Source organism: Numenius arquata, unplaced genomic scaffold, assembly GCF_964106895.1.
Source record: "Numenius arquata unplaced genomic scaffold, bNumArq3.hap1.1 HAP1_SCAFFOLD_188, whole genome shotgun sequence".
Lineage (NCBI taxonomy): Eukaryota > Metazoa > Chordata > Aves > Charadriiformes > Scolopacidae > Numenius > Numenius arquata.
Genome location: NW_027414907.1, coordinates 153,805 through 224,085, shown reverse-complemented (window position 1 = coordinate 224,085; position 70,281 = coordinate 153,805). Strand labels below are relative to the sequence as shown.

At 52.3% G+C, this 70,281-nt stretch overlaps 3 protein-coding genes across 3 annotated transcripts; all 3 read right to left on the bottom strand.

The window, feature by feature from the left end:
• Positions 1 to 22,344: 22,344 nt before the first annotated feature.
• On the bottom strand, positions 22,345 to 23,304 carry LOC141478266 (olfactory receptor 14I1-like). Its single transcript, XM_074167364.1, has one exon. The coding sequence runs from the start codon at positions 23,302 to 23,304 to the stop codon at positions 22,345 to 22,347; it is 960 nt and encodes a 319-aa protein (XP_074023465.1).
• A 17,699-nt stretch (positions 23,305 to 41,003) lies between these two features.
• Positions 41,004 to 41,939, bottom strand: LOC141478268 (olfactory receptor 14A16-like). Its single transcript, XM_074167366.1, has one exon. The coding sequence runs from the start codon at positions 41,937 to 41,939 to the stop codon at positions 41,004 to 41,006; it is 936 nt and encodes a 311-aa protein (XP_074023467.1).
• A 22,976-nt stretch (positions 41,940 to 64,915) lies between these two features.
• LOC141478267 (olfactory receptor 14A16-like) lies at positions 64,916 to 65,851 on the bottom strand. The gene has a single exon (XM_074167365.1). It carries the CDS (start codon positions 65,849 to 65,851, stop codon positions 64,916 to 64,918), a length of 936 nt encoding a protein of 311 aa, XP_074023466.1.
• Positions 65,852 to 70,281: the final 4,430 nt, after the last annotated feature.

Genomic DNA, 70,281 nt, shown 5'->3' with positions numbered 1-70,281 from the left:
AGATCCTGGGTCAGAGTGATGTGAGGAACCAGGGGGGGAGTTGAAGTCTGCAAGGAAGCAGGCACAGTCGCAGGACAGCGGAGGACAGCCTGTGGTGGGGACAACCAAGGGCCTTGATGGGGTCAGAACCAAGAACAACATCATCAACAGAACTGACATCCTTGTCCTCTTGGCTATGGCTGCTGTCTCTGCCGCTGAGGCCCACAAGAGGACAGCAGTTCCTTAAGTCCCCAGTGCGTCCTTACCTCCTCACCTCCACAGAGGCTGGGGGGTGTCCCACTGCTGTCCTGCACCCCGCTTTGCACAGCCCCACCTCTCCCTGCCCCAGGAAAAGCCCTGAGACTCCCATGAGGGAAGAATCCCCTTTCCCAGGGGACAGGGGTCAGGGCTTTGCTCTCTTGATCAACTAAATGCATCCAAGGTTTTCAGAGCCATCCCCACGTGTGGTTTTCTACCTGTAACCAGTGCTTCTGCCTTTCTGCTTCACCAGTCCCCAGGGATGGAAATTTGCCTGCTCCTTCCCTCCAGGGTCTCTCTGGTGATGGCCCTCGGTGGGGCCTGCTGACACCCTCAGGAACTTGGAGGTTTGCTGCCCACTGTTACTTCTCCAGATGCTTGTTCAGTCTTTCAGGATCTGCAGTTCAGGAACTTGGCTCATTAACATGGAAAACGCCCTAACAAGCCAAGCCTCTGGGCAGTTTTCAGGAATCCCTCGGTTCTTATGCAGTTAGTGATCGGGATTTCAGAAGTGACAGTATCACAATACTAAAAAATAAGAAACTATTTCTTCTTTCTAATATTTTATCTATTTTTTTTCTTACACGTGGGGTGATATCAGCAATCTCCAGTCAATATTGATCCTGAATGTCTCCCGATGCAGTTTGAATATGCAAGTCAAGACCCTTTATGTCAGACTCTACAAGATGGTAGCTGGGGATATCGAACACCTGTTTATATGCTCGATAGAATAATTAGGTTGCAAGCCGTACTCAAAGTAATTACCAATCAGACCGCCTCAGCATTAGAATTAATAGCGGCCCAACAAACACAGATGCGAACTGCAATGTACCAGAATAGATTGGCATTAGGCTACCTACTAGCAGAAGAAGGGGGGGTATGTGGCAAGTTTAACACTTCAGAATGTTGTCTTCAAATTGATGATAACGGGCAAGCTGTGAGAGATCTAGCAACGAACATCAGAAGACTAGCACGTGTCCTGGTGCAAAAATGCAAAATGGAAGTCTATGATAGAGGCCAACTGGTGGGATAACTTTTTTGGAGTATCTTGGTGGAAAAAGGTGGGCTTCATTTCGTTATGTGCTACTACTGGGCTGCTGTTCATACCTTGCTTTATTCCTTGTGCAGTGAGATGGATTTCTAGTGTGGTAGAAGGAATGCAAGTGACCAGTCTACCAGATGCGAAGGGCTCGAATCAAGATGTTACACCACAGAGAATTCTGGTCCTAAGGAAAAGGGACCACCAGAAGGAAGAACAAAATGAGAGGTTACAGTTATTATTAAATAAATGGGAAGAAGGTTATGAGCTTCAGCAAAAAAGTAATGAATGAAAAGGGGGTGAACTGTGAGAAACGGGTTAAGTTTTGCTTCAGCAAATGGATATATGTTTGTTAGTGTGTCTGCACTAAGAAAGGAGGCTTAGTGATAGTAGAATCTAATCAATGGCACCCAACTAATCCTTAGAACTGCCCTGGGTCTGTCAAGGGATCCTTGTTTACAGAACGTTATCCAGGTAAAGAGAAACAGACTGGCATGTGGCCTTCAATACAGGAACCCAGAAGATAGGGGAGTATCGATAAGGCCAAAGAAACCAGGCCTGGACAGTAAAACTGATGAGGGGGCTGTGAAGACCGCTGAGTGGACTAAGGTCATCTAGAGGGCAGCTGATGAAGAGGAGGATACGACCACCTGAGGAAGTAAACGACCACCAGAGTGCTTGTAATTACTAACACTGGACAGTAGATGGTAGAAAGACCGTGAAATAACTTGTAGCGTAATCAACTAATCAAAGGCGTGTTTAGGATAATGATTTCGTAGGGGAGGTGTGTGTATGCCCTGTAAGGTGAAAAGGTGTGAACTGAACCTGTAACGGGTCAGGCGGTCGGGAAGAATGTGAGCTCCAACTTCTCAACCAACGAGAAGAGAGACAGAAACTCCGGCGGCCGGGATAGGGTATAAATACCTAAAAGCTGAAAGATGAGGTGTGCCTCTGCTTTGAGACGCACCACATTCAGCACTGTTTCGTATAATAAATTTGTAATTTTTTTATCTTTGCTTCGGCGACTTTGTTCTCTATCAAATTCTAATCGTGAGCTGGTGTTTCTCACAAATCTCATGTCTGTTTCGATGGTGAGAACCCCAGGAGGTGTAGCATTGAATGGGCCTTCGACCCAAATGCGGCAAACCATGCAGACAACCATGCAGACCCCCTCCATAGCAGACAGTCTCCTCTTTTGGTCATTCAAACCACTCCAGGATTTTCTTACAAGGAAACAACACTATTCATCATCTCGACAGTCAAACAGACAGGACGTTTCCATGAGAACTTCCTGCAGCAGTGCCGGGTACAGGGAGGGCCACGCGGGAGGCAGAATGTCTGGTACAGACTGGGACCTTTCTGCAGGCTCCTGTGTGACAATGTGCTGCTGAGGTTGTCCTGTGGCCAAGGCATCTGTGCAGCACAGCCCAGGGGTGAAGGCCACTCTGTACGTACAGCCCAGCCCAGCACGAACTGCTCGATGTACAATGGTTCTTCTGGGCAGGATCACAGCTCAGGTTTCCCCGTGAGAAGTCAGCTGAGGTGCTGTGGCCCAAATATGCACTGCCAGGAGGAGTCCCATGTCTACTCACAGAACTGGGATGGTTTGGGATTGAATGAGATGTGGTGGGACATCTTGCTGAGCTGTGGTGCTGCAATGGAAGGGTACAGGCTCTGCTGGAGGGAGTAGCAGGGAAGAGGACGACCAGCAGAATGCCCCCTGAGTGAAGGAGCAGCTCAGATCTATGGAGCTCCTGTGTGAGATGGGTCAAGGGTTGAGTGAGCTTGTGTGAGTGAGGATGAGAGGAGAAGCCAGTAAGGGTGAAAATGTCTTGGCCATTATACTCCACTTGATCGGGCACAGTAGGCAGAATAAGTCTTCTAACAGCAACCTGAAGAAGTCTCCAAGTCAATGAGCAGGTTCCTATGGGGAAGAGTAGTTGCCCTGGCATTCACTGGCCAGGCAAAGACACAGGGTGCCAGCAGCCTGGAGGACCTTGGGACAACTTCTTAACACAGCTGCCAGGTGGGCAAACAAGGGTGATGCTCACCTGGACCTGGTCCTGGCAAAAAACAAATTAAAAAAAAAAAGAGTGGTCAGGGAGGTGAAAATCAGTGTCAGCCTTGGCTGCTGTCACCAGGAAATAGTGGGGTCCCAGGTGCCGAAGAGGAGTGAGGAAGGCCAGCAGCAGAGCAAAAACGGGTGGACTCCAGAGAAGAAGACTTTGATGTACTTGGGAGACTGATGCGAGTGGTGCCATGGGAAGCAGCTCTGAAGGCTGAAGGGTCATGGAAAATCTGATAGGCCTTACAGGACAGCCTCCTCCAGGCACAAAAATGATCTCTCCAAATACCCCTGAAAAGAAGCAACCGTCTCAGGAGGCTGCTTGTTGGAACTGACTGAGCTCCAGGACAAAGAGGCAGCACAAAGGAGGTGGAAGCAGGGAAGCTGCAGAGGAGGAATTGAGAAACCTTGTCCCAGGACGTAGGGACGATGTTAAAGCCAAAGCTCCCATGGGCTTGACAGATGAAGGGAAGGACAGCAAAAGCACAACGAGCTGATCCAGGCTTCGAGGGTCATGGGAATGAGTCACCCTCTGCCTGGAGGCCTGTGACAAGTGGGCACTGCAGATATTTGCATCCTGACTGCCTCAGCGTGGGCGATGGGGATCCCCCTGCTGGGGGTGGCTCTGCCAGCCCATCCACATGGGTCTGGATGGTGCAGACTCTACTTGGAGACATTCCTGTAACCCAAATTCCTTGGCGTTAATGCAGAATTGGCAAGTTGAAATCAAGCATTTCATGCACTTGGCCTCTTCGCCTTGACATCTTTTCGCTTTGACTCCACTCCCGAAATCAACCACAGAAGAATTGAAGACGAAAGGAAAATTATGGCCTGGCTTGGCTCCTCAGGGCGTTTTGCATGTTAATGAACCCTCTGGTGCCGAGTTCCTGAACTGCAGATCTCTAAAGGCTGACCAAGTCTCTAGAGGACTAAGAGCCAGCAGCAAACCTCCAGGTTTCTGAGAGTGTTTGCAGGCCCTGCTGAAGTCCATCACTGAAGAAACCATGGAGGGAATGAGCAGACAAGGGTCCTGTCCCTGGGGGCTGGTGAAGCAGGAAGTTGGAGACACTTGGTACAACGGAAAATTTAAATGTAGAGATCACTGTGGAAGCCCTTGATGAGCTCTTCCAAGCAGGAAGGCCACGTCCTTACCCACATCCCCTACAGATGGGGCTCCTTTCCCTCTTGGCATGTTCGGGGCTCTTCCTGGGGGCAATGTGATTGGGAGTGTGTGTTGCCAGGTGCAGGTCAGCAGTAGGGCACCTCTCAGGATTTATGGGGGGTGGCTGAGGAGGCAACGAGGCACTGGAGCTGGAAGGACCTTGTGTTCTCTCCTGGGTCTCAGTGGAAGAGACAGAAGCCACAGGCAAGAGAACAAGGGTCTCAGATCTGTTGGGGTGTCAACGCCCCACCAAGGCCCTTGGCCATCCCCACCACAGCTACGCTGTCCTGTGCCTGTGCCTGCTTCCTTGTTTCCGACACCAAAATGTGGGTGTCTGAGGATTTGCCAATGCCAGTGAGTTCCGCACATCTCACCTGGTTTCCTCCAAAGCCTTGCTACTGCTCATTTATCCCCAAGATTTCCAAGCTCCAGAATCCTGGAGAATCCGTGCCAGAATCCTCTCTGTAGCTCCACATCCCAGCACTGAACAGCCAACCCCCAATATTTCATTTCTTCTTCCTGCCTTTAGCACACTCACTGCTGCCCCCACACTGCTCTCTCCCTGCACGCCCATGTGTCTCACAAACCCTTCCTCTGCCCCTGCAGTGCTGAGACCTCAGCCCAGGAGGTTTGTGCATCCTCCAGGCTCATGGATGTTTCCTGAAGTCCATCCAAGTGTGGGCAGTGAAGGAGGGGAAAGGAGCAAGTTGTCAGCCCATGGGGCATTCCTAAGAACAGCCACCCCCAGCAGTGGGCATTCCCCATCCGCCAGGCTGAGGCAGGCACACAAGAGATGAATGTCTGTATCACCCCTGGTTTGCAGAGGAAGGGTCTTCCTTCCTGCCATTGTCCCAGGACAAGCCTCTTCCTGGGTCTCTGCCCACAAACATCCACTGCTTCCCACGGCTGGCTTCAGACATGGCTGTAAGGATTGGCTAAAGCCATCAGCCGTCCCCTTGCTTCTCGCTGACGTTGCCTGACCCTCTCTAACAGACTTACACGTGGCCAATCACCACTGCTCAGGGCCACTCGCCCTTTGGAAGAGCATTTTGGACTTTCCTAGTGCTTTTTATAATCTTCCTCGCTCCCTCCAGAGCACATGGTGGGCTTTCTTGGCCAAACAGGGCCTTTTTCACCATCTCTTAAGAAACAGTCGTCTTTTTAGGATCCTCTGTGCGGGAATAGTCATCCCAGAAAAGCACCAAAAGTATCCAAATAGCAGTTGAGTGAAGTGCCAGTAAGAACCAGGTGAGGTCCCCCCATGGCTGTGGCTCCCTGGCAAGGAGCCTCTTCTGAGAAGGTGATCCGGCCTCTGCCACTCTCTGGAGAGGGAAACCAGCAGCGTCTGTGCCACACGGGGACACAAGGGGTGACTTTTGCAAGACCACCCTTCATCTGAACCACTTTCAATATGTACTTCAGGATGGGATATCATACCTTATATGGCAAATACTAATTTAATTGCCTTTGTCCAGATTTGCTATTGTGGAAGTAGACTGTTACTTTAACATTTCTTTTCATCATTATTATTATTTTTTGCCACTCTAAAGGAAATCACAGAATCACTGGAAGGATCACTGATGCTTTATCAACAGAAGACCCGCCAGCTTTGCATCTCAAGAAATAGGATGCCAGAGGTCAAGAGAAGGATGGGTTGGGAAAACTCATGGGATTTGGGAAACTGAAGCGTGTGCCCCTCTCCCCGACATCCTGCCCTCCTCCGTGACCTGTGTGAGAAACTCCATCCACTGGGTCTGAGCTCACAGTCGTGTCAAGAAAACGGTGTGTACCTGCAGCCAATGTTGTCCTTCCAGTTCAGGATTTGAGCTCCCACTTAAGACCAAGAAGCCCAAGGATCCCAGTTCCTAGAGGGCCAACTAATGAGGACATCCCACAGGCTGGGGGAGTTTTTCTTTACTGGCAAAGATTTTGTTGACTTTTTTTCCTCCCTCTTTGTAACTTGACTGTCAGAATTCATGCATTGAATCTACTTTGACCCTTTAAAACTGTCTCTGTGAAAAAATAATCCAGTATAGTTTTGGTTTTGGTTTTTTTTTTTTTCCCCCCGACCCGACTGTATTTGGAGCATTGAAGAGTCTTTCCAGATTTGGAGTGGTTTTTCAGAATGTCTGCTCCAAGAGGGGAAATATCTCAGCCTGCAGATGGAAGGACGGGAGGAGGACAGCATCATTCAGGCTCAAAGGGAATTGGAGGGTGTCTTGACCAACCTCCCATTGAAAACAGGGTCAGACCTGAAGGGTCAGGGCTTTGTTCAAAGATGTCTGGATCCCTTTCCAGGACAGAGCTGTTGCACGCTCTCTGGGAAACAGCTTCCAGTGCTTGACTATCCTCATGCTGGAAAAAGTTCCTCCTTATCTGGCTTGACCGTCCCTTTTCTCAGCCCATTGCCTCTTGTCCTTGATTCTTCTACCATGGATTTGACTCAGGCTCAGTCTTCCTGGTAACTGTGTGATGCTGCTCCATGTTCCCCCCAAGAGCTCCTCTCCTCCAAGCTGAACAAGCCCAGCTCTCTAAGCCTCTTCTCACAGTACAAGCTCTGTCAACGTTGGTGTCCCTCCAGTGACCTGGCTCCACTTTGCAAGGTCTCTTAATGCTCTGTCTAAAGCTCCAAGAGGCAGTTTGTGGCTGTTGCCTCTGTCATATCCATTCACCACTGCAGAAGAGACCTTGGGTCTGTCACCTCTCCAGGTAGGCTCTTTCGCAGGTTACCCCATGCCTCCCCTTCTGCAGGGTAGAGACGCCCAGTTCCCTCAGACTCTCCTCAAAGCTCAAGCTTTAGGGACTTCACCATCTCGTCAGACCTCCTCTGGACCCTCTCCAGTCTCTCCATTTTCCTTTTGAAATGCAAAGCCCACTGGCTCATCATGGCAGCCATCATGACTCAAAAGCCCTTCTCCTCAGGGCACTCCTTACCTGGTGTGGTCACTGCCCGTGCTGCTGCATGGAGTTGTTGTGCAACTCTTTCTTCTAAACCTTCAGGTTTCTGATGTCCAAATCCCCAGGTGGGTCAAGGTCCCTCTGGACATAAGCTCCAGCGGTCAAGCATTGGAAGTACACGTGCTGATGTTCATCCTGAGTCAGGGTGCCACTAGCAAGAGCATCATTGTAGAAGCTGCAGGACACTACAGATAAGAAGACAGTACTGGTGTAATGGAGTTGCTAATCAGGGTAGAAAGCACTGGGATACCATGTCAGAAACACCAAAGGTGGGAGCAAAGTGAGGAAAGGCAGCGCCAGTGGGGAAATGGTGAAGAGGAGTTGACTTTTTGCAAGGGAGAGGATGAAGTTGGTTAAAGAGTGGGACTTGAGACGTGGGAAAATAGTGCAATGGGAATGAACGGTTAAGCAAAGGAAATGATCTGGGCTGTTTGGAGATACCTGTCAAGTAGCCCTGCATCTGAGCAACCCTGCCTGGAGCAGGACAAGAAACATGCAGCTGGTCTGACTGTACCAACATCTGACCGACTTCCATGGACACAGGAAACCCGAGAGCTTTCCCCGCTGTCACCACTTCCTCACTGAGGCTTGATTTACCCTTGGAAAGTCCATGCTGACTGCTTTTGGACACATTGTTCTCTTTCCAGTGCCCAGAAATGTCACCCAAGGGGACTCTCATTGATGGCACACTAATCACCCCAGGGAGCTTGTACAGCCTGTGGGTCCCTGGGCTGGGCCTCTTTCAAAGGTGGGGGCAACATTGGCTTGTCCTCACTCACAAGAGAGCTCTGCCAAGCCTGTCGCCTTCAGAGGTGATATTCCAAAGAAATCTCAGTCTTCCCTTGTGACTTCACTACAACTATTTTGTCTGTTATATGGTGTATTTTGTTTCCCTAATCTTTCCTATACTCTACACTTGTCCTGATACAATGGTCATTTGCAAAGTCATCTTTTCAGATGCAGACTGTCTAGGAAAAGGCCCTCTCCATCATTCTCCAGTTTTCTCCTCCCTTTACTCTTTGTTCATCCAGGTACCTCTCACCTCTGCTGCTCTTTCACCCTCAGGGAGTAAAACCTTGCCTGTCTCTCAGTAGTCTCATTGTCTCCTCAGCCAGCTCTTTAATTATGTTTATATCTATCTTTGTGTATCTACCTACCTCAACTATTTCTCCTAAGATTATCCCTTGTAGAAAGGCAACCTCATTAGAGGCAGTTTGTACTTTGCGTATGATTACACAGTGTTTTCTTGTTTATGAAAACTGACTGTGCTTTACTTTTCTTTTCTGAAGAACAGGCAGAATTCCCCTGTGGCTGTGAGCAGCCAGGTCTCTGAGGAGAGCAGGTGGGAGATGGTGCAATGGAGCTGTCACATCCAGACTGGAGTGGAGAAGTCTGATGCAAGGAACAGTGATGTCAGTCCCAGGTGGGCGAGGTCAGACCTGGTGGGGTTGGGGAGGTGAGGAGCAAAGCTGTCCATACAGGGATGGACATCACGGGACTGCTTTTCCTGACCTGGCCAGACCTCCTGAGGAGACACTCGGCCTCAGTATCCCTTGGAGAATGCTTCCATCACCTCCTCTGTAAACTGAACACTCATAAAATACATCCTTTACAATCAAGAAAGCATTTTCATTAGATGCACTTTGAAAAAATTGTCATTAACTACACCACAAAACCTCCCCAAGTAGCTGTACAAGTCTTGAAGGAAATTGCAAAGAGATAAATTCCTTGTTAAGGCTTTCTGTTTCCAAGGAGCCCCATGGGGTATTTGCTGCTGAGTCCATGAGCCTCAGATACTGAGAGAAGATTGAAGAAAGTGCTCAAGAAATCAGAAGCACAACCCAAACTTCCTGGAAGCCTTAACGAGCCCCACTGAGGGCAGTTACTGACAAAGGCTCCCTGGGGACTCGTTAGAGCAGATAATTGGAGGCTGTGATTGCAGGTAGGCAAAGGCAGAGTGCAGGTGGCTGTAATGCTGAGGAAAGCCTGGCTTTGTCTGAGGAAGCAGAAAGGCCAAGCCCTCACCCCCAGGCCCTGGCAAGGCAGATCCTGCCCCTCACTTGTGGCTCAGGGCTCTTCCTGGGGGCAGTGGGATGTGGGGGTGAGCAGTGCCCAGGGCAGGAAAATTCTGTGACACCTCCTGGCCTCCCAAAGAAGGGGCGAGGATGAAACAAAGTCCCAAGATTCAAACAAATCGTAGACTCATAGAATCATTTAGGATGGGAAGGACCTTTACGGTCATTGAGTCCCTCACACTCCCATGTCCACACCTAAACTACATCCCTATGTGCCACATCTACACATCTTATAAACACCTCCAGGGATGGTGTCTCAGCCACTTCCCTGGGCAGCCTGTTCCAGCGCTTGAGAAAGTTTTCAGTGAAGAAGTTTTTCCTCATATCCAATCTACATCTGCCCTGGAGAAACTGCCAGCCATTTCCTCTCACCCTATAAACTTGTTACTTGGGACAAGAGACACACACCCACCTTGCTATAACCTCCTTTAGGTTGTTCTAGAGAGCAAGAATGTCTCCCTTCAGCCTCCTTTTCTCCAGGCTGAACAACCCCAGTTCCCTCAGCTGCTCCTCATGACACGTGTTCTCCAGACCCCTCACCAGCTTCCTTGCCCTGTGTTGATTCCAGTGCCTGACCACTGTCTCAGTAAAGTAATTCTTCCTAATATCTAATCTAAACCTCCCCTGCCGCAACTTCAGACCATTTCCTCTGGTCCTGTCATTATTCCCTTGGGAGAAGAGGCCAACACCCACCTCTCTACACCCTCCTTTCCGGGAGTTGTAGAGGGCAATGAGGTCTCCCCTCAGCCTCCTCTTCTCCAAACTAAACATGCCCAGTTCCCTCAGCCTCTCCTCCTATGACTTGTTCTCCAGACCCCTCACCAGCTTGGTGGCTCTCCTCTGGACACGCTCCAGCAGCTCCATGTCCTTCCTGTAGTGAGGGGCCCAGAACTGAACACAGCACTCGAGGTGAGGCCTCACCAGGGCCGAGTACAGAGGCACCATCACTGCCCTCCTCCTGCTGGCCACGCTGTTCCTGATACAGGCCAGGATGCCGTTGGCCTTCTTGGCCACCTGGGCACACTGCTGGCTCATGTTAAGCTGGCTGTCCACCAACATCCCCAGGTCCTTTTCTGCTGGGCAGCTTTCCAGCCACTCTTCCCTGAGCTTGCAGCATTGCCTGGGGTTGTTGTGACTGAAATGCAGGACCCGGCACTTGGCCTTATTAAACCTCATCTCATTGGCCTTGGCCCAATGATCCAACCTGTCCAGGTCCCTCTGTAGAGCCTTCTGACCCTCAAGCAGATCAACACTCCCACCTAGCTTGGTGTCATCACTCATGATCCTCTCTATGATCTTTCCCAGTACCGAGGTCAGACTGACAGGCCTATAGTTTCCCGCATCCTTCTTCCGTCCCTTCTTGTAGATGGGTGTCACATTGGCCACCCTCCAGTCATCTGGTACCTCTCCTGTTGACCAGGATTGTGGATAGATAATGGAGAGAGGCTTGGTGAGCTCTCCTGCCAGCTCCCTGAGTACCCTTGGGTGAATCTCATCCGGCCCTATGGACTTATGCATGTCCAGGTGCATAAGCAAATCCTTAACTACTTCCTCCTGGATTACGGGGGGGTTGTTCTGCTCTCCATCCTTATCTTCCTGCCCAGGAAGCTGTACACGCTGGGGGTAGCTGGTCTGACTATTGAAGACGGAGGCAAAGAAGGCATTAAGTATCTCAGCCTTCACCTCGTCCTTGGTCGCAATGTTTCCCCCCGCATCCAGTAAGGGATGGAGATTCTCCCTGACTCTCTTTTTGTTGACATATTTATAAAAACTTTTTTTGTTGTCCCTTATATTAATGGCCAGGTTGAGTTCCAGCTGGGCTTTTGCCTTCCTAATTTTTTCTCTGTATAACCTAACAAGATCTCTGTACTCCTCCTGAGTTGCCTTCCCTTAAAAATGTTAAACAGTACCGGTCACAGCACGGACCCTTGAGGGACACCACTTGTCACTGCTCTCCCTCTGGAATTCAAGCCATTGAGTACCACCCTCTGGGTGCGACCATCCAGCCAATTCCTTATCCACTGAACAGTCCACCCATCAAATCCGTATCCCTCCAATTTGGCAAGCAGGATGTTGTGAGGGACCGTGTCAAAGGCCTTACTGAAGTCCAGATAGATCACGTCCATAGGTCGTCCCTTATCTACTGACCTAGTCACTCTATCATAGAAGGCCACTAGGTTAGGCAGGCAGGACCTGCCCCTAGTAAAGCCGTGCTGGCTATCTTGAATCATCTCCGTGTCCTCCGTGGGCCCAAGCATGGCATCTAGAAGGATCTGTTCCATGATCTTCCCAGGCACGGAGGTGAGGCTGACAGGTCGGTAGTTCCCAGGGTCCTCCTTTCCACCCTTTTTAAAAATGGGTGTGATGTTTCCTCTCTTCCAGTCCACAGGGACTTCACCTGACCGCCACGACTTTTCAAATATCATGGAAAGCGGCTTGGCAACTAAGGTGGTCAAAGAAGTCAGTAACATTTTAGGAACAGATTGGCAGTTACATACTCCATACCGCCCACAGGCCAGCGGCCAGGGGGAGAAAACGAACCATCTGATAAAACAACAACTGGCTAATCTTTGCCAGGAGGTTAATTTGCACTGGGATCAGGCCCTTCCTTTGGCCTTGCTAAGGATCCAAACCAAGGCAAGGTCCAAGGAAGGAATCAGCCCTTTTGAAATTCTGTGTGGAAGACCCTAGCAATTGCAGTATGCCAGAGATCTTACACAATTAGGTGACAATTATTTACAACAATATGTAATTAGTCTGGGGAAACGGTTAAATTCAATTGAGAAAACTGGGTTAGCTGGAGAACTGAAATAAAGACAGATTTCTCGACTGAGCGGGTTGGTTGGATTTTACACAGCGGGTGAAGGGCCCTGATTCAGGGACATCTCCTCCCGCCCCGTTTTTTCCCATTCCCTGCTGCAGCTCCCTTTGGGTGAGCCCTGGCACCGGCTGCTGGAACCTGCTCCCCTGCACCATCCTGGGCCTCCACAATAGACCTGCCTCCCTGCTCTGGACCGAGGGGACCCAAAGGACATGTGGCAGAGCGGTCCCCAGGGGGAGTCGCCACTGTCCCTCCCCGCAGCGGCGAGAGCAAGGGTTGGTGCAGGGCTTCTTGGTCTGAGGAGAAAGAGCCCTGGAGAAAGGATCTCAGCACAGAGACCGCCAAAGCCCAGGCTGAACAGAGCTGGAGCAGCCCCTCCAGCTTTCTCCATGAGACAAAAGCTGGGTCTTTGTTCTGGCTGGTCACCTCCTGACCCGTAAGAGCTGCCGTGTGATGAGACGTAAGGAATGGAGGATGGTGAGGGGTGGGTGGCTCAAAGGCCCGGCAGGTGCCGCCTGGAGACTGGGCTGGCACTTGTCCGTGAGGAGGGGCTGGGTTTTCCCGTGGCATTTCCATACATCCAGACCTCTTTGGGAAGGACAGGCACCACTTGCCCCGGCATCCCACAGACACTCTGCAAGACTCTGGGCAAAACCCACTTGATCAGTGATGGGATGGTTGGGGAGAAGTGCTTAGGACAGGAAGGAAGTGAAATGTGTTGGGATTATTAACTTTGGGGGGGTGTACGTATTAAGCTGCCCCCCCGTTAAGGGGGCTCGTTCCCATCCCCGCTGTGCATCCCGTTGCCATGGCCCGTGTTCCATCTGCAACTGCCAGTGCCTGGTGACGGGCACGACGCAGCCTTCTGCCCTGCTCCTGGTGCCTTGGACCAACGACCCAGCCCTTCCCTTCCCGCTCCCAAAACCACCTTCCTCCCTCTCTTTTGCACTCTGGGAATCATGAAGGCCCTCAGGAAGAGGTCGCTCGTGCTGGCAGAGGTACGGCCCCGCTCCACGGAGGTGGGCACCCCCCAGTGCCCAGGCAGGATGGAGAAGGCTCCGCAGGGATGGGGTGGGATGGGGTGGGGACCCCGCTCTGGGGAGCTCGGGGGGCCAGGAGCTGGGCTCGCCCTCTGCCCCCAGCCCTGCAAGGCCAGGGGCTGGCAGAAGCCCTCCTGGGCTGCTCGTGCCCTGCTGGGATGGAGCATCCCTGCGCGGGGGGACACGTCCCCGGGGGAGCCCAGGGCGCCCCGGGCTGGTGCCGCAGGGATGCTTGCCGGGAGCAGCCGGGTGCTGCCCGGAGCCTGAGCCGGTGCCTCCTCTGCCCCTTTCCAGGCTGGAGCCGGGGGAGCCGAGCCCTGCCCCCAGAGCAGCGCCGAGCCCAAAGGGCGGCTGCACAGAGTAAGGAGCTTCTGGGAACCCAGGCAGGCGCGGGGCCGGGGTCTGCGCCTGCGGGGCCGGGGTCTGTGCCCGGGCCCCACGGGGCAGGGAGCAGGGCCGCTCACCCCTCTCCTCTCTGCTCCAGCAGATCCAGAAGACCTTGACACACCCCAAACTCAGGAAGGAGAAGAAGATGAGGAGCCTGCAGCTGCAAGCAGTGGCCCTCGACTGCTGGTGGGTGCTGGTGGCCAAGGAGTCGCCCGGGTCCAGCCAGCTCCTACTGGGGACATGCCCAGGGGTCCCATCACCCCACGGCTCTTGCCGGGTGGCGAGACCCCTGTTCCACGGGTCCTCTTGGCTGGCCAGGGCAGGACCAACGCACTTTTCTGCTTGCCTCTGAGCTTAGGATGTGCCAAGTTGCCCTTGAGTCTGCAGAGGCAGCTGCCCAAAGTGTAAAAGAGTGGATCGAGCTGGAGCTGGCAATGGAGATCGATGAGGATGAACAGGAGCAGATGGAGGTGGATGAGGAGGAGGAGGCAATGGATGTAGACCCCCCACCAGCAGCACAGGCACGTGCTCCCCACCCACTGCCCGCAGGGAGGGAGGGTCTCCTGCCACCGGGCTGGGGCTGGGGGGTCCCCGCTGCAGGGACAGGGCTCCCGGTGCCCTCGTCCTGGCGGCACAACCGCCCCCACCGCGCTGCCCTGAGCCCCCGTCCGCTTTGGGACGGGAGCGGGTTCTCGGGGCCGGGACACCCAAGTCTAAGCCGGAGCCCAGACGGGGCTCAGCGCTGGTGGCAGAGTCCTGCTCTCCCCAGCGTGTCCCAGGGCTGTGGCCATCGAATGCCCGTCAGGGGCAAGCCCCAGCCCAAGCAGCTGCTGCCGCTGAGCCGGCTCAGGAAGCCCCAGCTCTGCTGGGCCAGGCGCTGCTCGTTAGCCAAACGGCCCTGCCACTTGCTTTGCTTCCAGGGCCAGCAGAGCTGTGGGGACCGACGGCGAGGAAGAGGAGCGATGAAGAGGAAGCGCTGTAAATAGTTCTAGAGAGTTGGTGTTTTGTTAATAGTTTTACAGGGTTGGGGTTTTTTTTTTTGGAAATAGTTTTACAGAGTTGTTGTTGTTGTGTTGTAAACAGTTGTTGAAAGTTGTTTTGTTGTTCATAAAGAGTTGTATGTATGTTTTTCAGACCCAAGCTCTCTCTGTGTTTCCTTGGGCACCCGCGGCGTTTGCAGAGCTGTGGTTTCCACTCGCTGGGGGTTCCCGGGGCTGGAGGGGGCTGGGGGTGCTGGCACGGCCGCCCCGGGGGCAGGGGGTCCCTGTGCACAGAGGGGTCCCGCTGACGCAGGGGACGGCACTGGGCAGCAGCGGGGTTCATGGGCTGCTGGAGAGCGGTGTCCCCAGCAGCAACGGGGTCCCCAGCAGAAGCCTGAGCTCTGAGGTGACCCACCCCTGCCGTGATGCCGTCAAAGCAGCAGGAAACCTTCTGCTCCCCTTCCTGCTGGAGGGAAAGGGAAGGGACTCACGGGGCACGAGCCGGGATCAGGCCACTGCGACGCAAGAGGCAAAATCTTGAACCTTTCAAGTCCCCACACTCAGGGCTTTGCTTCTCCTCCTGCCTGGTTTTCCCCTGGGCCATGAGCAGAGACGAAGCCCCGAGCAAAGCCCTCCTTTCCCTGCTGCCATTCCTGCTGCTGGTAGTGGCCCTGTCCCCGACTCGGGGCGACCCGTGGAGTGTGCAGCGCAGGCTGCGGGGGAGGCTGCGGGGGGCTTTGGGGAGAGGGAGCTGTTGAAGGGATGCCCTGGGGCCTGTGGGTGCAGGCGAGGAGCTGTGAGTGCAAAATCTCAACTAACCCCCTAAAGGCCATGACATCCTTGGGAATGGCTGGTGCCAGGATCAGGGAGAACGTTTTGTAGCTGTAGCTGCTGATGTTTTATGCCACGGTCCATGGGTTGAAGATGTAGACCTTGACGAAGTTGCTGGGTGCCAGCTGCTGAGGTCAGTTCTGATGCCGTCACCGCTGCACTTTACTTGATTTTTCATCAGAGTCCATTAGTTTGGGTGATTCTTGCTGTAGTGCAACCAAGAGCAGTTATAGAAATGAGATGTACAGCGGCAGGGTCATTTAGCAATTAACATCATACAGTTTATTCATTGGCTATTCTCGCCCAAAATCAGGTCCCCATGAGGGACACGTTGCACTTCCCCGTCCTTCCGCATCACCCGCCAAGTGCACCCAGGTCCCTGAGCAAAGGCAATCCCATGGATGGGTTTGCCTTTGCCCGAGGCAGGACTAACCCCGACGGCCTTCCCTGACATATTCTTCATGTGCACTACGGGGACTTTATCTCCCTCCACAGCACGTGGAGGTTTTGGTTGGGCAGGGCCAGCTCGGTTGGTAGCTCCCCTGGTGTTAACTAGCCAGGTGGCCTTTGCTAAATGTGTATCCCGATGTTTTAAAGTCCCACCACCTCTTGCTCTCAATGTCATTTTTAACAGCCCATTGTACCCTTCGACCTTCCCAGAGGCTGGTGCGTGGTGGGGGATGTGACAGACCCATTCAATGCCGTGCTCTTTGGTCCAGGTGTCAATGAGGCTGTTTTGGAAATGAGTCCCGTTGTCCGACTCAGTTCTCTCTGGGGTGCCATGTCACCACAGGACTTGTTTTTCAAGGCCCAGGATGGCGTTCTGGGCGGTGGCGTGGGGCACAGGGTATGTTTCCAGCCATCCGGTGGTTGTTTCCACCATTGTGGGCACATGGCGCTTCCCTTGACGGGTTTGTGGGAGTGTGATAGAATCGATCTGCCAGGCCTCCCCAGATTTATATTTCAGCCATCGTCCTCCACACCAGAGAGGTTTTAACTGCTTGGCTTGTTTGATTGCAGCACGTCTCACGTTCATGGATGACCTGTGCAATAGTGTCCATGGTCAAATCCACCCCTCAGTCATGAGCCCATCTATATGTGGCATCTCTTCCTTGATGGCCTGAGGTGTCATGGGCCCATCGAGCTATGAATAACTCACCCTGATGTTGCCAGTCCGGATCCACCTGAGCCACTTCAATCTTAGCAGCTCGATCCACCTGCTGGTTGTTCTGATGTTCCTCAGTGGCCTGACTCTTGGGTACATGGGCATCTATGTGACATACTTTCACAACCAGATTCTCTACCCGGGCAGCAATATCTTGCCACAGTTCAGCAGCCCAGATGGGTTCGCCTCTGCGCTGCCGGTTGCTCTGCTTCCACTGCCGTAACCACCCCCACAGAGCATTTGCCACCATCCATGAATGGGTGTAGAGAGAAAGTACTGGCCATTTCTCTCTTCCGGCAATGGCTAGGGCCAGTTCAATGGCTTTCACCTCTGCAAACCGGCTCCATTCACCTTGTCCTTCAGTGGCTTCTGCAACTTGTTGTGTAGGACTCCACAAGGCCGCCTTCCCCTTTCCATGTTTCCCACAATCCGGCAGGACCCATCAGTGAAGAGGGCACATCTCTTCTCACTTTCTGGTAGTATTTCATAGAGTGGAGCCTCTGCCGCGTGTGTCACCTCCTCCTCTGGTGACATTAGAAATCCTTACCTTCTGGCCAGTCCATGATCACTTCCAGAATTCCAGGGTGACTGGGGTTTCCCATTCGAGTTCCCTGTGATCAGGGCAAACCACCTTCTCCACGTGGCATCAGTTGCACGATGTGTGGCAGGGACCCTTTCTTTGGGCATCCAGCACCAGCAGTTGAGGTGCTAAGAGGAGGTCTGCTTCTGTACCAACCACTCCTGGAGCAGCTCGAACCCTTTCATACGCTGCCAATATCTCTTTTTCAGTTTGAACAAAGGGGGCTTTGGATCCTCTGTATCCCCGACTCCAGCATCGTGAGGAGTACCTAGAACATATAGGAATTTACATAAGACAGCCATGAGAACAACCAAACAACACGGTGTCCAGCGTCTATTTAACTAATATAATAAATGCACATCACATATTCCTTTTAGAACGCTCTGGTCAGATCTGTCATTATCTCAACCCTTCATACCCACATTGGGCACCAAAAGGGACTGTCCTGGTTTAGCCTCAGACAGCAAAAACTCTGTGCCTGGAAGGATCATGGACACATCTTGATCTGCATGGAAACTATGATATGGCACATGGCAAATGAGAAGGTGATTGGTGACAGCCAACATGCCTTCAATAAGGGAAAATCATGCCTGATAAATACGATGGCCTCCTACGATGGTGTTAACAGCATTTGTGGATAAGGAAAGAGAAACTGATATCATCTACCTGGACTCGTGCAAAGCATTTGACACTTTCCTGCATGACATCGTGGTCTCTAAATTCGAGAGACGTGGATTTGACAGGTGGATCACTTGGTGGACAAATAACTGGCTGGATAGCCACACTCAAAGGGTTGCAGCCAATGGTTCTATGTCCAAGTGGCGAGCAGCGATGACTGGTGTTCCTCAGAGTTCGGTACTGGGACCCGTGCTGTTTAACATCTTTGTTGCAGACATGGACAGTAGGATTGAGTGCACCCTCAGCAAGTCTACTGATGACACCAAGCTGTGTGGCACGGTCAACACGCTGGAAGGAAGGGGTGCCATCCAGAGGGACCTAGACAGGCTTGAGAGGTGGGCCTGTGTGAACCTCATGAAGTTCAACCAGGCCAAGTGCAAGGTCCTGCACCTGGGTCACGGCAATCCCAAGCACAAATTCAGGCTGGGTGGAGAATTGATTGAAAACAGCTCTGAGGTGAAGGATTTGGGGGTGTTGGTGGATGAGAGGCTCAACATGAGCTGACAATGTGCGCTGGCAGCCCAGAAAGCCCCCACATCCTGGGCTGCATCAAAAGCAGTGTGGCCAGCAGGGCAAGGGCTGGGGGGACTCTGCCCCTCTGCTCCGCTATGGTGAGACCCAACCTGGGGTACTGTGTCCAGCTCTGGACCCTCCGAACATAAGAAGGACATTAACCTGTTGGAGTGAGTTCAGAAGAGCACCACAAAGATGATCAGAGGGCAGCTCTGCTATGAAAATGTGTTGAGAGAGTTGGGGTTGTTCAGCCTGGGAAAGAGAAGGCTCCGGGGAGACCTTATAACAGCCTTCCAGTACCTAAAGGGGTCCTAAAGGAAAGCTGGGGAGGGATACTTTATAAGGGAGGGGAGACATAGGATGAGGGGGAACGGTTTTAAACTTGAAGAGGGGAGACTGAGATGAGATCTCAGGAAGAACTTCTTTGGTGTGAGGGTGGTGAGACCCTGGCCCATGTTGTCCAGAGAAGCTGCCCCATCCCTGGAGGGGTTCAAGGCCAGGTTGGAGGGGGCTTTGAGCAATCTGGTCTAGAGATTTATGGGTTTAGAAAACACTAAACTACTTTAATGAAATAGTAACAAAAAGATAAAAAGGAAATAATGAAATAGATACAATGTATACAAATATAAAACTATATCAAGTTTCCAGGAAGATGTCACCAGCAGGCACTGGGGAAGTTCCAGACTGGACTTGGTGATGGATGGGAACCGGATTCCGGATCTTGGTTCATGAACCCACAGATTGGGATCAAAGGTAGACAAACTGATAAGGTCCTCCTCAGATGTCAGTCGCTGAAGAAAGCCATTGAAGAACCAAGCTGACCCTTTGGTCCCTCCGCTTTTACATCTGAGCGTGGAATATGGGATGGACTACCCTGTTGGTCAGCTGTGGGTCACCTGGCCTGTCCCCACAAGTGCAACCCCTCCCTGGGTTACACGACTGAGTCGGCTGACCCTGACTGGCACAGCAACAAGTAAGAGCAAGAGCCTTTCTCACTGGACAGAAATTTAGCTCTGCTCCACCCCAAACCAGGGCAGCCAGGCAAGGTGAAAAGCTGTGTAATGTCCTCAGTCTCTACAACATCTGTGCCAGAGGTCAACCCGTACCCTTTGGGGTCTTTAAAATACCCTCTCCCGAGGTAGTCTATGCCAAGGATGCACGGAACATCTGGGCCAGTCACAACAGGGTGCTTCTCCCATTTATTCCCAGTTAGGATCATTTCGGCCTCCAATACAGACAGCTCTTGAGCCCCCCTTGTCCCTCAAGAAATAGTGACAGATTCTGCCCCTTTATGATTTGATGGCAATAGCACCTGTGAATGTGAATAGCAACCTCTGAATGGCACCTTTGTCCACCAGGGCTTTATACTTTTGTTTCTCTAACATGCCAGACCATCGAATCCATGCAGTCCAATAAAATCAGTTGTCCCTCTCCTCCTCCTGGCTGGAGGCAGGGCCCCTCTAATATTGAGCACAGTACCCATGATTGGCAGATGAGTTCCTGTGTGGACTGGGGAACTCCTCACCGTAGACCGGAGCAGCCATCCTCCTGGCAAAAGTCTTCTATCTGTTTTACCTTGCAGCTCACGTACTCACACTTGTAGGACAAGGTAGGTTGTCCATCCTGCTTCCTCATGTCCTCTCCATATCCAGAGAAACAGGACCACCGGCCACTTTGTGGCCTGATCTGTCTCTCTTGAGCCAGTCTCGTAAGAGGGTGTCTACTCCTAACAGCTGGTATGTGGCTCCATGCAGGGGAAGAGCGGGACCTTTCCTCCATCCTGGACAGTTTATCGAACAGTTTATCAAATAATTCCTTGGTTTCCTCAGTCATTTTCTCAGTGTTCTCGACCATCATTCCCTGGGTTTTCTCAGCCAGTTTTCCCATGGCTGCAACAACGAAGGGATGAGAGAGATTGTCTTCATACTGTTGTACGCTGTCAGCCACTTCATTTACAGTTGGTGTCTCAGCATCAGAACCTCCCCAGACCATTGTTTGCAATGTGTGGGAATACCTTGGTGGTGCACTCTGCACAAACTTCCGCAACATAGGGCACTGCACGGCATTTCATCAGGGTCTGTAATCACTTGCCAGTCCCTATAAATCGCCTCTCGCACATCCAGTTCTCTCAGGCACCTTGTTGATAACTCCGTCTCTGGCCAGGTTTCCCAACTGCCTGGCCTCTCTACCATCTCAGTCTATGGTATTGGCCTCGTTATGCCAGTGTCAGAGCAAAGAGGAGATAGGTCTCACCTTCATGACAGCTGAAGTCCTTTCTCATATTTTGCAAGTCCTTCATAGATAAGGACTGAAATATTATCTCTGTGTCTGAGTCCTCCTCCTGCGCTGACGCTGCCCAAGGAGGACTCTCTCCCTGATCTGCTTGAGAAGGACCCTTTCCCAGATCTACTCTAGAAGGACCTTTTCTTTCTCTGTTTTATAAGGATCCTTTTTTATAAGGATCCTCTCCTGGATCTTCATCAGAAGAATTCCCCCCATGGTGTCTGGCTTCAGCTGGTCTTTGTCATAAGGGGCTGGGGAACAAACTGACCTCTTGTTTTGCTTCCTGGTCACCAGAGAAACTTGTACCAGTACTGATAGAGTTGGAGTAGCAGCAGTACTCGTTGCCAGAGCGGTTGGCACACATGGTGCTCATTGTTGAAGGTGGAATAGCTTGTGCTGGTACAGGTGGCAGAGTGGCTTGTACCAGTACAGGCATCGGAGTGGCTTTTGCTGGTATGGGTGATGGATTGGCTTTTGCTGGTAGGGGCGGTGGAGTGGCTTGCCAGGTTTGAGTAGCAGCACTGAGTGTCTTACACTTAGTCCTGCACCAAGGTTTAATAAGAAACCACTCCCTTAACCCACTCTCTTCCTCATGCCTGCCCTTCCCCACTGCTTATCCTGACATTGCAGAGCCCTCATTAGCCTGTCCATCCTTTGCTTTCACCTTATTGTGAAACTCCATCCATTGTGCACCCAACACAAGGCACATGGTGTCCCTGGAGACCTCTTGCGCTCTCCTAGTGGCTCCTGATAGCTCCCTGAAGGCCATGAGTCTGTCAGTAGCCACACAAAATAGAAAACAGTCCCCAGAAGATGCCTCTTGACCGTTCAGGATCTCCAGTGGCACTGGGCACTCACAGGTCATGCTCAGTCCAGTCCTTATTGCCTTACACGACACCCCATGCCCTCATCCATCCCTCTAGTCCATTCAGCCCCCAAGTGTGGGTTAACAGGATTGTGGAAGAAGCAAAGACCAGAAGAAGGCATAGAGTAAGCAGGAATACTGGCAGAGGATGGCCCATGAGCAGCGCCTAAAGACCCATGAGCAGCGCCTAACAACCCTACTGATCGAGGGGAAATCCGCCCGTCTGGCAGTTGGGGGTTGCAAGGGGGTGTCGGTTGGGAAAGAAGATAACGCTGATGGACTTAGTGATCTGAAAGACTATATAAGCTAGGTGTTTGTTGTAATAAACGACTCTGGTTGAAGCCCCGACCTGAGTCCATGCTCTTCATACGCTACACCTGCACATCATCAAGGCCTTTTTCGGCTGCAGTTCCCTGTGCGTATTCTGCAGTTCAGCGTGGGAAAAAAACGCACAAGTTTCACCCATGGCACTGAGGAAATCCCCTTTTATTACAAAGATGCCACAAAGGAGGTCAGCATTAACATGGTGTTACAGAATGTCTCTGGGTCAGACAGACTGGGTTAAACCTCTGAAGACATAGAACAAAAGGAAATATTTGTGTACAGAGAGGTTTATAACCAATACAATGACCACAAGACAAATGTTGCCCGAGATAAATATGAGGTCACCTGTGAAGAGAGATGGAAGACTTATTCCTGCTGAAGTACACTGGCAGAATCACTTTCCACAGGGCATCCTTGATCTCCTTGTTCTTCATGCTGTAGATGAGGGGGTTCAGTACTGGAGGCACCAGTGAGTACACAACAGCCACCATCAGATCCAGGGATGGGGAGGAGATGGAGGGGGGCTTCAGGCAGGCAAATGTGCCAGTGCTGATAAACAGGGAGACCACGGCCAGGTGAGGGAGGCACGTGGAAAAGGCTTTGTGCCGTCCCTGCTCAGAGGGGATCCTCAGCACGGCCCTGAAGATCTGCACATAGGACACCACAATGAACACAAAACAACCAAACACTAAACAGACAGTAAGCACAAGAAGCCCAAATTCCCTGAGGTAGGAGTGTGAGCAGGAGAGCTTGAGGATCTGGGGGATTTCACAGAAGAACTGGTCCAGGACATTGCCCTGGCAGAGGGGTAGGGAAAATGTATTGGCCGTGTGCAGGAGAGCATTGAGAAACCCACTGCCCCAGGCAGCTGCTGCCATGTGGACACAAGCTCTGCTGCCCAGGAGGGTCCCGTAGTGCAGGGGTTGGCAGATGGCAACGTAGCGGTCGTAGGACATGATGGTGAGAAGACAGAGTTCTGCTGACATTAAAAAAACCAACAGAAAGACCTGGGCAGCACATCCTGCATAGGAGATGGCCCTGGAGTCCCAGAGGAAATTTGCTATCAATTTGGGGATAGTGGTGGAGATGGAGCCCAGGTCAAGAACGGAGAGGTTGAGGAGGAAGAAGTACATGGGGGTGTGGAGGTGGTGGTCACAGGCGATGGCAGTGATGATGAGTGCGTTTCCCAGGAGGGCAGCCAGGTAGATGCCCAGGAAGAGCCCGAAGTGCAAGAGCTGCAGCTCCCATGTGTCTGCGAATGCCAGGAGGAGGAACTGGGGGATGAAGGTGCCATTGGACATTTTCTTGCTCTAGGAATAGGGGCTCTGTTGGAGGAGGAAAACATTTGAGAAAAGCCTATTCAGTTTCTCATAGAAACCTCCAAAACTTCCCCTCCCTTTTCAGGAAGACCTCTGGCAGGTCCCTATCATTAGTTGTGGTTGATGCTTGCTGAGGGTGCCACTGGGAGCAGGGGGCTCTGCTGTGGGCTTTAGAGGATTCAGTCTCTCCCGTACTGCAATTGGTAACTAGGAAGACGGGGTGATCTCAGATTAAATCCACTTTTGACATCAAAGAGCTTTGCAGCATTGTCACTCCCAGTTCACCCAAATGCAAAGCAGAGCCGAGGGGACTATGTTTTGTGTATTTTGTTCCGGTTGCCCCAACACGGTGGAGGAGTCTCCGAGTCCTTGGCACTCCTGTTCTCCAAGTGAAATCTTGAGGGTACTGAAAGGCAAAGGGACTGTCCCTAAATGCAGAGTGAGGACAACTGGACTGTCCTTTAGGCCTCGTCTCAGCTGCCCTGTGCTGGCCCCTCTTTGAGATGCAAGACAATAACACCCAGGTGTTCCCCTACAAGAAACAAGATACTGCAGAGGAATCCAGTTTCCAAGTGCAGATCCCCAAAACCCTCATCCCATCTTGTCATACCTGAGGAGGATCTCAGCTCTCCCCTCCCAGCCAGAGAGGACACAGAGGGCTCCTTGCAGCTGCCCACATTGAGCCCTCCAGCAACATCTCCTTGGCCTTAGCTCAGTGGTGTCTTCTCTGTTGGACACTTAGAAAACACAGAGATGTCATGGGACAGTTGTGACCTTCTGTATGGCAGCATGCAGCCCAGCAGGGCCACTCCAGGGAAAGAGTCAAGTGTCTTAAAGACGGGGTGGCCTGAAAGGTCTCTTCCAGCCTGGCACACTGCAGTGCTGAGCCCCAACACTCGGGAGAAGATTTGGTTGTTTTCCCTCCATGGAAAAATCTGCATGGGAGGACCCACAGTGCTGGTGTCCCAGCTGAACCTGAATCCCCATCTCCCGTTTTGTTGGTCGAGCTGCCTGGAAGGAAACTGATGGCCAGGTGTTTGTGACACTGAGGGTGGGGGCTACACTGTGCGGAAGAGGAGACCTGGGAATTGCTCCAGGGAAGGGGCCCGCACTGCAGGAGATGGCAGCGAGGACCCCGAATCTCCCCTCCCACCACATTTCTGCAATCTTCTCCCTCTTCCTCTCTGACAGTGTCTCTGCCGCCTGGAGCTGTGTCTGCCGGGAACCGCTTCTCCGTACCCAAGTCTCCTCCCTTTCAGTGCCCACAGAAAGAGAGCCCCATCCCACCCGCTGTGTGCTCAGCTCTGTCCTGCAAACACCTCCTGGCAGCAGGGACCTACTCCAGGGCATCTCTGTCTGTGCAGCGGCTAAGGAGCAGCTCAGAAAGCTCTTAAAGAGAGGGGGTGACCCCATGGCTTCTCAAGAGTGGAAAAATAAATTCCCATCTTTGAAGTGGGCTTCAAACCCAGCCAACCATGAGGACTAATCTCAAAGCACAGACTCCTTCCCTTTCAGGTAACCCTGACTTTGACCATCCTCTTGAAAAGTTTCCTTGGAAATGACCTGGGGGTGATCCCCAGAGGTGCAGGGACCCTCTGCGGAAGGACAGCCCTAGGCACCCCTGGCTGCACGCCCAGCTTTGTACCCCTGCAGTCACTCCCAAGACAAGGAAACCATCATTCCCTCTCCCACTGAAGTGCAGCAGGGAAGCCCTGCTCAAGAGCAGTTCCTCCTTCTCTACACTAGAGAAACTGCGAGACTCCTCCTGCCAGATCCTACAGGCTGTGGGATGAACCAGGTCTAGGATGTCCCCCCAAGAACACCAAATTCAGTACCCTGCAACCCTAAGCCCTGCAGACTTACCATGTAGAGGTCTGTAAAGATTTCTCCCCCAGTGAGAGCTCAGCCAGCCTCCCACTCCTAGAGTGCCTTTAACCTCTCTGCCTTGTTCCTCTCACCTCGAAACCTGCAGGCTGTGCCCTCAGCCCTGCTGCGTTTTGGGCAGAGCTGTCTCTCCGTGGTGCTGCCTGGTTACCATGAGCTCCCTCCATCCCAGGAGCCCGGCCCAGCTCAGCAGCAGAGGACCAGCCCAAGGCAGCTCTTTCTCTGCCTCCTCTGGGCTCCCTGGAGGTGTCCCTGGGGCTCCAGGGGAACCTGCTGTGGAACAGGTTGAAGTCATCAGTGATGATGATCTCATCAACATCAATGATTCCCATCTCTGCACAGACACTTCTTTCCACCAGAGGTATTTCTTGTATTAGGAAAAGATTTGGGCATGAGAATCACCTTTTCTTATCCCATCATTCGACAGGACACAAGGAAGACTACAGCAAAGGATCTAAATTCTCCAAGCTGGGGGGAGTGGGGGTGGGATGTGTCTTCAGTGGAGTGAATTTAGAGATTTCATTCTGAGTTTCTGGTCCCAGGGCTAGAAAGACATTCAGCAATCTTTTGTCTGTGTCATGACTCTGCTCTGAAGCAAAGCCTTTGCACACACAGGGTCTTGGACACCTCGTACCAAGTTTTCTTCTGGCAAATATGAGCTCCCCTGTTCCACAGCATATGTGCTTCAGCCCTGATGTGCCTCAAAGCCCTCAGCCAGGGGCACAGACAGGATGAGCTGGAGCCGTTACTGTTGGAGACAGAGCTGTGATACTGATGGAATAAACTGCCTAGGCGTGGCGGCAGAGCTCAGCACAGCCGGTCTGCAAGGACATCATCTTCCAAGCACAGCACTAGTCCAGATCAAAACTCGGTCTAAACCTGTAAGGATATTCAAGGGCACCATAAGGAGTGTTTACTACATCAGGAACGGTTCAAGAAGAAACAAAGATACTGTGTGGCCATTGCTGAACTGAATAAGGGATAGAGGTGAGATGTCCTCTTGCCCTCTGTCTTCCCCAGCAAGGTCTCCCAGCCCTCTGTGACTCAAGGCAGGACTCTGAAGGAGAAAAGCCAGCAGTGGACGGGAATCAAATCAGGGGTCACTTGATTTGCAATCTATCAGTCTATGGGACAGGAGGGGCAGCATCCCAGAGAGCTGAGAGAGCAGGCCACTGTCACAGTGAGGCCATTCTCCATCATCTTTGAAAGGCCATGGAGGCTGGGAGAACTCCCTGATGGATGGAAGCACACACACATCGCAAGCGCTTTTCAAAAAAGGCCAATGCATGAGCAGTGCAACTAAAGGCTGTGCCCCAGAGTGTGTCCAGTCACATCCCATTTCTGGGCATCTGAAAGAGAAGGTGATTGGATTTACCCAGGGCAGACTGTACCTGGCCATCCTCTTTGCTTTCTCTGATGAAAGGACAGGATTGCTGGACTGAGGGAGAACAGTGGTGGTCTGTTACCTGGAAGTCAGCAAGGCTTTCAGCATCATCACCACCCCCACCACCACCCTGGGCGGGGTCCAAGATCGGACATTATGGTCAGCATCGGTGTTTAAATAGATGGGTAAAAATCAAGCTGGATGGTTGGGGTTGGAAGAATGCTAGAGAAAGGGAGAAACTTTTCAATCATGAGGATAGTCATGCACTGGAAAAAGGGAGTGTGCAGCAGCTCTGTCCTGGAAAGTAACCAAGATGCGTTTGGATAAAGCCCTGAGTAATCTGCTCTGACCCTGCTTTGAGGAAGAGGTCGGTTGAGCCACCTCCCAAAGACCCTTCCAGCATGAACAAGGCTGTCCTTCCTCCTCCTTCATGTTTTCAATTGAAGGAAAGCTCTCAGGTTCTCCCTGATCACAGAAATCATTCACATCAGGTGCAGGAGTGCTTTACACATAGCCCCCGAGTGCCCTGAGCACATCTTTGGCATCCCTTTTCATTTGCCCCAAGCCAATTTCTTCTTTGTCACTGTCCTAATACCCTTCTAAAGGAACAGCCCACCTTGTTCATCCTTTCAGAGCAGGTTGCTCAATAGGTGTCGGCGTCCATGTACAGAGTCTGCACATCAGCCAGGCATCAAAGCCACCGTTACAGAAACATAGACAAGACACTTGGCCAGTTCCTTGAAACCAGGAATGGGTGTGCCATGGCACCAGAGATTCCTGACAACACCTAAGCTTTAAGTGCAGAGAAGCATGAGTCCTCACCAGGTGTCCTGGCCAGTCTCCTGACCCATGTGGTACTTCAGCCTGTGAAGAGAATCAAAACACACTTTTTGACTGCATTAGTTCCGTTTTACATGCTGACACGCAGGGCAGAGGAAGAGGGCACTGAACTGGAGGAGGTTTTGAGAAACATGGTCGAGTGGGAGGTTTCCCTTCCCACAGCAGGGAGGTTGGATCAAGATGATCTTTAAGGTCCCTTCAACCCTAAACCATTCTATAGTCCTATGATTCTATATGCAGTGGTTTTTCAGAATGTCTGCTCCAAGAGGGGAAATATCTCAGCCTGCAGATGGAAATAGGTGAAGCTGAGTTGCTTCAGACAGTATTTGATACACATACAATACCGAAATGTTGTGAAGGTGAGTGGGTGTGCAAGAAACAGGAAAACTGCCCCATCTGATGGAGCTCTGCAGGAGGAAGATGGAGCCGTACATGACATGAGGAGATACAAGTGGGATGAGCACAAGGAGAAGACTTTTGTAGGGAAAGCTGTGCAAGGGAGCATCCTGGCTTCACCCAGGTGAGAGCAGAGACCAGGCAGTGTGCTGAAAGGATGGGGAGAAGTGTCCTGGGTTAAAAGAGTGGGGATGGCAGAAGGCCAGAGAGATTGTGAGCCCAGTGAAAAAGCTTAGGTGTTCCCAGGAGTCTCAGGAGACATGGGATACCCATTCCTGGATTCAAAGATCCAGTCAAGTGCCTCCTCTCTGTTTCTGCGATGATGGCTTCAATGCCCGGCTCATTTGGAGACTCTGGACATGGATTCTGACATTTGCTGAGCAACCTGCCCTGAAAGGGTTAACAGGACAGGCTGTTATATTTGGAGGGCAGAAAGAGAGTAAAAGAGAAGAACTTGGCTTTGTGCAAATGAAAAGGGAAGCAAAGGATGTGGTCAGGGCTGTTTGGGGGCACCTCTGCAGGAGCCCAGCACCTGATGTGAATCACTTCTGGGGTCAAGGAGAGCCTGAGAGCTTTCCCTAATTTGGAACCATGGAAGGGAAAGGAGGACAGCATCATTCAGGCTCAAAGGGAATTGGAGGGTGTCTTGACCAACCTCCCATTGAAAACAGGGTCAGACCTGAAGAGTCAGGGCTTTGTTCAAAGATGTCTGGATCCCTTTCCAGGACAGAGCTGTTGCACGCTCTCTGGGAAACAGCTTCCAGTGCTTGACTATCCTCATGCTGGAAAAAGTTCCGCCTTATCTGGCTTGACCGTCCCTTTTCTCAGCCCATTGCCTCTTGTCCTTGATTCTTCTACCATGGATTTGACTCAGGCTCAGTCTTCCTGGTAACTGTGCAATGCTGCTCCATGTTCCCCCCAAGAGCTCCTCTCCTCCAAGCTGAACAAGCCCAGCTCTCTAAGCCTCTTCTCACAGTACAAGCTCTGTCAATGTTGGTGTCCCTCCACTGACCTGGCTCCACTTTGCAAGGTCTCTCTGGCACGGTGTGGTGTCAAAACCTAGGGAAGTATTCTGGATAAGGTGTAACAAGTGCTGAGCAGACTGGCTGTGCTCCTGCAGCTCAGGAAGCTCTTGGCCACCTTTGCTGATGGCTCGTGTTTTACCCAATAGAACCCAAGGGCCACCAGGGCCTTTCCCGCAGAGCTGCTGCCCACCTGGGCAGTCCCTGGTCTCTGTCATGGCATGGGTTTAGTCCACCTCCAGGTCAGGACCTATTGGCTCTCCTGGAGTTCCTATGGGTCCATCCCTCCAGCCTGTCTAGGTCCCTCCGGATGGCAACCTTGCCCTGCAGTGCAGTGTCTGCTCTCTTCCTTGTGAGGTCATCTGCAAATGTTATGAAAAAGGACTCTCTCATACACTAACCCAAAGACAGCCCCCCAGCTTGTAGAAATCAGATCCTGCCCTGTCACCCTCCTGGTGTGCTGCCTCACGATAGGATAAGGAAAGGCGACTCTTAGGATTCTCATGGTTCTCATGCCCAAGTCTTCTCCTGACAGGAGAAATGACACTGCTGGAAATGAATCTCTCCCACAATCTCTCCCATCTCCTGAGAGAACATCAGGGCTGACTTCATCCTGTTTCACAGCAGGTTCCCCCAGGGACATCTCCGGGGATCCCAGGGGGACAGAAAAGTGATGCCTTGGGCTGTTCCTTGGGCTGTTGCTCTGCTGCTGAGCTGGGCCGGGCTCCTGGGATGGAGGGAGCTCCTGGCCATGGGGCAGCGCGGCAGAGAGACAGCTCTGCCCAGGAGCAGCTCCTCTGCCAAGCGCAGCAGGGCTGAGGGCACTGCCTGCAGGCACTGAGAGGAGACTTGTGAGGCCAGGAGAGCTGAAAAGCATTCAGGAATGGATGAAAGCTGAGAGCTCATTGGGGGAGAAACCTTCACAGCCTTTTACAAAATAAGTCTCTGGCTGCAGGGCATTGACTCTGCAGTTGCTGGAGGGATCCAGAAGCTGCACAACCCACAGCCCGTGGGATCTGTAAGTACAACTCTCACAGTTTCTCTAGTGTAGAGGAGAAGGAGAACTTGTGGAGCAGGGCTTCCCTGCTGCAGGGGCAGAGGGACAGGGCGTGATGTTTCTCTCTGGTGCAGTATAATGCAGAGAGGCTTCCTGGAGCAGTCTCCTACAGCTGGCATAGCCCGTGTCTCATGTGATCTGTCAGGAAGGCTCTCAGGGATCTGTTGGTGCCGAGAAGGATTTTCTTGAGAGCAGCGGATGCCCACCACATCATCAAAATGCCAGGACGTGTCGGCTGCCTTCTCCCAGGGATGGCTGCAGGGCTGTGAAGGTGGGCGTGCAGCCAGGGGTGCCCAGGGCTGTCCTTCCGAGCAGGGTCCCTGTGTCCCAGGGAACTGTGTGCTGGGGCAGGGACTCTGTCTCCTGCCAGGGTCAGCTCTCAGCCTGCCCGGGGAGCTCCCCATGGCAGTGTGGGGAGAAGCTGTGGAGGGAAGGGGTGACCCCAGTCTGGGCATGGCAGGGTCCTTCTGCAGTCGAGAGGATGCTGCGTGGGTCAGGTTTGCTCACAGCTCCACATCACCCCCAGGACATTTGCAGAGGGTCCTTTTGAAGAAGGACACAGAGGCAGCATTTAGCCAAAAGAAATGGAATCTGTGCTTTGAATTTTCCCCTCTTGGTTGGTTAGATGGGCAGTGGGAGATCTGAATTTACATCTCCATTCCCATGAGGGCAATGAGACCCCAGTTTTTGTTAGCACTTGTCCGAGCTGCTCCTTTAGCCCGCGCACACCCAGAGATGCCCCTGGGCCATTCCCTGCTGCAGAAGGTGTCTGCAGGGCAGAGCTGAGCCCTCAGCAGCTGGGATGGAGTCTCTGAGCACTGAAAGGGAGGAGACCTGGGGGCAGAGAAACAGCCCCCAGCAGCGACAGTGCAGGCAGCAGAGGCATGGGCAGGGAGTGAGAGGGAGCTGCTACAGGAAGGGTGATGGGAGGGGGGATTCCAGCACCTCCCTGCCATCCCCTGCAGCGCAGATGCCTTCCCTGCAGCAACTCCCTGGTCTCCTCTCACACAGAGTAGACTCCCCAATCGCTTCATATCTTGGGGGCTTAGTCCTGAGTCTCCCTCCCAGCAGCCCAAGCACCAAAGAGGAGAAATGCTCGCGTGTCTGACTGTGTCTCCCTGTCCCGACTCTCTTGGCAGGAGAACTTTGGCCTGTTCCCCTCTTGCCCCTGCTGCCCTTGTTCCTCCCCTTCTTTTGGCTGTGGTGTGGGGTGAGGATTCAGGTGCAGCTGAATGCTGGTGCTGCATCCTGTCATCCAGGTTTATCCGTGGAGGAAAAGCATCCAAATTGCTGAATATCTGGGTCTCTGGGGACTGCACTGTGTGGGGCTGAGGGTAAGTCGACCCTCCCATCAAAACTCCTCATCTATAGGACAGTGGACTCTTTCCTTGGAGCGTCCTGTTGGGTGCCACGCTGCCCTCCAGAAGGGCACAGCTTTCCCACGGCATCTCTGTGTTTTCTAGGAACCCCACGGAATCGACGTGACAGTGGCAAGGCCATGTCAGTCCTGCTGGAGGGCTGAATGTAGGCAGCTGCAATGAGCCCTCTGTGTCCCCGACTGGGAGGGGAGAGCTGAGATCCTTCTCGGGTCCAGCGAGATGGGGTGGGGGGTTGGGAGACCTCCACTTGTAAATTTGGCTCTTCTTCTCTCAGCAGTGTCCATTTCTTCTCAGGGGAACATCTGGTGTGATCAATCTTTCTCCATCTCAAAGTGGTACCAGCCCAGTGTAGCTGAGAGCAATCCCGATGGACAGACGGGCTGTCCTCGCTCTGCACGGAGGGACAGTCCCCTTGGCTCTTAGGACACACAAGGTTTTGCTCGGGGCATATCAGAAATGCCAAAGATTTCTGCCTTAAAAACACTCCTCGGGTGTGGTGGGGAAAACTGAAACAGATCAAACAAAAAAAGTCCGACCAGCTCTGCTCTGCCGTCGGGCGAATTGGGAGTGACAAAGCTGAAAAGCCCTTTGATGCCAGGAGTGGATTTAATCAGAGATCGCCCCGAGTTCCTGTTTAACTATTGCTGTAGGGCAGGAGTGAATCCCGCAGCGCTCACAGCTCCCTGATGGATCGTCAGCCAGCACCCACCAGAGTGTGCAAAATGGAAGTACTAAAGGTCTTCTTGAAATGGAAAAGCCAGTTGGGTGGGTCTCTAAGAGAAATTGAAAACTTTTTTTTTCTGAGAATTCTGCCCTGTCTTCTCACTCTCTTTCCTTCCATGGACAGGTCTCCAAGCCTGCTGAAAGAAAATGTCCAACAGCAGCTCCATCACCCAGTTCCTCCTCCTGGCATTTGAAAACAAGAAGGAGCTGCAGCGCTTGCACTTCTGGCTCTTCCTGGGCATCTACCTGGCTGCCCTCCTGGGAAACGCACTCATCATCACCGCCATCGCCTGTGACCACCGCCTCCACACCCCCATGTACTTCTTCCTCCTCAACCTCTCCGTTCTTGACCTGGGCTCCATCTCCACCACTGTCCCCAAATCTCTTGCAGTTTCCCTCTGGGAATCCAGGGCCATCTCCTACTGGGGATGTGTGGCCCAGCTCTTGTTCTTTTTCTTCTTTATCACAACAGAGTATTCCCTTCTCACTGTCATGTCCTACGACTGCTACGTTGCCATCTGCCAACCCCTGCACTACGGGACCCTCCTGGGCAGCAGAGCTTGTGTCCACATGGCAGCAGCTGCCTGGGGCAGTGGGTTTCTCAATGCTCTCCTGCACACGGCCAATACATTTTCCCTACCCCTCTGCCAGGGCAATGTCCTGGACCAGTTCTTCTGTGAAGTTCCCCAGATCCTCAAGCTCTCCTGCTCACACTCCAGCCTCAGGGAACTTGGGCTTCTTGTGGTTAGTTCCTTGTTTGGTTTGGTTTGTTTTCTTTTCATTGTGGTGTCCTATGTGCAGTTCTTCAGGGCCGTGCTGAGGATCCCCTCTGAGCAGGGACGGCACAAAGCCTTTTCCACGTGCCTCCCTCACCTGGCCATGGTCTCCCTCTTTGTCAGCACTGGCACATTTGCCTACCTGAAGCCCCCCTCCATCTCCTCCCAAGTTCTAGACCTGGTGGTGGCTGTTCTGTACTCGGTGGTGCCTCCAGCAGTGAACCCCCTCATCTACAGCATGAGGAACCAGGAGCTCAAAGGTGCAGTGTGGAAACTGATGACCAGATGATTTTCTGAAACAATAAGCTGTTTTCTTCTACAAATCACTGTTAATGTAACTCATTATATGTCAAGCTCATGTACTGTAGTTTATGTCAGTTTTAATTCTGTGTTTAGGCCTTTGTTTGGTTTTTGTTGTTGTTTTTTTCTTTTTTGCTTTACTTTGTATAATGTTTTCTACCAAAAAAACCAACTTGTTTTGCTGTTTCGAATTATGCATTTTTCCAAATTTGTGAAATCTACATACTGTATAAATGAGGACCTGCTCTCTCTGTGTATTAAAATAAAATATAGAACCATCCAGCGACCTGTTGCCCAAAACCCTTCCTCTCAGGCTTTCTCTGGAGCTGCAGGGCAATGCCTGTGAGCAGAGGTGGAGGGGAAAGAGTCCGAGCACAGCAGCTCTGTCAGGGAGCACCAACCTTGGTCTTTTCCAATTTGTTCTCTTTCCACACCCACACTCTCCTTCTGAGCCCTTGCCTTGCTATGGAGCCCGAGTGCTCTGGCAGCTCATCCTCCTGCTGTGGGGGATGCAGTGCAGAGCTTAACTGTGTGAGTGTGCAAGGCGTGGGCACACAACAGAGTCCTTGCACAGCCAGGCATCCTAGGAAAGACAGGAAGGACCAGCAGGGCAGGTTCTCCTCTGGTCCTGTGAGTGCTGGACACCCCAAGGAAGCTTCCCCAGGATAATTGTCACACACCCTGCCAGTAACAACCACCATTTCTGGCTCTGGCCTCTTATCCCAGCTTGGGGAGGCTGGTTGTCCCTCTAAAGAATCATAGAGTTTTCTAGATTGGATGGGACCTTTCAGATCATCGAGTCCAAGCATAAACCTAACCCTGACAAAAACCATCACTAAACCATGTCATTAAGCACCACGTCTTTTAAATACTTCCAGGGATGACAATTCCACCACTTCCCTGGGCAGCCTGTTCCAGTGCTTGATAAGCCTTTCAGTGCAGAAAGTTTTCCTGATATCCAATCTGAACCTCCCCTGGTGTCACTTGAGGCCATTTCCTCTTGTCCTGAAGAAGTCCATGTTTGTATTGGACAGCTGAGATGTCCGCATGTACGTCGCGTGTGCGTGGTGAGATTAACTCCAGTGAGTACAAAGACCATCAGAAGTTCCTGGGAGTTCCTCAAAGGTCTGTGGGACAGTTAGTTTCTTGAGGTCCGTTCATTTTGAGGGTAACATCCTGGGAAAGCCGCTGGATGCAGCACAGGGATGGGCTTCCTTGGACCGAGGTCCCCGTGTCCATTCCTCAGCCATGGGGCATCTCAGAGAGGTGCAGAGCAGGAGACACCCCACAGGGCTGAGGGGCTGCAGGGCCTCTGCCTGTGCCAGGGAAGGACTCATGTCTCTGAACAGCCCTGTCAGAGCCCTGACATTGCTGTGTGTGACGCCAGGAACAGCCCCCACCATCCCAAGGAGATTTCTCTCACTTGCCCTCTCTCACCTCCCCTGTGCCCCCCGGGGGAGTGGAGACTCGCCTGGCTCTGAGGGGATGCGGATCAGGAGGGAGCCCGGTGGAGGCAGGACAGCCCTGCTTTTGGTCAGCAAAGACAAGAAGATAACAGGAACCGTTGCAGGTCTTTGCTTCTTCAAAGGGCCATCAATGTCCTATGAGTGACCTTTGCCTCATTGCCTGTGAAATGCATATTAAAGTTGACCCCCCTGCATACGCTAATGAGGATTATAGACATCATGTGAAACATATGACCGTAGCACTCGTCTCTGCACCCAAATCATACTACACGTCACCTGGTAGAGGGAAACCTCATAATTTTGGAAATAAAAAGACAGAGAAAATGACTGCTAAACTGGGAGAGAACCTCGACACCTGAGGGACCGGTCGAGGGGCTGTGTTCTCTCCCTCCACCCCAGGCAGGGACGCCTTCCTGGGTCAGCGCTGCGCCTTTCACCCTCTGGTGAATGTTACCCTGAGCTGTTGTATTACTACTATTTTTACCAGCAATATTAACCTCAATTAGTAGCGTTATTGTAGTTAGTGAATTTATCAACGCCAATCTCAAATCTGTTGTGAGGTTCTCAATAAAATAAATCATTTTGATTGATTGTGAATCTGACTCACTGCAAGTCCTTTGCTGGGACTCTGACAGACAAATCAGTGAAGGTCCTGGGACTCTGACAGACAAAACTAAAACTACATTCCTTTTGACACGACAGGCACGAACAGGACAACCAGGCGATCAGGCCCAGTCAGCATGGGCTTGTGAAAGGCAGGTCCTGCTTGACAAACCTGATCTCCTTCTATAACGAGGTGACCCACTTGGTGGATGAGGGAAAGGCTGTGGATATTGTGTCCCTGGACTTTAGTGAAGTCTTTGACAACATTTCCCACAGCATTCTCCTGGAGAAACTGGCTGCCCATGACATGGATGGGAGTACTCTTTGCTTGGTAAAAAACTGGCTGGGGGCTGGGCCCAGAGAGTGGTGGTGAATGGAGTTCAATCCAGTTGGCGGCCAATCACCAGTGGTGTTCCCCAGGGCTCAGTATCAGGGCCTGTTCTCTTTCATAACTTTATCAATGATCTGGACGAGGTGATTGAGTGAACCCTCAGTAAGTTCACAGAAGACACCAAGTTAGGTGGGAGTGTTGATCTGCTGGAGGGTAAGAAGGCTCTACAGAGTGATCTGGACAGTATGGACGGATGGATGTGCCTAGGCCAACGGTGTGAAGTTCAACAAAGCCAAGTGCCGGGTCCTGCCCTTGGGTCACACCAACCCCATGAGCTCTACAGGCTGTGGGAAGAGTGGCTGGAGCTGCCCGGCAGAAAAGGAACTGGGGGTGTTGGTCGACTGTCAGCTGAACATGAGCCAGCAGTGTGTCCAGGTGGCCAAGAAGGCCAACAGCATCCTGGCCTGTGTCAGCATCATCAGTCCCTCAGCATTTCCCCTTGGATTATGGGGGCTTCATTCTTCTCCCCACCCCTATCTACTATTCCCTACTGGTCCTACTACTATAGGCTGAGGCAATTAAGGCATTAAGTACCTCAGCCTTTTCCTCATCCTTGGTCACTATCTTACCGCCCCCATCTAATAAAGGATGGAGAGTCTCCTTAGTCCTCCTTTTCTTGCTAATGTATTTGTAAAAACTCTTTTTATTGTGCTTAACGTCCAAACAGTCCTGGTTGTTTATGCTCACGTGACTGATTTCTGACCAGAAAGATGCACGGTGTTATTTTATATTTATTTTTTACATTTGAAAAAAATATACAAGCACATGTTCATCATCTGAATCATCGGAGCACGTTCAAGAAATGGCCGAGTTTCCCACCATGACAGAATTTCCTGGGAGTGTACTAATGGCAGAAGAAATACTGATCTTCCCCTGTATTTGTATTACCACTACTCTGTTAATTACTTCATCGACCTCGTTACTCAGGTGTTTCCACCTCTCCTGGTTCAATGGCCATGTCTAGGGACATCTTTTCAGCAGACTACCTGGACGCCTGCCCTTCCCATTGCTCTCGGGTTCCTCCTCCGCTTGCTCTTTGGCCAGTCAGATGCCTCTCCACTCTCTGCTTTCTGCTTCGAGGTTCAGGGAGTTAGAAACCTGCCCCATCGTTCAGAAGTCTCTTTAACTCTTTAGTCAACACCTTCCTTGTGTTTATATCTATCCTTTCTTACCTCTCTGTCTAAAAATGTTCTTGTCTGGAAACCCCTTGTGAAAGCTGGCGACAGGAGATGCTGCTTAGACTCTGCCTACATGTGAGGAGAGAGTGTTTCTGGTTTATTAAATTACATCAATTTTAACTTTTCTTTGTCAGCAATGAAGAGAAACCTTTCTGTGCCGTTGTGCAGACCGGTCTCTAAGGAAAGCAGGTGGGAGCTGGTGGAAAGGAGCTGTACCATCCAGCTGCAGAGTGTGGTGGAGAAGTCTGATGCGAGGAAAAGGGATGCAAGTGCGAAGTGGCCGAGGAGGGAACTGGTGGGCTTGAGGAGGTGAGGAGTGAGGTTGTCCATACAGTGTTGGACCTAAAGGGACTGCTTCTCCTGCCTGTACAGGTGTCTCCAGGAGACCCGCTGGATCAATACCCATTGGAGAATGCTGTTCTCACTTCTTCTATAAAGTAGAACAAGATAGAAAATACCCTTGAAAGAAAGAATCCTCCTTTATGAGATCTTCACGTAAAGCTTCATATTAGGTACCCAACTGAAACCTCTCCAATTAGTTGTACAAGTCCTAAGGCCTTAAAGAAAATTACAGGCAGAGACATAGCTCATTAGGGCTTTCTGTATCTTAATGAGCCCCATGGCATATTTGGTGCTGGGTCCATGAACCTCAGATGCCAAGCGGAGATTGAAGAAACCTCTCAAGAAATCAAAGTCAGAAGCAAACCCCAAAGTACCCTGAAGTATAAACGGGCCCCTGTGAGGGCCATTCCTGACTAAGCCTCCCCAGGGACTCGTTAGAGCAGATCACAGGAGGCCATGATGGCAGGAAGGCAAAGGTGCTGTGCAGGCAGCTCAGGTGCTGAGAAACCCCTGGCTTTGTTTGATGAAGCAGAAAGGCCAAGCCCTGACCCCCAGGCCCTGGGAAGGCAGATCCTGACCCTTTTGTGTGGGTTAAGGTTCTTCCTGGGGATGTGGGGAGTGCAATGCCAAAGACAGGACAATGGTACGACACCTCCCGGCCTCCCTGGGAGGGTTGCAAGGAGGCAACGATGCCCCATTGCCATGAGGATGATGTGTGTCTTCTTAGGCCTTTGTGGCCGGGCCATCAGCCATAGCCAAGGGGGCAAAGACCTGGGTTCTGCCAGGGCCTTTCAGCCCTGACAGCGCCCCTGGCCATCTGCACCACAGGCTGTCCTACACTGTCCCATGCCTGTGCCTGTTTCCCTGCAGGCTGCAGACACCCAATGTACTTCCCCATCTTGTTCTCACGCCAGCATGTCCCTATCTGTACTGGTGTCTCTCCTTCCTCACCAGATGTTCTTTGAAACACAAAGCCATGGGCTGGTCCAGACTCCCTCTCAGGGACTTTTTGCACCACAGCACCACCCTCAGAATGACATTTCTTCATCCTCAGGTGCACTTTGGACGTCCAAAGCTGCAGTTTCTGATGATTTTCCTTTGCCATCCTGTTTCCCACTGTCAAAAATGGTGCCATCATCTTGAAATGTTCAAACTGTCTTGAGCTACTGCTATTCTTCCCTCAGCCTCCACTTCACTGGGCTAAGTAGCCCAGGTCTCTCAGCCCCTCCACACATGGCCCATAGCCCCATCCTGGCAGATGTGACCATTCCTTCCAATTCCTCCAGAACAGGGAGTCAACTCCCTGGGGAACACCACTCCCAATGTGGCCGCACTCCTGCTGAGTCAGGATGGACAATAAGTCTCCTTTTCTGGGTGGCCATATTCCTCCAACGTGCTCATGGCCATATTCTTGTTGGGCTGCTCTGGCCGACCTTGGGATGCCCAAACCTTTCTCCTTGAGGTTGCTCCTCAACCAGTCCTGTCTGAGCTTGCCTTGATGTACGGGTGTTGTGGTATAACCTTGGTAGACAGCTCAGTCCCACACAGCCACTCACTCACTTATGACGTCATATGGTATGGAATATGCTCATTTAGCTCAGCTGTCCCAGCGATGTCCCCTCTGAACTTCCCATGTACCCCCTGCCTACTTTTTGCTGGGGCAGCATCAGAAGCCCAAATGGCCTTGATGCTGTGCAAGCTTCGCTCAGCAGTAACTACAACATGGATGTGTTACCAGGTGGGTAACACACGGGGTGACTCCACACTGCCTTGGGTGCCTGGAACCATTGCAGTGACCAGGGGGAGAGCCCTGTCTGTCTGGGCACTGGGGCTGGTACGAGGCAATGGGGTCTGGAAGGAGGTTGCTGGCACAGTTTCCCCTGTCTGTCCATGCAGCAACAAGCCAGCCTGGATCTTTGGAGTGAGGGACTCTTCTTGAGGGCTCCCATGGGCATGGGGATGGTCTACAGTTTCCCAAGTCTCTGTATACTGCCTTTTCTGCTGGGGGACCACAGAAGCTGCGACCCCAGCAGAGGACCCAGGAGAAGTCTTCCTGTGGTCACAGCTGGACCCCAGTCCTCCAGCTCAGCCCCTGCTGAGGAACCTTGTCTAGGGGTGACTTTTGAGGTAAGTGCTGACACCCAGGGTGGGGAAGGTTGCCTGAAGAACATGTTCTGGGCACAAGGACTGAAGGATGGCAGCAAAGTGATGTGGCTTCCTTCAGTGCAAGCCCTGATACAGGGCCCCAGCCTTCCTTTCCATGACACCCTTCAGGAGTGATGATGGCACCAAGGGATGGCAAGTGGTGGACACCAGTCCTTCTCCAGCCACTTCCCAGGCCTGGTGGAGCACCAGCACAGCAAGGACTCTGCACTGTGAGCGTCCTTTAGGGTACCCAAACTCCAGGTATTATCTTGGAGCAGCTGAACACATTCATTTTTCTCTCCAAGGCTATTTCTAGCCGTGGTCGGCTCCTCTGATCTCTCCCCACCCCTCCTCTGGTCCTGCCTGGTGGCGCTGTGCTCCTCACAGGGCCCCACGCTGGCAGTGATGCTCCACAGAGCAAGTGGGCTGTGGGCCCTTGGAGTGACTCCACACTGGCTGTGCTGGTCAGGGAGGGAAGCAGAATCAGCTGGAGGGGCCGCACTGCCACTGAGCTCCTTCCCAGGGGTCTACAGCTGTGGAATGGGCTCAGAGCTTTTTTCATGACTCAGGATGTTTTCCCATGTGCACATTGACCCATCCATGGGCTTTTACTGAAGGACACACGAATCACTCTCCAGTCTCCTTTTGGAGGGTCCCACCGGCCTCCCCTGGGATGGCAGAGCCCTTGTTTGCTTGTGGATACTGTTACGGTTTGAGAAAACCCATAACAATTTATGGTCATTTAGACAATTATTCTCTCACCCAATGACCCCTCCCCACCGGGAAAGGGGAATTGATTTAATAAGGGGAATCAATTTAATCGATTAAATAAATTTAATAATTTAAAAGGGAATAGATTTAATAGGATAAGACTAAATAATTGACAATAATACTAAAGAACCAGTATCAATCCCGATACTAATCTAAGATATACAAGAATTATTCTCAGCCCATTCCATCAGCAGGAAGCTGTGCGCTCCCAGCAGGAACAGCAAAGGTTGGACACTGCAAGGGCTGAGGCTTTGGGGGGAAGGAAAGGGCTCAGGGGTTCAGAACCGGGGCCCAGAACTGAGGCAAGGAGTTCTCTGGACCATCACCATCAAGGGAGAGAGAAACTACACAGCAAACTTTTCTAATTTATATTGAATGTGACAATCATGGTATGAAATAATCCTGTTGTCCAGCCCAGGCCAAATGCCCAGGCCTTGCTCCTCCTTGTGCCTGCCCCTGGCAAGGCTCAAAAACACCGAGACCTTGAATCCCACAGAGTCTGGCTGGCTATAAAGTAAATATTTTCATGAATTCAGACACTAGAGTCTTCTAAAAGTGCAGTTTTCCCCAGCACTGTAAGAGAAGTTAGCCCTGTGACACCCAACCCAGGACAGATACTTAAAATTAGTGAGACCTGGGTCCAGCCCTCTCTCCCCAGAATGTCTCCCAGTGCCCTCTCCCCATAAACCCTCCGAGAACCAAGCTCAGCAGCAGCCATGGCGAGTGCAGTTCCTGGAGCCTGCTCCTGCCTTCAGCAGGAAGAAGAGCCCAGGCTTCAGGAGCTGCCCTTGGGAGAGATGCCCTTTGATTACAGAGATGCTCCTCAGGAAGCCAGCTCTGACACCGTGATGGCACATTTACCAAAGGCCTCTGTATTGTTCAGCACAGTAGGAGCATGCTTCTGGAGATGTGGAGCAAATACAGACATTCCTGTATGAACACAATGACCACAGATGAAAAAGAAATGAAGCACAAACCATCCTGAGAAAAGCTAAGAAGAGTCTGTGAGGAGAGACGGGCAGCTCTACTGCTGCTGGAGCTGAACCCATTGAATGAGTTTCTTCAATGCTTCTTTGAGCTCCTGGTTCCTCATGCTGTAGATGAGGGGGTTCACAGCTGGAGGCACCACTGAGTACACAACAGCCACCACCAAGTCCAGGGGTGAGGAGGAGATGGAGGGGGGCTTCAGGTAGGCAAAGAAGCCAGTGCTGAGAAAGAGGGAGACCACGGCCAGGTGAGGGAGGCACGTGGAAAAGGCTTTGTGCCGTCCCTGCTCAGAGGGGATCCTCAGCACGGCCCTGAAGATCTGCACGTAGGACACCACAATGAACACAAAACACCCAAATGCTAAACAGGCACTGACCACAATAAACCCAACTTCCCTGAGGCTGGAGTGTGAGCAGGAGAGCTTGAGGATCTGGGGGATTTCACAGAAGAACTGGTCCAGGACATTGCCCTGGCAGAGGGGTAGGGAAAATGTATTGGCCGTGTGCAGGAGAGCATTGAGAAACCCACTGCCCCAGGCAGCTGCTGCCATGTGGACACAAGCTCTGCTGCCCAGGAGGGTCCCGTAGTGCAGGGGTTGGCAGATGGCAACGTAGCGGTCGTAGGACATAACAGTGAGAAGACAATACTCTGCACCAATGAAAAAGAAAACAAAGAAGAGCTGTGCAGTACATCCCCAGTAGGAGATGGCCCTGGTATCCCAGAGGGAATTGGCCATGGCTTTGGGGACAGTGGTGGAGATGGATGCCAGGTCAAGAACGGAGAGGTTGAGGAGGAAGAAGTACATGGGGGTGTGGAGGCGGTGGTCACAGGCGATGGTGGTGATGATGAGTGCGTTTCCCAGGAGGGCAGCCAGGTAGATGCCCAGGAAGAGCCCAAAGTGCAAGAGCTGCAGCTCCCGTGTGTCTGCGAATGCCAGGAGGAGGAACTGGGTGATGGAGCTGCTGTTGAGCATTTGCTACCACTGGCTGTGGTTATCTGTTGAGAAGGAAAAGGCAGTACAAAGTTCAGCCTGACTTCTCTGAGCAAAACTGATTGCATGTCTCATTGCAACCCCCCACTCAGGCTCTCTCTTTTCAGGAAGACCTGTCTGCAGCTCCCTCACTTGAGCCCTGGCTTTTGCTGGATGAGGGTGCCATTGGGAGCAGGACTCCGGAATGGGAAACTGAGGAGTCCTTCTGGCTGTGCTGCAGGGTGATCTCAAATTAAATGTACTTGTGAGACATCAAAGAACTTTTTGTCTCTGTTCTCTGCAATTTTCCCAGCTGCAGAACTGAGCTGAGGGGATTTTGTTTTGTTTAATGTGTTCTAGATTCACCTGCCACTTTTAGGAGTGGGTTTGGATGCTTGAAATCCCTCACATTTCTAATGCACTCCAAGTGAAATCCTGTGGGTCCCGAGCAGCAAAGGGACTGTCCCGTAGTGCAGAGAGAGGAGAGCTGCTCTGCCCATCGGTCCTGTTCTCAGCTGCCCTGTGTTGGCAGCTTGGACCTGGAGGAGGGTCACACTCCGATGTCCCCCTAAAAAGAAAGAGGACGCTGCAGAGAGCAGAGGAATCCAGGTTCAAAGAGCAGATTCACAGACTCCTCGCCCTTTCTCATCTCTCCCCTCCCAGACTGGGACACAGAGGGATCACTGCAGTGGCCCATCTAACGCTGCCCAGCAGCATTTCCATGGCCTCAGCACCCAGATGTCTTCTCCATGGGCATCCTGGGCAGCACAGAGATACTCTGGGAGAGCTGTGCCCTTCTGGAGGGCACCCTGCAGCCCCACAGGACACCCCAGGGAAAAAGCTGAATGTCCTGAGCTGGCCTGGAGGAGACTTGGGCACGTTTCTCCCCTAGACACGTCTGTAGAGCAGGACCCAAAGGATGGGAGTCTGAACAGGAGCTGAATCTGCCGCCCCCGACCCCCACCCCCGGCACTGACTCAGGAAAGCCAATGGTGAGAACCAGGGCAGCACCGGCAGGAGGGGACGGCAGTGAAATGCCACAATGCTCCTGGCCAAGGGAGGAGGGACACACAAACAAGATGGAAATCAGGGGTTTGCCCTTTCCTGGGCTCTGGCTGCTGCAGGGGTGATGCGCAGCCAAGACCCCATGGGCCTGAGGACAGAGGCTCTGCCTGGGCTGGGAAAGGAGACCAGGGAGGAGCTGCTCAGGGGAAGGTGTCTGTGCTGCAGGGACAGCAGGGAGGTGCCCACATCCCCTTCCCCAGCCTTTCTGGCAGCAGCTCCCTCTCACTCCCTGCCCATGTCTCTGCTGCCAGGAGCCGTCTCCCTGTCCCCAGCTCAACTCCTGCCAGTGCTCACAAACCCCATCCCACCCGCTGGGCGCCCACCTCTGCCTGCAAACACCTCCCAGGGGCATCTCTGCGTGTGCAGGGGCTAAAGAGCAGATCACACAAAACCTGATGCGGCTGCAAAGGGGAAGATGCTGCTGAGTGAATGTGCTTCCTGAGAAGTCCCCTTAGAAATGTCACGAGGAAGAGCTTAACCCGTGAGAAGCCCTGACCCATGCAGCACTCTCTTGACAGCAGAGGCACCGTGCCCTCACCTGCTCGTCCCTACCCTACCGTTGTGGTGGTCACTCCTTCCACCCACAGCTTCTCCCCACACTCCCCGGGCAGGCTACAGCTGACCCTGGCAGCAGCAGAATCCCTTCCCAGCACACAGTGCCCTGGTGTGTAGGGTCCCCGCTCTGATGGACAGCCCTGGCCAGCCCTGTTTGCACACCCGGCTTCACGCCTCTGATGCCCCAAGGCCTTCTCTGAAGCATGTCCTCCTCCTCCACACCAGAAAACCCAGCAGAACCTTCCCGACAGGTCCTATCGGTCGTGGCATGTGCCAGGTCTAGGAGACGCTTCCAGGAACTCAGCTGCATTGCCCTGCAGCCAGAGACTTACCGTGTCAAAGCCTGGGAAGATTTCTCCCCCTGGTGAGCTCTCACTCACCACCCCAGACTGCCTTTACCTCTCTCTCACATCTCTTGTCTCCCCTCGGTGCCTGCAGGCAGTGCCCTCAGCCCTGCTGCGCTTGGCAGAGGAGCTGCTCCTGGGCAGAGCTGTCTCTCTGCCGCGCTGCCCCATGGCCAGGAGCTCCCTCCATCCCAGGAGCCCGGCCCAGCTCAGCAGCAGAGCAACAGCCCAAGGCAGCGCTTCCTCTGGCCCCTCTGGGCTCCCTCACAGATGTCCCTGGGGCTCCAGGGCAACTGACTCTGAAACCAACTGAAGTCATTAATGATGTTTGTTCCTTCCGCTGGGGAGAGACACTTCTTTCCAGCAGTGGCATTTCCCCTCTCAGAGACAGAGTTAGGTCCAAGAATGACCTCTTCTTGAGGTCACTGTGAGACAGGACACCCAGGCAGTGAAAGGGAGGAATCTCCTCTACCTCCTGTACCCATGCAAACCACAGGTGGCATTTGAGGTGCCAGAGGTGGTCCAAGACACTTGCAGATAACTGATGGAAACACTCAGAAGGACTGGGCAGCACCTGGGCTCATCTGCTCCTCCTCACCACCTCCTCCCTCAGAGGCTGGTGGAGCATGCCTTTGGCCAGCTGAAGTGACAGCAGATGTCCCCATTTAGGGCCATGCTCTCAATTTGGAGGTTGACTCCATCCTGTGGTGCTGCCTGAGGTGCCAGGGCTCTCCAGCACAGCAGCACGCAGCCAGCAGGGACAGCACAGGACTTGCAGGAACACCGTCCCCATTCAGAGCAGCCACATCGTCACAGACCCCAGGAGAACCTCAGACACGTTCAAGGTTTTCATTAAAGCAACCGCAGGGGGTCAAGTCCTGTCCCTTCTCCATCCAGTAGATGCTGGCAGTGCTGCTCCCGCATCCTTTAGTCATCCCTTTGATGATGCAATCAAGGAGCAGAGCAATGGTTTTCACAGTGTTGGATCACAGGTTGTCCGTAGCCAAGGACATTTTCAAGAGCACCTTGTCCTTCCTGGAGATCAGCTTCACCTGCACCACAGGCCCTCCAGGGCTGCAGAGACACCACAGGCAGCAAAGCCCTCTCCTGCCAGGGCCGCGCAGTCCAGCCCTGCGTCTCTCTGGTCCGAAGGGTTTGCTCTCCTCAGGGACATTTCATTTCCTCTTTACAGGTGTGGCTACTGCTGAATTTTGTCAGAGAAGGTGCAGATGTGTCTGAGGTCCTCTTTGTCCTCTTTGTCTTCAGCCATAAGGTCTCCCAGGCCTGTGTTCCTTGAAGCAGGACTCTGGAGGAGAACAACCAGCAGTGGATGTGGGGCAAGTCAGGGGTTACTTGAGCAAGCTCAGACATGAAGTGGTGGGGCAGGATCGAAGGGTTCTGACAACTTGGGAATCAAATAGAATAGAATAGAATAGAATAGAATAGAATATTTCAATTGGAAGGACCTACATCAATCATCTAGTCCAACTGCCCGGCCAATTCAGGGCTGGTTAAAAGTTAAACCGTGTATTTAAAGGCATTTCCAAATGCCTCTTAATCACTGCCACGCTTGGGGCATCAACCACCTCTCTGGGAAGCCTGTTCCAGTGTTTGACCACCCTCTCGGTAAAGGAAAGCTTCTGGATGTCCACTCTAAACCTCCCCTGCTCCAGCTTTGAACCATTCCCACGCGTCCTATCCCTGGTTCCCAGGGAGAAGAGACCAGCACCTCCCTCTCCACTTCCCCACCTCAGGGGACTGTAGAGAACAAGGAGGTCATCCTTCTGCCTCATTTTACCCAAACTAGACAAGCCCAAAGTCCTCAGCCGATCCTCATCGTGCCTTCCAGCCCTTTCACCAGCTTTAATGCCCTCCTCTGGACGCTTTCAAAGACCTTCACATCCTTCTTAAATGGTGGGGCCTTGAACAGCACACGCTATTCAAGGTGAGGCCACACCAACACTGAATGCAGTGGGATAATCCCCTCTCTCGACCGGCTGGTTCTACTGTCTTTGATGCCCCTCAGCGTGTGGTTTGCCCTCTTGGCTGCCAGGGCTCCCTGCTGACTCCCAGGGACTCCTGCTGGGACTCCTGCTGCCAACCAGCACCCCAGATCCCTTTCTGCAGGGCAGCTCTCCAGCCACTCCTCTCCCAATTTGTACTTGTGCCCGGCAATACTCCGTCCTAGGCGAAGGATCTGGCATTTGGAAGTGTTAAATTTCATCACATCAATCATCGGCCAGTGCTCCAATCTCTCTAGATCTCTCCCTCAATTCACAGAGGGCAGCAAAGAGACAAGGTGAATTAAATGCTCTCCTTTGAACAGCCAAATCTGCACTAAGCCCTGTGCCTCTGGTTACTGGAGCACCGTCAGGCAGACTCTGCAGCATCTACACCCACTCATTTTGCATTCCCTGCAGGGTGAGTTACATGTGCCTCCGGTGTAGGTGAAGGCAGGGATGAGAGTGATCTCCTTTAACATTGGACACCTTGGGTGCAATTGCCCAGGCTTCCCTTTCGAGCCAAAGGAGAGAAATCAGTTGTCTCAACCGAGACGCCTTGACCTACCCTGCCAATCACCCAGCGCCTGCTCCAGAGAGGTTCCTGTAGCTCCTGGCTTACATTTCCCAGTCCCAAGTGGAAGCTTCAGCATCTCCCATGCATCCTGGAAGAAGAAGCCCCCGCCCGGTGTGGGCAATCGAATCAACCCCTGATGGAAAATGGAATGATGGAAGATGTCAGGCAGAAGTTGCAACATATGCCAAAAAGGCCTTGGTGTAACAGGAGCGTAAGAAGTCTTTGACACTGGTCTGTAAATTCTCATGATTGTTTTTCATGGGACATGGACCAGCAAGGTGATGACACTTTCTCTGCCCCTACGTACATATAGATTTATGCAGCCATTTGCATAAACACATTTCCTCCCAACACACTGAATGGAGAAACTCTGTTTCGAGGACATGTTTCTATCAGGACATTTCACATCTCCATTTCATATTTCATATGGGGATGTGAGTGGAGGCCCCGGTGTGATGTGCCTTGTGTTCCTGGACATCTACTGCGTAGAGAAGGGGCAGAGCTTTCCTCGCTGCAGAGGTGGCAATCAGTCATTGCTGTTAGGAAAATTTGCAACTGGCCTGCGCTGACCGAGGAGAGAGGCTGAGACACCGAGTACAGAATTACAAAGCAGAAATATTTATTCACGCGCTTGAGGTGTCCCAGCTAAATTGGGGTACCCCAAATGTGGTTTCACATGGGGTTCTTACACCGTTCAAGCATTCAGGTACAACAGGATTTGACTAATGACTATTTAAGAGACACACTGCTGATTACTAATCATAGTGAAACTTCAGAGAGCAACTATATTTCTGCAGTGTTAACGTCCATCAGCATTCTCCCTGTGGGTCTGTCTATAACAGATGTCCCTGGAGTTGGTCCTGCGATAGTTATTTATCTGCGATGGCAGATGTTGGGAGTGTTTCAAAGCTGTGCGAGAGGGGAATGATATGATATGAGATATGAGCAGGGAACTGCAAGCTCTAATGGGGCAGTTCTTAGAGACAGGGCAACATCTCAGGGATTACATATGAGCCTGGTGGGAAATCCTTTGGCCGAGTGAAATGGCAACTGATTCCCCCAAAAGAGGCCAAGGGAATATTTTATCTACTCACTATGTTCATGTCAGTTTTTAGAGGTATTCATTTGAACGACTGCAGTCCTGTGCCATAGGGAGAGCAAGGCCTCTCTCTTTTCCATCAGCTGAGTTTACCAGAGCTCAAGTGACTACAGGGGCATTTGTCCCAGGTTCAGCTCCCCGTGGCCGGACAGAATTCAGGGCAGCTACTCAATGCAATGTTCAAATCCAGGGCCACAGAGTAACATGAGATTCCAAGGCTGGCCTGGACCACACGGGACCTGCAGGGAAGCAGTTCCCATCCAGGGTGGATGTGTCACAGCTGCCCCAGACGGCATCGCAGAGAGTGCGATTGGGTGCCCGTTCCCTCGACTGATGCCTTCTGTCAGAGGTGCCAGTCATCAGGTGGCATCAGAGAGGCAACGTCTGTCCCTTCTCTACCCAGTAGCTGCAGGCATTGCATGGACATGAAACACGTCACACAGGGATCTTTACTCACTCCCTTGACGATACAATCAATGAAAAGACCAGTTTTCACTGTGTGCCTGGATACATCTTGTCCTCAAGGACAGCATTCTCCTGGCTCAGCAATGGCCCCTATCAAAACTCAGTTGAAACTTGAAAAGGAATTCCAGGGCACCAAGATGAGCTTTTGGTAATTCCAGAACCGTTAAAGCAGAAGAAGAGATAACATGGGGCCACTGCTGAATTTAGTAGGAGACGGTGTAGATAGATCTGAGATACTCTATGTCCTCTTTCCCCGAGTTGCCACCAGCGAGGTCTCCCAGCCCTTTCTGCTTTGAGGCAGGACTCTGGAGGAGAAGAATGAGCAGTGGACGGGGACCAAGCCAGGGGCTACCTGAGCAAACTACACCCTTACCAGTCCATGGGACCTGAGTGTTGGCATCCAAGGTTGTTGAAAGAGTGGTTATAACCAGGAGGTGCTGGTCAGTGATGATCCCAGTAAGAAAAGCACTCAGACTCCGCAAGGTGTCTTTTAAAATGCTCTTCATGAGGGGAGCACTGTAAGGGGAGCATCACAGAGGCAATCTCATGTCTGTTTCGATGGTGAGAACCCCAGGAGGTGTAGCATTGAATGGGCCTTCGACCCAAATGCAGCAAACCATGCAGACAACCATGCAGACCCCCTCCATAGGAGACAGTCTCCTCTTTTGGTCATTCAAACCACTCCAGGATTTTCTTACAAGGAAACAACACTATTCGTCATCTCGACAGTCAAACAGACAGGACGTTTCCATGAGAACTTCCTGCAGCAGTGCCGGGTACAGGGAGGGCCACGCGGGAGGCAGAATGTCTGGTACAGACTGGGACCTTTCTGCAGGCTCCTGTGTGACAATGTGCTGCTGAGGTTGTCCTGTGGCCAAGGCATCTGTGCAGCACAGCCCAGGGGTGAAGGCCACTCTGTACGTACAGCCCAGCCCAGCACGAACTGCTCGATGTACAATGGTTCTTCTGGGCAGGATCACAGCTCAGGTTTCCCCGTGAGAAGTCAGCTGAGGTGCTGTGGCCCAAATATGCACTGCCAGGAGGAGTCCCATGTCTACTCACAGAACTGGGATGGTTTTGGATTGAATGAGATGTGGTGGGACATCTTGCTGAGTTGTGGTGCTGCAATGGAAGGGTACAGGCTCTGCTGGAGGGAGTAGCAGGGAAGAGGACGACCAGCAGAATGCCCCCTGAGTGAAGGAGCAGCTCAGATCTATGGAGCTCCTGTGTGAGATGGGTCAAGGGTTGAGTGAGCTTGTGTGAGTGAGGATGAGAGGAGAAGCCAGTAAGGGTGAAAATGTCTTGGCCATTATAACCCACTTGATCGGGCACAGTAGGCAGAATAAGTCTTCTAACAGCAACCTGAAGAAGTCTCCAAGTCAATGAGCAGGTTCCTATGGGGAAGAGTAGTTGCCCTGGCATTCACTGGCCAGGCAAAGACACAGGGTGCCAGCAGCCTGGAGGACCTTGGGACAACTTCTTAACACAGCCGCCAGGTGGGCAAACAAGGGTGATGCTCACCTGGACCTGGTCCTGGCAAAAAACATAAAAAAAAAAAAAAGAGCGGTCAGGGAGGTGTGAACCTGGGGGCTGGTGAAGCAGGAAGTTGGAGACACTTGGTACAACGGAAAATTTAAATGTAGAGATCACTGTGGAAGCCCTTGATGTGCTCTTCAAAGCAGGAAGGCCACGTCCTTACCCACATCCCCTACAGATGGGGCTCCTTTCCCTCTTGGCATGTTCGGGGCTCTTCCTGGGGGCAATGTGATTGGGAGTGTGTGTTGCCAGGTGCAGGTCAGCAGTAGGGCACCTCCCAGGATTTATGGGGGGTGGCTGAGGAGGCAACGAGGCACTGGAGCTGGAAGGATCTTGTGTTCTCTCGTGGGTCTCAGTGGAAGAGACAGAAGCCACAGGCAAGAGAACAAGGGCCTCAGATCTGTTGGGGTGTCAAAGCCCCACCAAGGCCCTTGGCCATCCCCACCACAGCTACGCTGTCCTGTGCCTGTGCCTGCTTCCTTGTTTCCAACACCAAAATGTGGGTGTCTGAGGATTTGCCAATGCCAGTGAGTTCCCCACATCTCACCTGGTTTCCTCCAAAGCCTTGCTACTGCTCATTTATCCCCAAGATTTCCAAGCTCCAGAATCCTGGAGAATCCACGCCAGAATCCTCTCTGTAGCTCCACATCCCAGCACTGAACAGCCAACCCCCAATATTCCATTTCTTCTTCCTGCCTTTAGCACACTCACTGCTCCCCCCACACTGCTCTCTCCCTGCACGCCCATGTGTCTCACAAACCCTTCCTCTGCCCCTGCAGTGCTGAGACCTCAGCCCAGGAGGGTTGTGCATCCTCCAGGCTCATGGATGTTTCCTGAAGTCCATCCAAGTGTGGGCAGTGAAGGAGGGGAAAGGAGCAAGTTGTCAGCCCATGGGGCATTCCTAAGAACAGCCACCCCCAGCAGTGGGCATTCCCCATCCGCCAGGCTGAGGCAGGCACACAAGAGATGAATGTCTGTATCACCCCTGGTTTGCAGAGGAAGGGTCTTCCTTCCTGCCATTGTCCCAGGAGAAGCCTCTTCCTCAGTCTCTACCCACAAACATCCACTGCTTCCCACGGCTGGCTTCAGACACGGCTGTAAGGATTGGCTAAAGCCATCAGCCGTCCCCTTGCTTCTCGCTGACATTGCTTGACCCTCTCTAACAGACTTACACGTGGCCAATCACCACTGCTCAGGGCCACTCGCCCTTTGGAAGAGCATTTTGGACTTTCCTGGTGCTTTTTATAATCTTCCTCGCTCCCTCCAGAGCACATGGTGGGCTTTCTTGGCCAAACAGGGCCTTTTTCACCATCTCTTAAGAAACAGTCGTCTTTTTATGATCCTCTGTGCTGGAATAGTCATCCCAGAAAAGCACCAAATGTATCCAAATAGCAGTTGAGTGAAGTGCCAGTAAGAACCAGGTGAGCTCCCCCCATGGCTGTGGCTCCCTGGCAAGGAGCCTCTTCTGAGAAGGTGATCCGGCCTCTGCCACTCTCTGGAGAGGGAAACCAGCAGCGTCTGTGCCACACGGGGACACAAGGGGTGACTTTTGCAAGACCACCCTTCATCTGAACCACTTTCAATATGTACTTCAGGATGGGATATCATACCTTATATGGCAAATACTAATTTAATTGCCATTGTCCAGATTTGCTATTGTGGAAGTAGACTGTTACTTTAACATTTCTTTTCATCATTATTATTATTTTTTGCCACTCTAAAGGAAATCACAGAATCACTGGAAGGATCACTGATGCTTTATCAACAGAAGACCCGCCAGCTTTGCATCTCAAGAAATAGGATGCCAGAGGTCAAGAGAAGGATGGGTTGGGAAAACTCATGGGATTTGGGAAACTGAAGCGTGAGCCCCTCTCCCCGACATCCTGCCCTCCTCCGTGACCTGTGTGAGAAACTCCATCCACTGGGTCCGAGCTCACAGTTGTGTCAAGAAAACGGTGTGTACCTGCAGCCAATGTTGTCCTTCCAGTTCAGGATTTGAGCTCCCACTTAAGACCAAGAAGCCCAAGGATCCCAGTTCCTAGAGGGCCAACTAATGAGGACATCCCACAGGCTGGGGGAGTTTTTCTTTACTGACAAAGATTTTGTTGACTTTTTTTCCTCCCTCTTTGTAACTTGACTGTCAGAATTCATGCATTGAATCTACTTTGACCCTTTAAAACTGTCTCTGTGAAAAAATAATCCAGCATAGTTTTGGTTTTGGTTTTTTTTTTTCCCCCCGACCTGAATGTATTTGGAGCATTAAAGAGTCTTTCCAGATTTGGAGTGGTTTTTCAGAATGTCTGCTCCAAGAGGGGAAATATCTCAGCCTGCAGATGGAAGGACAGGAGGAGGACAGCATCATTCAGGCTCAAAGGAAATTGGAGGGTGTCTTGACCAACCTCCCATTGAAAACAGGGTCAGACCTGAAGAGTCAGGGCTTTGTTCAAAGATGTCTGGATCCCTTTCCAGGACAGAGCTGTTGCACGCTCTCTGCGAAACAGCTTCCAGTGCTTGACTATCCTCATGCTGGAAAAAGTTCCTCCTTATGTGGCTTGACCGTCCCTTTTCTCAGCCCATTGCCTCTTGTCCTTGTATCTTCTACCATGGATTTGACTCAGGCTCAGTCTTCCTGGTAACTGTGTGATGCTGCTCCATGTTCCCCCCAAGAGCTCCTCTCCTCCAAGCTGAACAAGCCCAGCTCTCTAAGCCTCTTCTCACAGTACAAGCTCTGTCAACGTTGGTGTCCCTCCAGTGACCTGGCTCCACTTTGCAAGGTCTCTCTGGCACGGTGTGGTGTCAAAACCTAGGGAAGTATTCTGGATAAGGTGTAACAAGTGCTGAGCAGACTGGCTGTGCTCCTGCAGCTCAGGGAGCTCTTGGCCACCTTTGCTGATGGCTCATGTTTTACCCAATAGAACCCAAGGGCCACCAGAGCCTTTCCCGCAGAGCTGCTGCCCACCTGGGCAGTCCCTGGTCTCTGTCATGGCATGGGTTTAGTCCACCTCCAGGTCAGGACCTATTGGCTCTCCTGAAGTTCCTATCGGTCTATCCCTCCAGCCTGTCTAGGTCCCTCCGGATGGCAACCTTGCCCTGCAGGGCAGTGTCTGCTCTCTTCCTTGTGAGGTCACCTGCAAATGTTATGAAAAAGGACTCTCTCATACACTAACCCAAAGACAGCCCCCCAGCTTGTAGAAATCAGATCCTGCCCTGTCACCCTCCTGGTGTGCTGCCTCACGATAGGATAAGGAAAGGCGACTCTTAGGATTCTCATGGTTCTCATGCCCAAGTCTTCTCCTGACAGGAGAAATGACACTGCTGGAAATGAATCTCTCCCACAATCTCTCCCATCTCCTGAGAGAACATCAGGGCTGACTTCATCCTGTTTCACAGCAGGTTCCCCCAGGGACACCTCCAGGGATCCCAGGGGGACAGAAAAGTGATGTCTTGGGCTGTTCCTTGGGCTGTTGCTCTGCTGCTGAGCTGGGCCGGGCTCCTGGGATGGAGGGAGCTCCTGGCCATGGGGCAGCGCGGCAGAGAGACAGCTCTGCCCAGGAGCAGCTCCTCTGCCAAGCGCAGCAGGGCTGAGGGCACTGCCTGCAGGCACTGAGAGACAACTTGTGAGGCCAGGAGAGCTGAAAAGCATTCAGGAATGGATGAAAGCTGAGAGCTCACTGGCGGAGAAACCTTCACAGCCTTTCACAAAATAAGTCTCTGGCTGCAGGGCATTGACTCTGCAGTTGCTGGAGGGATCCAGAAGCTGCACAACCCACAGCCCGTGGGATCTGTAAGTACAACTCTCACAGTTTCTCTAGTGTAGAGGAGAAGGAGAACTTGTGGAGCAGGGCTTCCCTGCTGCAGGGGCAGAGGGACAGGGTGTGATGTTTCTCTCTGGTGCAGTATAATGCAGAGAGGCTTCCTGGAGCAGTCTCCTACAGCTGGCATAGCCCGTGTCTCATGTGATCTGTCAGGAAGGCTCTCAGGGATCTGTTGGTGCTGAGAAGGATTTTCTTGAGAGCAGCGGATGCCCACCACATCATCAAAGTGCCAGGACGTGTCGGCTGCCTTCTCCCAGGGATGGCTGCAGGGCTGTGAAGGTGGGCGTGCAGCCAGGGGTGCCCAGGGCTGTCCTTCCGAGCAGGGTCCCTGTGTCCCAGGGAACTGTGTGCTGGGGCAGGGACTCTGTCTCCTGCCAGGGTCAGCTCTCAGCCTGCCCGGGGAGCTCCCCATGGCAGTGTGGGGAGAAGCTGTGGAGGGAAGGGGTGACCCCAGTCTGGGCATGGCAGGGTCCTTCTGCAGTCGAGAGGATGCTGCGTGGGTCAGGTTTGCTCACAGCTCCACATCACCCCCAGGACATTTGCAGAGGGTCCTTTTGAAGAAGGACACAGAGGCAGCATTTAGCCAAAAGAAATGGAATCTCTGCTTTGAATTTTCCCCTCTTGGTTGGTTAGATGGGCGGTGGGAGATCTGAATTTACATCTCCATTCCCATGAAGGCAATGAGACCCCAGTTTTTGTTAGCACTTGTCCGAGCTGCTCCTTTAGCCCGTGCACACCCAGAGATGCCCCTGGGCCATTCCCTGCTGCAGAAGGTGTCTGCAGGGCAGAGCTGAGCCCTCAGCAGCTGGGATGGAGTCTCTGAGCACTGAAAGGGAGGAGACCTGGGAGCAGAGAAACAGCCCCCAGCAGCGACAGTGCAGGCAGCAGAGGCATGGGCAGGGAGTGAGAGGGAGCTGCTACAGGAAGGGTGATGGGAGGGGGGATTCCAGCACCTCCCTGCCATCCCCTGCAGCGCAGATGCCTTCCCTGCAACAACTCCCTGGTCTCCTCTCCCACACAGTAGAGTCCCCAATCGCTTCATATCTTGGGGGCTTAGTCCTGAGTCTCCCTCCCAGCAGCCCAAGCACCAAAGAGGAGAAATGCTCGCGTGTCTGACTGTGTCTCCCTGTCCTGCCTCTCTTGGCAAGAGAACTTTGGCCTGTTCCCCTCTTGCCCCTGCTGCCCTTGTTCCTCCCCTTCTTTTGGCTGTGGTGGGGGGTGAGGATTCAGGTGCAGCTGAATGCTGGTGCTGCATCCTGTCATCCAGGTTTATCCATGGAGGAAAAGCATCCAAATTGCTGAATATCTGGGTCTCTGGGGACTGCACTGTGTGGGGCTGAGGGTAAGTCGACCCTCCCATCAAAACTCCTCATCTATAGGACAGTGGACTCTTTCCTTGGAGGGTCCTGTTGGGTGCCACGCTGCCCTCCAGAAGGGCACAGCTTTCCCACGGCATCTCTGTGTTTTCTAGGAACCCCACGGAATAGACGTGACAGTGGCAAGGCCATGTCAGTCCTGCTGGAGGGCTGAATGTAGGCAGCTGCAATGAGCCCTCTGTGTCCCCGACTGGGAGGGGAGAGCTGAGATCCTTCTCGGGTCCAGCGAGATGGGGTGGGGGGTTGGGAGACCTCCACTCGTAAATTTGGCTCTTCTTCTCTCAGCAGTGTCCACTTCTTCTCAGGGGAACATCTGGTGTGATCAATCTTTCTCCATCTCAAAGTGGTACCAGCCCAGTGTCGCTGAGAGCAATCCCGATGGACAGACGGGCTGTCCTCGCTCTGCACGGAGGGACAGTCCCCTTGGCTCTTAGGACACACAAGGTTTTGCTCGGGGCATATCAGAAATGCCAAAGATTTCTGCCTTAAAAACACTCCTCGGGTGTGGTGGGGAAAACTGAAACAGATCAAACAAAAAAAGTCCGACCAGCTCTGCTCTGCCGTCGGGCGAATTGGGAGTGACAAAGCTGAAAAGCCCTTTGATGCCAGGAGTGGATTTAATCAGAGATCGCCCCGAGTTCCTGTTTAACTATTGCTGTAGGGCAGGAGTGAATCCCGCAGCGCTCACAGCTCCCTGATGGATCGTCAGCCAGCACCCACCAGAGTGTGCAAAATGGAAGTACTAAAGGTCCCTTGAAATGGAAAAGCCAGTTGGGTGGGTCTCTAAGAGAAATTGAAAACTTTTTTTTTCTGAGAATTCTGCCCTGTCTTCTCACTCTCTTTCCTTCCATGGACAGGTCTCCAAGCCTGCTGAAAGAAAATGTCCAACAGCAGCTCCATCACCCAGTTCCTCCTCCTGGCATTTGAAAACAAGAAGGAGCTGCAGCGCTTGCACTTCTGGCTCTTCCTGGGCATCTACCTGGCTGCCCTCCTGGGAAACGCACTCATCATCACCGCCATCGCCTGTGACCACCGCCTCCACACCCCCATGTACTTCTTCCTCCTCAACCTCTCCGTTCTTGACCTGGGCTCCATCTCCACCACTGTCCCCAAATCTCTTGCAGTTTCCCTCTGGGAATCCAGGGCCATCTCCTACTGGGGATGTGTGGCCCAGCTCTTGTTCTTTTTCTTCTTTATCACAACAGAGTATTTTCTTCTCACTGTCATGGCCTACGACCGCTACGTTGCCATCTGCCAACCCCTGCACTACGGGACCCTCCTGGGCAGCAGAGCTTGTGTCCACATGGCAGCAGCTGCCTGGGGCAGTGGGTTTCTCACTGCTCTCCTGCACACGGCCAATACATTTTCCCTACCCCTCTGCCAGGGCAATGTCCTGGACCAGTTCTTCTGTGAAATCCCCCAGATTCTCAAGCTCTCCTGCTCACACTCCTACCTCAGGGAAGTTGGGCTTCTTGTTGTGGTCAGTGCCTGTTTAGCATTTGGGTGTTTTGTTTTCATTGTGGTGTCCTATGTGCAGATCTTCAGGGCCGTGCTGAGGCTCCCCTCTGAGCAGGGACGGCACAAAGCCTTTTCCACATGCCTCCCTCACCTGGCCGTGGTCTCCCTTGTTATCACCACTGGCTTCTTTGCCCACCTGAAGCCCTCTTCCATCTCCTCTCCATACCTGGATCTGGTGGTGACTGTTCTGTACTCAGTGCTTCCTCCAGCTGTGAACCCCCTCATCTACAGCATGAGAAACAAAGAGCTCAAGGATGTCATTAGGAGGCTGATTTCATGGACCTTCTCCAAGAGTGACAAATTTGCCACCTCTCCCCACCAATGATTCCCACACTATCTGATTACGTCCTTTTTTTTTTTTTAATTTTTTATTTCAAAGCATTTTAGTTATCATGATTGCTGTTGTTATTTGTGTTCACGTTTATTTTAGTTCTACAGAAATGTTTGCATTTGCATCCCTGCACCTGAGACATGTACCTTCTTTGTGTCACCCAGTTCCCTTATAAAATTGTGTTTAACAGTGGCTCAGAGCTGGCCTCTTACGCAGCATCTCTGTAATAAAAGGGGATCTCCGCAGTGGCCTGCTTTCATACCGGGATCTATCTCCCAGCAGGCCTGAGAAGCACACCTCTAGAGATCCTCTTCCTCCATGTGTTCAGGAATGAAAAGCTCTGACGTTTTAGAAATGTAAAACTGGGTTTAGAAGTCACCAGTTGGTGTCTGGTGACAGATAAGATGGTGAGTGGATCTGAGGGATGTACTCAGGGCTTTCACACAGGTGACATTAAGGACACCCAGCGTCTTGGAGGGGAATCTGGAGCGGTCTGCAGAGCATGGTGTTCCTCCTGAGTCGAGCGTGTTCCTTGGGTTGTGTTGGGCTTGAAGAGGGGTTTGGGGCCTTGAGTACAAGAGAAGTGCAGACCTCCTCTGGGCACTCTCCAGTTCCTCCCCACCTCTCTACAGCAGGAATTCTCACAGAGGGACACACATGTCCATGTGTGGCCACACCACAGCTCACTGGAGGGGGATGAAAACTCCAGACGTCCGGGGTGGCTACGCTCCTCCTAATGAATGCCCCTTTGCAGCTGGCCTTGTTCATGGTGAGCATGAACCACTGGCTCATATGGTGTCCTTCACAGTGCCCAAGCCATTCTTCTCAGGGTCACTGCTCCCTTGGTGAGGTCCCCTGATATATGGGTTTTTTCTCCCCGCTGATGCAGCACTGGCCACTTCTCCTTGTAAAACGTAAGAGGTGTCTGTTTCATGCAATGGTACAAGTTAGAGGTTGGTTTACCTGCTGGAAAGAAGCTCTGCAGAGAGAGACCTGGGAGTCTTGGTGGACAACAAGTTGCCCGTGAGCCAGCCATGTGCCCTTGTGGTCAAGAAGGCCAACGGTCTCCTGTGGTGCATGGCCAGCAGGTCGAGGGAGGTCATGTTCCCCCTCTCCTCTGCCCTGGTGACGCCACATCTGGAGTACTGCGTCCAGGTCTGGGCTCTCCAGTTCAAGAAGGACAGGGAACTACTGGAGGGAGTCTAGCGGAGGCTACAAACATGCTCAAGGGACATGTGCACCTCTTTGGTGAGGAAAGACTGAGGGGATCTCACCAATGCTTACCAGTATCTAAAGGGTGGGTGTCAAGAGGATGGGGCCAGACTCTTTTCAGTGGTGCCCAGGGACAGTACAAGGGGCAATGGACAAAGGCTGGAACACGGGAAATTCCATCTCAACGTGAGGAAAAACTTCTTACTTTGAGGGTTTTTGGAGACAGCAGGGTTTGCTCACTGTCCTGGCATCCACTTTCAGCTTTAAGTTTCCAGGTGCCATCCACTTGGCCATGGCTCTGCCCTGAAGCAAAGCCTTTGCACACAGAAGGTCTTTGACTCTCGGTACCCAGGTTTCATTTAAGACAAGTCCAAGCTTGGCCTGGAGCTGCACCCGAGGTGCTACAGCCCAGACATGCATCAAATCCCTCAGCCAGGGGAACAGAAACATGGAGCAAGAGCCTGTGCTTTTTTACTTTAATGGTCATGGAGACTGGCAGGACTCCCTGACATCTGGCCAAAAGTAAACATGGTCTGGATCCTTCAAAACGGCCCAGACACTGAGCTGGGGAGCTAAAGGCCGCTGAGCCTCACTTCAGATGAGAAATGTGTCCTAGAGCATGCTCTCTTGGACTGCGTTTCACGGTGCCTGAAAGAGAAGTTTACTGGATGAACTCGGAATATGTACATCGGTTACGGTCTGGCCCTTGGAGGGCCATGGTGTTATGCTTTTATACGCCCCATCAAGATTTGGCCATCTCATTGGTCAGGCAATGTGCTGTCATTGCACAGGCAATGTGCTCTCGCAGCCCAGAAGGCCAATCACATCCTGGGCTGCATCAAAAGAAGTGTTGCCAGCAGATCCAGAGAGGTGATTCTGCCACTTTGCTCTGGTGAGACCTCACCTGGAGCACTGTGTGCAGGTCTGGAGCCCTCAATATAGGAAGGACATGGACCTGATGGAGCGGGTCCGGAGGAGGGCCACCAAAATGATCAGGGGGCTGGAGCACCTCTCCTATGAGGACAGACTGAGGGAGCTGGGGTTGTTCAGCTTGGAGAAAAGGAGGCTCTGGGGAGACCTCATAGCGGCCTTCCAGTACCTGAGGGGGGCTACAGGAAGGCTGGGGAGGGTCTGTTTCCAAAGGCCTGCAGTGACAGGACGAGGGGCAATGGTTTTAAGCTGGGGAGGGGGAGATTTAGATTGGATATTAGGAAAAAGTTCTTTACCATGAGGGTGGTGGAACACTGGAACAGGTTGCCCAGGGAGGTGGTTGAGGCCCCTTCCCTTGAGATATTCAAGGTGAAGCTCGACGAGGCCCTGGGCAACCTGGTCTAGTTGGGGGTGTCCCTGCTGACTGCGGGGAGGTCGGACTAGATGACCTTTGGAGGTCCCTTCTGGCCTGGACCAATCTATGAATCTATAAATCTAATAAAAAGGGACGATATGAGGGAGGTGCCAGCAGGTGGGGCCATCAATTGACAGCAAAGAGAGAAAAGCAGGATCCATCCAACTTATCCAAACTTCATTGCTCCCAGGTCCCTTTAGATATGAGATATAGACATGAAATGTATTCAAATAAACATGTCCTCAGAGCACAGCTTCTCCATTCCAAGTGTTGGAACGAAATGTGTTTTTGGAAATGGCTGCATAAATGTATACTTGTATAGAAGTAGCTGAAGCCTCCACAAGGGACTGGGAAATGTGACCCAGGAGCTACGGGAGCCTTTCTGGAGCAGGAGCTGGTGGACAGACAGGATAGGCCAGGGCACCTCAGTGGAGACAACGGATTTCTTTCTCTCCTTTGACTTGAAGGGAAACCTGGGCAATTGCACCCATGATGTCCAACACTGGAGCAGATCACTCTCATCCCTGCCTTCACGACAGTGGGGTCACATGTAATTTACCCCACAGACAATGAAAAATGGGCAGATCTAGATGCTGAAGAGTCTACTTGAAGATGCTCCTGAAACCCTGACGTTTTGGGATTAGTGCAGTTGGAGCTGTTCAAAGAGAGCATTTCTTTCACTGTGTCTCTTTCACAGAATCACAGATGGGGGGGTTGTTCTGCTCTCCATCCTTATCTTCCAGCCCAGGAAGCTGTACACCCTGGGGGTAGCTGGTCTGACTATTGAAGACGGAGGCAAAGAAGGCATTAAGTATCTCAGCCTTCTCCTCGTCCTTGGTCGCAATGTTTCCCCCCGCATCCAGTAAGGGATGGAGATTCTCCCTGACTCTCTTTTTGTTGATGTATTTATAAAAACTTTTTTTGTTGTCCCTTATATTAATGGCCAGGTTGAGTTCCAGCTGGGCTTTTGCCTTCCTAATTTTTTCCCTGTGTAACCTAACAAGATCTCTGTACTCCTCCTGAGTTGCCTGTCCCTTTATCCAAAGGTGGTAAACCCTCCTTTTTTCCTCTAAGTCCCATCAAAAACTCTTTGTTCAACCAGACCGGCCATTTTCCCCACCCTTTAATTTTGCGCCTCAGGGGGACAGCCTGCTCCTGGGCCTTTAGGATTTCCTTCTTGGAGAGCGTCCAGCCCTCCTGGACCCCTTTGCCCTGCAGGATTCTCTCCCAAGGGACCCTCCCAACCAGGGCTCTGAACAGGCACAAGTCCGCCCTCCGGAAGTCCAAGGTGGAGGTTTTGCTCACCCCCTTCCTTACCTCACTAAGAATTGAAAACTTGACCATTTCATGATCGCTAAGCCCAAGACGGCCTCCTACCTCCACATCTCCCACTAGTTCTTCTTTGTTTGTGAAAAGTAGGTCTAGTGAGGCGCCTCCCCTGGTAGGCTCTCCTACCAGTTGTGTCAGGAAGGTATCTTCCATACACTCAAGGAACCTCCTAGACTGCCTGCTCCCTTCATTAGAGAAAATCAATAAGAATGACTTAGGAACCAGAGTTAAGGGACTGGACCATCCTATCTATCCCTTTAGTCCTGGAAATTGGGTTTATATTAAGAATTTTTCAGGTGACCCACTAGAAGAAAAGTGGAACGGAGCATTCCAAGTGCTACTGACCACCTTCACTGCAATCAAAGTAAAAAGAACAGCCGGCCTGGATTCACTGCTCCCGAGTGAAAAAGGCTCCAGATAAGCAGTGGACTTCAGAACCTTTAAGACCTTTAAAACTAAGATTACAAAGGCGTAAACAATGGAAGGCTCCAAAGTGTGAGGAAGATCCCCCACTTGAGCAGAAATGGACCTCTGAATGTACTGGACCAGCAAAACTGCGATTCCGGAAATCATTATCATGATCTTCTGCATCACAGCTGGACAGAGATCTGCATCACCTGTCAAGGTCTAGATGATGTCCCCGACCCTGAAGACTGGACCAGGAATGGATACTTGGTTAATGTAGGTCTGAATATCACAGATGAAGAAACTAAGGTATACACAGTTTTACAAATTGATGGCCAAATTAGGAGAGACTGGGGAGATTAAGGACAAATACCATCCTATAAAATAAGAGAAAACAGCTCAGTTGATATAGCATGTAAATTTGATGTGAAGCAAGTATACTCACTGCTAGAGAAAGTGAAAGAAACTTCTAAACGAACATTATGGCAAGTCCAGCATGATACTCTGGAAATAAGGAACATCATTACAACCATCGAGGAAACCAGGGAACACCACTGGTGGGACATTTTTCTAAATACCTCATTAAAATCTCCAACCGCGGCACAGTTTTTCAACTTCCCAGTGCATCCTGTACTAGTGCTGATCCTTGTAGCCCTACTGTTGACTGCTCTCAACCTTTGGATGTGGTGGAAAGTACGGACTCTTGCTCAACCAGTACATGTATTGTGGACTGTAAACAAGATTTTGCAAAAGAATTTGCTATAGCTTAAAGAAAAGCGGGGGTTGAATGAAGGAATAGGGCTGAGTATGGCTTGAAGGTTTGCTTGACACAACTAAGCCGCTCTTAGCACAAACAGTGAGTTAGCAAATACTGTGAGTCTTTGTTTTTCTAACTTGGCTAAATGCAAACAGGGGCCTAAGCACGTATGCAACTAGCAATTGTACAGGTCAGCACCTTGTTATCTTCCAAGAGGAACTTATCTCTGAGAACAGGATGTGTCGAGACCACCAAGGCATGCAGAGCCAGCCTAAACCAGCCTTGCCGCTTTGTCAGCAAGAATAGAGAAGTAGATGACTGCAGTTCACCAAAAGGATGCAGTGATGAAGAGGAAGGGATGAAGTAAGCGACCACCAGAGGTCTTTGAAGACCACCAAGAGACTGAAAGACGCATGCGGGAGTGGGTGGCAACGTATGACAATGAGTTCTGGGAAGAATAATGAATATGTATGTTTAACTTGTGTATAAGCTGTGTAACTCATGGCTTTTGGTGCGCACATTTGGAGGAGCGATCCCCTGCGCGTCCAGCGCTGCAATAAAGAATACCTGCTTAATAGTCATCCCCACTCTTGAGTCCTGATTTCGACTTTCACGGCATCACTATCCGTGTTACTGTTATTGTTTTCTTGTTCCCTTTGTTGTTCTGTTAAACTGCCTTTGTCCCAACCCACGAGTTTTGCCTTTTCCTTCCGATTCTCCCCTCATGGCCGTGGGGGGGGCTTGAGAGAGCACGGCTGCCCCGTGGTTCTTTGTTGTCCTCTGAGGCCAAACCACGACAGTTGGTACCTGATGGAATGTTTCAAAAAGCTCTGGCTGATTGAGTGACGGGAGAAGTCAGGAGTGCGCTGGCACTTGTCCAGGGCATCTATGCTGGCAGGAGGTATCTGTGCCTCTGAAGCTGAAGGTATTTGTGTCCTACATCCAATCCCAGTTCTGGAACACACTTTCTTTTTTTTTTTTTAAAAAAAAAAATAAAAAGAAGAGCAAGGATACAAATTCCCACCTTTGACTATTATATTAAAGCAAAAGGAAAAAAATCCACAAATAATTTTAAAAGCTGAAAAGTATATTTTATTTTCTGTGCATCTTTTCCTTACTTCTTCTTTGATGAGGCTTGCAGCATTTAAAAAAAAATAAAAATAAAAATGGTCATTTTGTGCCTTGCATAGAGCCCCGTGTCCCCAAAACAGTTCCTGCCCAGGACTGTCAATGACACCCCTCAGTCTTTGCACAGAGAGTCACACCGTGATACCGACCTCTCGTCACTGGCTGAGGTTTTGTTTTAGGGGGTCACATACAGCAGAGGGAGATTCGTGCCCCGTAAGCATTTGCTCTGTTGTTATCAGAAAAAGGGCCTGAGGTCGTAGGTTCATAGTATCAGCTCAAGTTGGAAGGGGCCTTGGGAGGTCTCCGTTCCAGCCTGTCAGAAACATGGTCAGGCCACGTTGTTCAAGGCTTGGACCAGTTTGAAAAAAGTTTGACAACCTCCAGGGCTGGAGTCTGTTCAGCATCTCTGGGCGACCTGCTCCAATGCTTGGCTCAGCTCATGGGGAAAAGCGCTTTCCTATCTGCAGGCTGAGCCTCTTCTCTTTCACCTTCCACCCACCGTCTTTTGTCCTCCCACCATGCACCCTGGTGAAGAGCTTGGCTCTCTGTTCTCCATAAAGTCCTCCTAGGTACTGGCAGGCTGCAATGAGATCCCTCTCAGCCTTCCTTTCTCCAGGCTCGACTAGCTCATCTCCCTCAGCGTCTCCTCATGGGAAAGGCTGACCCTGACCATCTTGGTGGTCCTTTGCTTCAAGAAAATTGATGCAGGCACTGAGCCCGGCAGGAGGATGGAGATGGCCAAACAGGAAAATTCACCCATAAACTTGGGGTGTGCTGCCGGTGCTGGAAGTGGCCAGTGCGAAAGATTTGGGGTGCTACAAATGCTCTGTGCCACCTTCCTCAACTGCCCATGCCACCAAAGGCACAGACCAGCCTCCTCTCTCCCGTGTCTGCAAGTCTCAGATGCCTTCTACGAGCCCTGGCTCTGCAACACCAACCCTCTTGTGTGACTCCTCACCCTGCATGGGCAGGGCGCTCAGCTAACTTTAGCGTGTTCCTCTTCCAAGCACTTTCAAGCCCATCCCAGTCTCTCTCTGGTTCTCCCTCTTGCTTCTTGTCCCTCTCCCCCATCTCTCCCCTGTCCAGCCCAGAAAAGCAGCCCATTCTGGGCTGACCCCGTGGCAGTGCCCATTGATGGGTTCTGCAAAGCTCTGCAGACTCAACCCCACAGCCTCAGCCCCTCTGATGGCCACAGTAGCTCCTGGGGGGCAGAGAGATGTCTCAGCACCACACTGGCCCCAAGGCTGAGGGCCGGACATGGCACGAGATGGCAGAGACCAGTGTCTCCCCGTGTCCCCTGCGCCTGTCTCCAAGACATCCTGACCGCTGACAGCAAGCCCCTCTGTGTCAGCCCCTCTTCCAGGAGAAGACTCCGGGCCCCGGAGCTCCTGAGACTGCTCCATCCCTAGAGAAGCCTGCCCTGAGCTGGTGCATGCAGAGATTGACTTCTCTTTGTCGTGTTTTTTTTTCCACCTTGGATGCACAGAGATGCTCCTTTGCTCTTCTCCAAGGGTGTCCCTGTCCCCAGAGAACATTTCACCAGGGAACTTTGTCTGATCTGGCCTCATTTGCCACTCCTGCCCCCTCCCCACAATCTCCACAGGGTCCTGCACTGTTGTTTCTGCTCCGCAGAGCGAGTTGGCTGTGATGACTGAAAGCCATGGAGGGACAGTCCCAGGCAGATCCCTGTGGATCATTCACCGTTTCCGGGGGAACTGGGCACCCACGGGTGAAGGCTCAGCCTGGGCCCGTTCCCTAATACATTGCCCCACATTGTCCCATTGCCTAACACTCTTCCCTCATCCCATGGAGAACCCAAACAAAGCAGCATGGCCTTGTGAGGACAACTTCCTGAGCCTGAGCTCAGCTTTGGAAGAAGAGCCAAACCTCCAGACACCGGCACTGAAGAAATCCCATTTTATTAAAGAGACATGAGATGGGAGGTCAGCTGTACCCCTGTGCCAGGCACACGTGAACAGGCCTCAGGGTCAGAAGGGCTGGGTTCATGCTTGTGGGGAAGTAGAAGGTTCCTGGACACACATGGTTATCACAGAGAAAAGGCCCAAAGCCCAGGAAGTTCCCCAGATGAATCTGAAATCACTTCTGAAGAGACACGGGCAGGTTAATGCTGCTGAGAGATTAGTGACAGAATCAGCTTCTTCGATGTGTCTTTCAGCTCCTGGTTCCTCATGCTGTAGATGAGAGGGTTCACAGCTGGAGGTACCACCGAGTACAGAAATGACACCACCAGATCCAGGGGTGAGGAGGAGATGGAGGGGGGCTTCAGGTGGGCAAAGAAGCCAGTGCTGAGAAACAGGGAGACCACGGCCAGGTGAGGGAGGCACGTGGAAAAGGCTTTGTGCCGTCCCTGCTCAGAGGGGATCCTCAGCACGGCCCTGAAGATCTGCACATAGGACACCACAATGAAAACAAAACAACCAAATGATAAACAGACACTGACCACAATAAGAACAACTTCCCTGAGGTAGGAGTGTGAGCAGGAGAGCTTGAGGATCTGGGGGATTTCACAGAAGAACTGGTCCAGGACATTGCCCTGGCAAAGGGGTAAGGAAAATGTATTGGCCGTGTGCAGGAGAGCAGTGAGAAACCCACTGCCCCAGGCAGCTGCTGCCATGTGGACACAAGCTCTGCTGCCCAGGAGGGTCCCGTAGTGCAGGGGTTGGCAGATGGCAACGTAGCGGTCGTAGGACATGACAGTGAGAAGATAAAACTCTGCTGCAATCATGAAGAGAAACAGAAATAGCTGTGCAGCACATCCCCAGTAGGAGATGGCCACGGTGTCAAACAGGGAATTGGCCATGGCTTTGGGGACAGTGGTGGAGATGGATCCCAGGTCAAGAACGGAGAGGTTGAGGAGGAAGAAGTACATGGGGGTGTGGAGGCGGTGGTCACAGGCGATGGCGGTGATGATGAGCGCGTTTCCCAGGAGGGCAGCCAGGTAGATGCCCAGGAAGAGCCCGAAGTGCAAGAGCTGCAGCTCCCGTGTGTCTGCGAATGCCAGGAGGAGGAACTGGGTGATGGAGCTGCTGTTGGACATTTGCTTCCTCTGCGCATTGGAACCTGTCCAAGGAAGAAAAGGCAGTGACAAGTTACGGTGGACGTCTCAGAGCAAAACCTACTCCAGTTCTCATGGAACCCCATGGAGCTGTGTGATGGAGCTGCTTTTGGACATTTGCTGCCTCTGGGCATGGAGACCCCTGCAAGGAGGAAAAGTCATTGACAAGTTAATGGAGACTTTTAGCAGCAAAACCAAAGCCTTTTCCTACAGACCCTTCCCTGCTACACGCCTTACCCCCTGTATTCCTTTTCTAGGAGACCTTCCCTCAGCTCCATGGCTGAAGCTCTGCTACCGTGCTGGTTGAACGTGCCATGAGGAGCTGGGCCTCTGCCCACTGGTGCCGAGGAGTCAGCCCTGCTCTGCAGCAGAGAGTTCACGGGAACGCTGGAAGCAGGGGCCAGTCCTGGTGGTTGACTTTGTCAGATAAAACCATGCCCAATGCACAAGGGTGTGCCAGTACCTGCACTGCCTCTTCGAAGGAGTGAGGGAGGCAGAGGCCAACTGAGAGCTTTTTTGAAAAAAAAATTCCCTCCGTCCCATTGTGGGATGTCAGAAACCCTCAGTATTCCTGCTGCACTCAGGGAGAGCAGAGAGAATCCTGCAAGGCAAGAGGATTGCCTGTGGCTTAGTACAGAGCGAGGGGAGCTGGGCTGTCCCTCAGCCCCTGACACACTGGGCTTGCGCCTTTCTGAGATGGAGGGCGATCACACGCCCTCAATGTTTCCCTGAAACGTCAGCAGAACCTGCTGAGAGCAGAGGGATCCACTGCAGACAACTAAATGTCTCGCCCTTTCTCAACGTCTCAGCAACCACTTCCAGCCCAGGACACACAGGGCTCATTTCACCAACCCAACAGCATTTCCTTGGTCATAGCGTCTCTGCGCTTCTCCATGGGGCACATGGTAACACAAAGATGCTATGGGACAGATTTGCATCCTGGAGGGCAGCTCACAGCTTGGAAGGACACCTCAAGGAGATACATCAGTTTTTTCACGATGTTATCTCACCAAGGGAAAACCAGCTGATTCCCCAGCCCCACAGGCTGCATTGTCCACAGCCGCACAGGCGAGAGGAAAGCTGGGACCCTTGTTCCCATGGACACACCTGCATGGGAGGACGCACAAGATAATGTGTGACTCTGCAGCTGAAACTCCCATCCCCAGAGAGCCTGAGAGTGAGAACAAGAAAAGAGCAGCAATAACACAGACAAGTGGAGAAACAAGGGAAACTGCAGCGAGGGTCTGGCTGAAGGAGGCCAGGGCAGAGGCAGCCGGGCGCTCGGGACAGCATCACCCGTGCCCAGCCGTGCCTGTCACCTCCCAGACACCGACGCTGCCGGGCAGTCGCTCTCAGCCCCGCTGCTCCGCAGGGAGAACGGGGCACGTGGCTGGAGAGCTGCACCACGGCTCTGCTGGAGCTCCGGCTGCAGAGGAGGTGGTTCATGCCTTGGACCCCACAGCCCTGAGGGCAGAGGCTTTGGTGGGAGAGGAGGCACGGGGGGGCTTGCTCAGGGGAAGGGGTCTGCATTGGAGGGGATCGTACGGCGTTTGCGGAATTCTCCCTCCCACAACATTTCTGGCTTAAGTTTCCTCTCGTTCCCTGGTCATATCCCTGCTGCCAGGAGATTTTCCTCCTGGGAAGTGTCTCCCTGTGCCGTGTCTTTTCCCTGTCAGCACTCACAGAGCCCATCCCAACCTCTGTGCACTCACCTTGGCCCTACAGACACCTGCCTGTTTGCAGGGCAGGGGCTGGGTTCATGTTCCTGTTCGCAGGTGCAAAAGGGCAGGTCAGAGCAACCCTGATGGTCCAGCAGAGGTGATGCTGGTGCTCTCCATGGGCAGAGGAGCGGCTGAAGGCCCCTTAGGAGGCTTCTTTTAGACCAACTGATGCCTCAAAGTTGCAGCTCAGGAATCACAGTGACTTCTGCAAACTCGAGAGATCCTTACACATTCATCTCTTTTTCCACCTCTCTCCCCGCACCCCCCGGATAAGAAACTGGAAACACAACCTGAGGAAATAGTTCCCTTGGAAGCACGTAGGGGTGATCTGGAGCTGTGAGCAGCCCTGACCAACTCAACACCGTCTTGACAGCAGAAGGACCCTCTCCTGCTTCTCCCCAGAGCTTCTCCCCACACCGCTGTGGGAACAACCTGGGCAGACTGAGTGTTGACCCTGGCAAGAGACAAAGTCCCTGCGCTGGCACACAGCCCCCTGCGGTGCAGAGACCCTGCTCTGAAGGACAGCCCTGAGTACTCCTGGCTGCACACCCGGCTTCCCACTCTGCAGCCTCCCCCAGGGGAAGGCAGCCGACATGCCCTGGCCGGCTGAGGGTGCAGCAGGGAAGCCGTGCTCCAAAGCACGTCCTTTTTCTACGCGGGGGAAACTGAGAGTCCTCCTGACAGATCCCATGGGCTGTGGGATGTGCCAGCTTTAGGAGGTCTTTCCAGGAACCGCAGCTGCATTGCCCTGCAGCCAGAGACTTACCCTGTCAAGGGCTGTGAAGATTTCTCTCCAGGCGAGCTCTCATCTGTCCTCCCACCCCAGGCTGCCTTTAGCCTCTGTCTTGCTTCCCTCCTCTCCCCTCGGTGCCTGCAGGCAGTGCCCTCAGCCCTGCTGCGCTTGGCAGAGGAGCTGCTCCTGGGCAGAGCTGTCTCTCTGCCGCGCTGCCCCACGGCCAGGAGCTCCCTCCATCCCAGGAGCCCGGCCCAGCTCAGCAGCAGAGCAACAGCCCAAGGCAGTACCTTTTCTGCCCCCCTCTAAAATCCCTTGAGGTGTCCCTGGGGCTGCCGGGGAACCTGCTGATGCAATCCCTGATGTTCTCTCTCTCAGCTGGATAGAGACACTCCTTTCCAGAAGTGTCATTTCCCTGCTGAGAGGGAGAGTTAGCTCTAAATATCAACTTTCCTTGGCCCATCATTAGACAGGACAGCCAGACGGGGACAGACAGGCATCTCCTTTACCCCTGCTGAGGGAAGGGATTCAGCTGAGGGAATCGAGGCATCTCATCCTGCGTTTCTATTCCTAGCATTTGACGGAGACTCAGCTCCCGCCCATGCCTGCTAGAAGCCCACAGGAGATGGGATTCCTCTTTCCTCAGGTGTTGAGCTGTGCACAAAATAGGCACCTGCATGGGAGCCTCTTTTCTCCACTCCCACGCTAAGTAATGGAGATGGAGGGCGGGAGTGAAATGTTCAGATGCAAATGCCTGGGAACATTCCAGTTGCCAGAGGTGGTGCAAGGTACACGCAGGAAACTGCAAGCTCTAATGGGGATGGTGATAGAGATGGGGAAACATCTCGGGGATCGTACATGAGCCTGGTGGGAAATCCTTTAGCCAAGTGAAATGACAGCTGATGTCCAAATAAAAGGAACCTTTCCTACTCCTGATGTTCATGGCAGTTCACAGAGGTGTTCATATGAATGGACTGCAGTCATGTCCTGTAGGGAGAGCAAGGTCTCTCTCTTTTCCATCAGCCGAATTTACTCAATCTCCAGTGACTACAATGGCATTTGTCCCAAGTTCAGCCCCTCATTGCCTAACAGAATTCAGGGCAGCTACTCAAGGGTTGAGTGAGCTTGTGTGAGTGAGGATGAGAGGAGAAGCCAGTAAGGGTGAAACTGTCTTGGCCATTATACTCCACTTGATCGGGCACAGTAGGCAGAATAAGTCTTCTAACAGCAACCTGAAGATGTCTCCAAGTCAATGAGCAGGTTCCTATGGGGAAGAGTAGTTGCCCTGGCATTCACTGGCCAGGCAAAGACACAGGGTGCCAGCAGCCTGGAGGACCTTGGGACAACTTCTTAACACAGCTGCCAGGTGGGCAAACAAGGGTGATGCTCACCTGGACCTGGTCCTGGCAAAAAACAAATATAAATAGAGAGTGGTCAGGGAGGTGAAAATCAGTGTCAGCCTTGGCTGCTGTCACCAGGAAATAGTGGGGTCCCAGGTGCCGAAGAGGAGTGAGGAAGGCCAGCAGCAGAGCAAAAACGGGTGGACTCCAGAGAAGAAGACTTTGATGTACTTGGGAGACTGATGCGAGTGGTGCCATGGGAAGCAGCTCTGAAGGCTGAAGGATGATGGAAAATCTGATAGGCCTTACAGGACAGCCTCCTCCAGGCACAAAAACGATCTCTCCAACTCCCCTTGAAAAGAAGCAACCGTCTCAGGAGGCTGCTTGTTGGAACTGACTGAGCTCCAGGACAAAGAGGCAGCACAAAGGAGGTGGAAGCAGGGAAGCTGCAGAGGAGGAATTGAGAAACCTTGTCCCAGGACGTAGGGACGATGTTAAAGCCAAAGCTCCCATGGGCTTGACAGATGAAGGGAAGGACAGCAAAAGCACAACGAGCTGATCCAGGCTTCGAGGGTCATGGGAATGAGTCACCCTCTGCCTGGAGGCCTGTGACAAGTG

What these genes read in the sequence shown, in the direction of transcription:
- LOC141478267 (XM_074167365.1), bottom strand. Translation starts at nt 65,851, where the DNA reads ATGTCCAACAGCAGCTCCATCACCCAGTTCCTCCTCCTGGCATTCGCA.
- LOC141478268 (XM_074167366.1), bottom strand. Translation starts at nt 41,939, where the DNA reads ATGCTCAACAGCAGCTCCATCACCCAGTTCCTCCTCCTGGCATTCGCA.
- LOC141478266 (XM_074167364.1), bottom strand. Translation starts at nt 23,304, where the DNA reads ATGTCCAATGGCACCTTCATCCCCCAGTTCCTCCTCCTGGCATTCGCA.